At 36.4% G+C, this 72,089-nt stretch overlaps 2 protein-coding genes and 1 long non-coding RNA gene across 4 annotated transcripts; 2 read left to right on the forward strand and 1 right to left on the reverse strand.

The window, feature by feature from the left end:
* Positions 1-15,436: 15,436 nt before the first annotated feature.
* LOC116262343 (phospholipid:diacylglycerol acyltransferase 1) lies at positions 15,437-27,268 on the forward strand. Its single transcript, XM_031641627.2, has 7 exons — positions 15,437-16,122; positions 17,114-17,336; positions 17,467-17,750; positions 18,432-18,744; positions 24,929-25,194; positions 25,660-26,147; positions 26,738-27,268. The coding sequence occupies exons 1-6, from the start codon at positions 15,677-15,679 to the stop codon at positions 26,144-26,146; spliced, it is 2,019 nt and encodes a 672-aa protein (XP_031497487.1). The 5' UTR covers positions 15,437-15,676; the 3' UTR covers position 26,147; positions 26,738-27,268.
* A 35,504-nt stretch (positions 27,269-62,772) lies between these two features.
* LOC116263013 (protein Brevis radix-like 2) lies at positions 62,773-68,186 on the forward strand. 2 transcript variants are annotated; one of them, XM_031642577.2, is made up of 6 exons: positions 62,773-63,185; positions 63,299-63,749; positions 64,354-64,718; positions 65,906-66,041; positions 66,792-67,183; positions 67,862-68,186. In XM_031642577.2, the coding sequence occupies exons 2-6, from the start codon at positions 63,621-63,623 to the stop codon at positions 67,938-67,940; spliced, it is 1,101 nt and encodes a 366-aa protein (XP_031498437.1). In that variant the 5' UTR covers positions 62,773-63,185; positions 63,299-63,620; the 3' UTR covers positions 67,941-68,186. The 2 variants fall into 2 exon arrangements, with proteins under 2 accessions (XP_031498437.1, XP_031498436.1); XM_031642576.2 differs by having other exon boundaries at positions 62,773-63,749.
* A 1,358-nt stretch (positions 68,187-69,544) lies between these two features.
* LOC126410494 (uncharacterized) lies at positions 69,545-69,991 on the reverse strand. The gene is made up of 2 exons (XR_007574558.1): positions 69,864-69,991; positions 69,545-69,759 (listed from the first exon to the last, which is right to left on the reverse strand). It is a non-coding gene; the product is annotated as an uncharacterized LOC126410494 (long non-coding RNA).
* Between the last annotated feature and the right edge of the window lie 2,098 nt (positions 69,992-72,089).

Genomic DNA, 72,089 nt, shown 5'->3' on the forward strand with positions numbered 1-72,089 from the left:
TAGGCAGCAGCATGAGGGGAAAAAGGGTGTACAGTGCTTGGCGCAGGGTGTTGTAGTCTTGGAGCAGGATTAAAGAGCAATTCGCTTGGCAATGGTTCTTTGGTCAAGTTTTGGATAGATCATCGGGGAGCTGAATGGCTGATAGATATGATCCCTATAACTCATCTCCATCTAGTCCAAGATAGTATCACCTGTTCTATAAAGGAGATCATCGAGGTGAATGGGAAGCACATTATGGACTTCCTAGCCAGCCTTAACATCCCCTTCACTTGCCCTAGGATTGAAGCTGAGTAGTCAAATGCTCTGGTATGGAAGAATGAGGATAAAGGTGAGATCAACCGGCACGAAATCTGACAGAAGATTCGGAAGAAAGGCAACGAGTTTAATGACCATATCTAGTGTGGAAAGGGAGACGACTTCCAAGGGCTGTCTGGGTGGTCCATTTAGGCAATGCTGGTCGTCTTCCTACGGATGAGCTTGTGCAAAAGCAAGGTCGATCTCTCGCTTCCAGGTGCCTTGTTTGCAAGCACGTAAGTGAAGATATCACACACCTGTTTTTTTACTGTAAAGGTGCTCATTCTATTTGGACCTACATCTATGGTAAGTTTGGGAGGGCTGCACTATGGCATAAGAGCCCCCAAACATCATGCAAGCACTCAGTTAGTGGCATCAGAAAGACTTCAAAGATAAAACTCTCGACAAATGTTGGAAATATAGCTTCCACATGGCGATTTGGTTTATTTGGAGAACCCGTAACCACTTCAAGCATAAAGGAGACATTTCCTTAGGTAACTTGGCCAAATAATTTTGGTCGAACTGTAGCGAGCATTGGTGGACTTATCAGTGGACGGAATCGCAACAGGTGAAAACTCATAATTGGCTACATACTGGGATCCTATGGAGTGATGGATGATACATGGGTGGAAATCAGTATCACGTTCTGGTTTAAGGCTGGCAGGAAAGGGGTAGCAGGCCTCATTAGAGATGCCTCAGGACGGTTTCAGTCTGGTCTGGCTTGCTGGTTTGAGATGAGTTCTGGTTGGAGGGAGACTGAGGTTCTGATGGAATGCATCTTGAATTTGGCTAACTTGGAAGATAATCTAGGGCGCATCTACATACTGGCAAATGATGGCGATTGGAAGCAACACCTTCTCAGTCTCATAGAATGTAGGACAGACATTGCGCCTAACTCATCCCTGATAAACAACTTCTTCAACAAGTTGACCATTTGCAAGAGATGGCCTCTTGCTGAAGCCTCTAATCTTTTGTTGCTTATTTCGGATAATAGACTATATAACAAATGGAATCCCATAGATACCCTGTCGGATCCATTAAAAGAAAATACTTTTAGGGACTGAGGTCCTTGCGGACCCATTTTTTCTGTAAATACCTCTTCATTTTGTTGCAATAAAAGGATGGGGGCCTACCCCCAAAGCAATCATTGTCCGGAAAGTACTTGATTAAGTTTTTATGAGATACTAGACACGATGATAATAAAAAATCCAAATTGAAAGAAACAAATATTGTGGAGTAATTTTCAAATTCTAAGCATAGTTTAATTGTATAATCATCTACATTCACAAAATCAGATTAAAAACATCTTTAATAGAAATAGGGTTGAAGTAGTATTTTTCGTGAACAAAAAATTTATATGAAATCTAACTTTCGACTAATGACATTTTTTAGATGTGTTCATGTAGTTTATTTGCAAAATCAATACAATGAATAAATGCTATTACATAATATATAATTTAATATTGACAAATGAACAATAGAAATTGAAAAACTAAGTGACAACAATATGGCAACTCAAATGTTTTTTAGTCAAATACAAAAAGAATAAGAAGAAATAACCATAAAAAACAGTTCAAATACAATTTTCTCATTAATAAAAATATCAATATACTTTTGACAGATGTTAAATATTTTGATGTCAAATATTTTCATCGATCCCATCTTCATCAGGATTAGGAGTGCATAAGTGATCTTCATTTCAATTATCCATATAAGAGAAATTAATCTGCGTTTTTTGTTTCTTCATCATTTGCATTCTTATTTTCTTCATCTCCTAATTTTATTTCACCTTCATTTAAAAAAATTAACAAAATTAATGTATTTAATGTATTTAGTAAACAATTAAGAACATTTGACTTATTTTACAAAATTTTTACATACCTTTGTCATCCTGCACTCTTTTGTTAGATGAGTTTTTCTTACACTTCTTCGCTGACCTAAGTAAATTTTGAAGTAGAACAATATTGATGTCATTAATATAGAACTTTAAGTTCAACCAAGAATCATCTAAAATAGAAAGAGGCAAAACAAGACACTTTTTTCCCACAATTTCAATATTTTTAATACAAAAGATCTTCAACCACCTTTCTTATTGTACATCTTTCCCTTAACTTCATGTCATAAAATCAAAGAATTGAGTTGTTCTTGTTCAAGTTTATTTTTCCTTTTCATATGCATGTATTATTTATCAAATAATATCGTAAGTTGTTAACAAGCTTAACGCTCATGCATGTTCATATATAAATCACTTTATCTATTTTTTGTTTATGCATATATATCGTGTTGATGTCTTCAAGCATTAGATCAGACAATATGCTGCAAAAGGTGTCTAAAAAATATGTTCAAAACATCGAATCTCCTTTAACTTTAAGTCTGCAGGCATATAGTTAGCAGTATTGTTTGTTACAATTTGAACTATATCATCCTCTCCAACTTCTTTAATTATTTTTATGAACGACTTTGTCAAACCCTCATATGTCTTTTTCATGCAACTGGTATTACAATACTTTCTAAAAGCAACATCATAAGGATTATCAACTGGAAAATTATTCAAGTTTCTACTTTATCATCAGTCCAACCATTTATCATTAAGTTATAACAAGTCTTTGCACATGTTTTATTGTATTCTTCTAACATACTATTCATGTTATCAACTTATTCTTTTAAGATCTAAGTTCTCATCCAATTAAATCCTCAATCATAATTTTCAATAGCTTCACATATAAATACAAAATATGAACTATATGTCATGGCAATGCATTTGCCAAAAAAAAAAAACTATCTTAGAACAACTTCCTTTCTTTGTCCTTTTTGAAGACTATTGATTTGGTTGTTTGTCTATGTTCTAAACTTACATATGAATCAATAGGACCTTTTAAACTTCCAAAACCATCATTTTTAACTACAATAAAATTTCCTTTCCTTTTCTTCTAGTTTGCAGGAATTTCATGAAAAATTGTACTACTTCTGGTAATGTATCTTTACATGGTGCAACACCATAGTGGGTATGAGCTAAATATTCATTTATTTTTGTTACACCACTTTTATAAACTATATTGAAATATTTGCATTTCAAATTTTCTCTTTTCTCTTTTATCACTAGGACGTGCCATAATACAATGTTGTCAAGTTAGATTGGTTCATAGTATCTTCCCCAAACTTTCACAATCAATTACATACATATTTCAATAAAAATCACACAACATTATTAAGTGGTTTAATAAGTGGTTAAGAGCCATAGACTAAAACAAATAAATTCTCACCAAAGAAACATAAATATGAAGAAAACACACACACACACACACACACGCATGTTATTCATTTTTGTCATGTTTGGGTTGACGCTCAGCTTTTTGATTGTTATATTTAACTGCTATCTTATCTGGACGTATTAGAGATACATTAAAAGTATTAGAAATTTCACAAAATGATCACTAAGTAACTCATCTCCTGTTCTATTATATGTATTGAAGAGTAACAACAATGAAGGATCAACTAATACCCAAGAAGAATGACATATATTTGAGTGAAATCAGTGGTGACAAATATACAGTAAGAGAAGTATAAGCACAACATAATGAGAACATTGGTTGAATAACCATTAGAAATATATGCTTTGTTTAAGGATATAATTGGTTAACTTAAGGATCGGACTCAAATTAGTGGGTGAGTGAGTTGACTCGGCAATTCAGTCAGGTCAAGTCCTAAATATTTTATCGAGTTTTTTTACTGTAATCTTGTAGTGTAATCTACTGTTTCCCTACCCATCATAGAGCAACTTGATCTTGGTTATGATTTGTTGACAACTCTTTATTTTATAAAAGAAGTCATAAATCTTGAAACACTTAGTTTCTCTCTCTCTCTCTCTCTCTCTCTATATATATATATATATATATATATATATATATATATATATATATATATATATATATATATATATATATATATATATATACACTTTTGGCTCTCCTGTTCCATGGCTCATCCGTCGTGCCCTTTAGTTTTCTTGCCCGTCACCCCATGCCATGGTCTTTGCTTTATTCCTTCTTGCTGGCCACATCAATACCTTAGACCATCTCCAATGCCTTGGAATCCACCCTGCTAACTAGTGTTCTCTTTGCCTCTACTCCCCTACACCCTCTCCTCTCTCCTCTCCCCGAGGAAGCTTCTTCTCTTTTCTCCTTTACCTTCCGTTAGTAATGGTTGACAATTTAGGTAGAGATTTTGACTCGTTTGCTGTTGGTGGCGACGGGTTTAGGGAGAGGAGAACGTAACAATTGTATGTCCAGGGACACAACGATGGGTGTTGCTTTAGTTGGATGCATTGTGAAGGCTGATGTTTACATTGCTCTTCACATTGGCCGCAGGCTGACTTCTTCCTCTCTCTCTCTCTCTCTCCCCTCATCCTCCTCCTTTTCTTGCTTTTGTTGCTGCTCAGGTTTTGGTTCTCCATATTTATTTGCTTTTGTTTTCTTTGCTATATATATATATATATATATATACCACCTAATTCTCCTTGGCCTCTGAATGTTCATAAATTGATTGTGAGAAAATATTGTTGTGCTAATGTTTCTTTCATGTCCCCAATAAAAGCTTTCATGAGGGAAAAAAAAGGTTAAAACCCTAAGATCAATATTAGTTTTTACATTTTAAAACAATTGGACAATTCTTGTATGCGCCACATAATGATGAATGTGCCATATTGGTACATAAATTTTCGTGCGCTAATATTGTTAATGATTAAAATACCCTTAGTTCACACTAAACTTGTCCATCAAAATTCATGCTGACCATACCACAAATTGTATGCCATTAGTGTCCATAAATTGCAATTAGATGCCATTAGTACTGACCATACCACAAATTGTATGCCATTAGTGTTTCATTGAAGAGAAAGTCAATTCCAATGACCATCAAACCTTTCCCTTCTTTCAATCAAGCTTATCAAAATGACATAGGAGGACACAAATATGTATGTGGACCTTGCGAGTCGATGCCAATCAATTGGGTCACACGTGTGGGCAGTTGGCCGCATAGTTCAATAAGAACTTCATATTTACATATTGGTCCTCAAATGTGGGTGAGTGCCCCACAGCCACGTATGTCTGGCTCCGCCATTGCACACTCCCAGCAAGCTTGCTCGCCATCGCTGCAGGAAGAGAGAGAGAGAGAGAGAGAGAGAGGATAAGGACTTGTCCATGTCTGAATGTATAAAAGGGAGAGGTAACAGTGGCGTGTTTGGTTTTATGTAGTGAGAGTCAAGGGGAAAGGGATGCATGTCTCTGCCAGTGAGACCTCACCACACAAGAGGGGAGGAGGTATAGATAGATGGAAGGGTCTCCTTAGTGGATGCTGATGAAGTTGCTTTGGGGAAATCACTTGAATGGCTGTTGGGGAGGCCCCTAATCAATTCATTCATCTCTTTCGTCTTTTAGCACGAACTCATGCACCTCTTTAAAATGCCTATATATGAACCCATCAAGAGAAAAACAATGGGCTACTTGCGACTGTGGAAAGCCAGGCAATGCCTGGACCATGCCGGCAAGGGCTAGGCCTTGGTTGGCGGCTGGGGCTCGGAAAGTCAGCGAGCCTAAGAAGAACCTTTATCCTGACTTTGAACACCACAAGTCGGCCCCGATCCTTCATTGATTAGCCTGAAAGCTAAAAATGAGTTTGTCGATTGATGGTAACGGAAGCTTGGAAATTTCGTGTCTATTATTTGTATTGTTCTTTAGAAATAGTGAAGTTGACCTATCGATCCTTGCTGCAATACAATGAATAAACATTGCATTCTTCACAGTATGGCGCGTATATACTCGGACAATTAGATATTATATATGGTTGATTTTCTAACAATATATTTTACTCGAATTCTTCGTCAGAAATCTTTTAACATGTGAGTTTGTAGACGCAAATGGATATATATATATATAAGAAAATATTCTGAGTGACAAACTAGCTAGTAAATTTGTTTGTTTAAAATAGTATGTCTATGCAATCTATGAAGAGTAATTAAAAAATCTAAGTTAAAATAAACCGTGTCCGTCACATCCATATTTATGTGAAAATTAAATATCAAAGACAAGTATGATACATATGAATCTCCCCCCCCCCTTCTCTCTCTCATATAGTAGAGTTATTCTTTTGGAAAATGTGGAGTTCAAATGGGTAGTGTTTGATTGTTGGTCTCTTGAACATTAAGAAGGTAGTTGTCTAGTTGGAGTGGGTACTCAATTAGATTCAAGGGGGTTGACAAAATGTTCCATCAGGATGTTGAGGTCATTGCTATGCAATTAACGTTTTGAGATTGGCAAATTATTCCAATCTAGATGCTCTTTGTAGTTGAACACTACAGTGTTGTTGATGCTCTTTCTACACGATATATAATACAAAAGAGCTGTGCTTTCATTCCAACAAACATGTTTCAAACACAACACAAATGGCCGGCGAGAAGCGGCAGCTGCAACGCGAAATCAATGACAATATGGGAGAGAGACAGAGAGATAGAAATATCGGTACCTGAGGCAAACTAGTCAGCAGTGGGAATCGATGGTAGACAACTAATTGTGCAAGCAATGAGGGAGGAGAAAATTGCATGGTATGCCTCCTTTCAAAAGTAAACGACGATGAGAGAGGTACTTGACAAGTCAGCATCCTCTTGTTGATTAGCTATGCTTACTGCGGTGTCCTTTGGTAAGAAACACGAAATTAGCAAAAGCATGTGGCATTTGTTCTTCCTCTTCCTGTTCTAAAATCATGATAAGAAATAAGTTGAAGCCCCTTTTGCATCGTCGGATTTGAGGCCCCTTTTGCATTGTTCAGCAATCTCAAACAACAGCCCCTATTGCGGTATCTTCCAAGTCTGCACCACCCCATCTGCTAGCTTGAGCCAATCTTCAGCTACAAACGATGCTCTAAGGCTCCACTACTACTTCTTGCGCTCAAGTATTGAATGTCGCAGTCCTCCATTTGGGATCCTAAATTTGATTTCACATTGTTCCAAGGAACCTTAGATGCTAACTAAATAAAGGATTGTCAACAAGGCAGTCTAGTTTTGTATGTGTATGTCCATCTGAAAGATTCATGTTATATTACCTACAAACAGAATAATAGCTTCATGGAGAATGGAGGAAATGGTGAATCAGTGGGGCGGAAAACTTCGTTACTGATCGGTAATACATCCAATGCCACTGAGTGCGGCACTAAATGTCTTTCTTCTTGCACTGACATTTCATTACAGAAAGTGAAAATTCTCAGTAGATCTGCTTGGCTCATTTATGAACGAGGCCAAGGACTTCTCTCATTCTCTGTCAATAGCTCAACTCTTGCTCCCCTTTATCTGGTTTTTCATTTACTTGAAAAAAAACATATGCTTTACTGACATGAACCAAGTAGTTGGCTGAAGTAGGTTTCGTGAAAAACATATTGTTTATTACAAAGTAAATGATCATATAAAACTTTGTAAAGTTGTAAAACTCAGGATGACTCTAGTGAGAAAGGAATCTCAATCTCAATATCTGACAAGAGATACTCTAATAATTAATGGACCACGCACCCTGACTCCTCCTGCGGGTAAGGATCACGTTTTGTTTGGACAAAACAATAGTCCTGACAAATATGTCCCGCACAGATAATATATCTTACATGGAGATTACATCCAACTAAACCACAACCCCCAAGTTGGCATATGGGCAGATCATTTTAATATCCGTACGCAGACCACCCAACAATATTGTATAGAATTGTAGCTGTTTCTTCAATTTGATTGAAGAACAAGACCATATTCTCCAAATGCAAAAAGTTGAATTCAACTTGTGCTCATTTCTTTTATTTATTTATTTATTTTTGTTCTACTTTTGAAATTCAATGAAAAAATTGATGGGAATCTCTAATACTTTTTTTTTTTCTATTTTGTTGCAAAAATTAATTGGTATTTTGAGTCCAATAGGCTTAGTATTCCAGAGGCCAATTCCCCCCCCCCCCCCCCCCCTTCTTTTAATTGACAAATTGTTTTCCATTTTATTAATTGTCGGGGTGGAAATTCTCGCTTAGATATTTTCATTTTCATTGACTCCTATTACACCCCAGAAAATGTTCTTGGCTAATTTTTGAAACAATTAGTTAATTGGGGCATATTTCACCGTTACAAGTGAAATGCCGGAACAAATAACCTCCTCGTTGTTGGTGCATATATATCACAACTTTGTGAAAAGGTCGCTCTTCCAACATTCAGCTCAATTCTTTATAACATTTTCTTGGAAGTTCCATATATATGATTGTCCGGAAGCAAATAATGCAGTTCAGTGCATGCATCTTGAGAGCCACCGAGCAAGAAACTTGTGATATGCAATAGCTTAGGTGGGGCAACAATATGTTAATTAGCAAATGGGGCTATAAGATTGTATTTTGTAAATAGGTGCGCCTGTTTGGACGAATGTATCCCTGCCACTTGACTAAGTGATGTCCCCATTATCTTGTAGTAAACTAATCTTCCAGAATTAAAAAGGCAATTAATCTGGCTTTCATTTTTGTTTGGCTAGCTGTTTATATTTCAAAATTTCGAGATCTAAAACTATCTTAGTGATTAGTCTTTTAGAAATTTGATTTAAACCCCAAAAAAGAAATGGCATTGACTGTTAGATAGGCAAAGTACACGTTCTATGAGGGAGTAAATAACCTTGTATTTACAAAAAAATAAAAGCGATTTTGTCTCAATATCCAAACACATAAACCATTTCTCCAAAACTGATTAAAAAACCAATTTTTTATGAAGCTAGTTTTTACAAGACCAATTATTTTTTAATGTATAAACCAAAGGCAACTAAAAACTTTCAAAAACCTAAAAACTGTCAACTACTAACTATTAATAACTTGCAATTTGTATGAATGGTTGTTGCCCCTTGCTATCTTTTTGATTTGATTCTAGTAGGTGCTACTCTTTTATATTAACTCTAAATAAGATCAATAACTTGAAGGTCGCTTTTACAACTAAAGTGTGTGGCAACTTGCATATCACGTTCTCATCATTATATATATGAACGGTTGTTGTTATTTCTCTCTCTCTCTCTCTGTGGGCAGCGCCAGCGTCCCAACTAGATTCCATTAAAATCGCCGTAATAAATATGACAAGTGTTTCTTTGTGTGAACCCTCACTCACATGGCAGCGTCACAATTAAATTCCATTAAAAATATCTCCTTAGTAAATATCCGAAGTTTTTCTCTCTGAAAGGGCAGTCAAATTCGTTTCAACGGAATTTTTGGAAGGTAAGTAAATACATGTTTCGGTGATTTATTAGGAAAGGTTAAGCCTAAATTTCAAACTTATGTTTTAACTTTTACGCTATGCACTATGAATTTATTTAAGTTCCAAAATAGCCTTAAAGAAGCAAGGCTTCCGCCTTTTTTGTTTTTAACAGTGGGTCCTCAAACTATGGCAACAACTAAAACTTTAAAGTAAGTGACAATAATTAAGGGGATGTTTGAATGACAATCTAAAAATCAAGTTTTGGTTTTGCGCCAAAACACCATTTTAATAGTATTTGATGACAATTAAACTTGGTTTTGACAAAACCTACTTTTCGTCCAAAAAAAAACCTGCTTTCTCCCTAAGTTTTCTAGATAAAGTTAATTTTTATCTTTTTAAGCAAACTTTTTCACTTGTCATCCAAACCAACTTTACAAAGCTAAGCTTTGAACTAGATTTTAGTTTTTACAAAACCTCATAGAAACTTTGGAGCCATATACATATATATATATATATATAAGACGCAGTCCAATCAAAACATAAAATATTATCTGAAACATAAAATATTATCTAAAACATAAAATATTCTTTGTTGACCATGGACTTGAATTTTGCCTCTTACTTTATTGTAATAAAAAACATATGCAAGGTATTATTGTCTAGTGAATATCATTATGCCACTTGCCTCAACCAATTTATGGAAAGTTTCTTTTAAAAGAAAAGAGAAGCTCACCATTGGAATTAAGACTAAATAAGTGTCCACCCGAATCCAAGATCATTTTTCGTTTTCACTTTTTTCCTTTTTGCTTCATCGAAGCAAATGTAGTCTTGCACTAGAGTTAAAATTAAAATATAAAGTCCTTACTTTGTAGTCGTCACTGAATCATATAAGAAAATATTAGAATTGCGAAAAAGGCCTGCTTTTGTGATTACGTTAAAAGGTGGCGAGCGTCTACGTAAAGAGTCGTCTTATGTTTCTTGAGCCAGAAAATTTCTTCCCATTTTTCTGCCGGTCGTGACGGGAAAGTTGAACGGTTGGTGGCCCAGACGCTATCAAGCCAGCCTGCTTGACTCTTGGCGTCAGGTTTACACCCTTCAATTATTTCAATAAAAATTTCGGCAGAAAACGTTAAATTGAAAATTTTCAAAGACGCATAGGGAATAATTAAAAATTATGTTCTGAAGCTCACATTGATAAAAAAAGAAAAAAAACTAAGTGCTTTAGATATATATAATTAACCAGGTACCAATATTATTGGGAATAGGTAAAGGAGTTGATCCAAACTGATGAACATAAATTCATTCTTGTTGAGATTAGACTGGTCTTTATGACTTGTTACCTCACCACCAGCTTAAAATTAATTAATAAAAAGTTGGTTTATCCTTGGTGTGCATTAAAAAAATGGGAAGTATTTCGTATCTATAATTTCATATACGTGCTTCATTTTTATAAATTTCTTAATGAAATTTCACTTTTGATGACAACAAAAAAAAACCATTCATTTTTAAGTTCAAAGCACAGCCATAAAAAGTGTATTTTATTTTTCAAAAAAAAAAAAGACATTAAAAATGCTGAAAGCAGGACAGGTGAAAAAGCTAGGAAAATGTGTTTTAAAGAAAAACAACACAAAAAAATATATTTTCAATTTCTTTCTCATCTTTTTATTTTTTTCATGCTTTGCTTTTTTTGTGTTTTTTATAGTTTTTGATTACCAAATTTTTATTTTTATATTTTTTATATTTTATTTTAAGATTTTGACAACCTTTTTATAAGATTAATTGTTTTGAAATTTGTCAATAATTTTTTTTTGATACTTGAGAAAAACCTACTTATTTAAAATATAGAAATGATATTTGTAGCTAAGGTTGGAGCCCAAAAAATGTGTACCCGGTCCAACATGCTGGTACGATGGGTCTCGGTACTTAGTTTTTATGTATTATTTGATATATAAAATATATTTATATATTAATTTTATATTTAAAATATATATTTTTTATTTTAACCAATAAAACCCAGGTTTCGAACTGTGGCCCGGCTCGACGTCGACACGTGTTTGTAGCTATGACTTGAAAGATGCCCTTTTGTTCAATGGAGTACTGCCGGCTTAACTACACTACAGTTGAACAACAGTCACGAAGGTGCAGTTGGACCGAAAGAGTGCTTTATGAGTGGATGAAAAGGCCGTTGCAGGCTTTATGAAATCCATTGGGTGTAAGCGTCGAAGCCAGTCAAACTAGAAGCCACTTGTCGCTGCGGTTCAGTGACAGAACTTGACACGCATTCATCAGTACCGGACCGGTTGAATGCAAACAAAAGTAAAATGACCGGCGGAGATTCGGGTCACATGAGGTCCTTGCAGTCTAGGTTTTGTATTGATGGTTAGAACTGCACAACAAGTTTGGCTTGAGCTCGACTCGAACTTGCTTGTCAAAACTCAACTTAAACTCGACTCGTTCATAAACAAGTCAAACTTCACTAGAGAATAGTTAAACAAACAACTAAATGAGTTAAAAGAAATGAGACAGACTAAACGAAAAAGAGTTAAATGAGTCGAGTTCGAGCTCGACGCTGTATTGCTGAGTCGAGCTTCAGCTTGTTCTATGGAGCTCGATTGGAGTTTGAACCTAGCTCGAGCTCTAGTTTTTTGAGTTGGGTCGAATTTGAGCTGGCCTAGCTCGAGCTTGCCTGCGCTCATGTGCAGCTCTATTAGTGGTTGAGGCAATATGTTTGGACACCTTAGATCCTGAAGGATGGAAGGGGAATTGTTGAACTTCAAACTGGATCTCAAATAAGCAAGAAGCCCTAACGGAAGCATTGATGTGTATGCCTTGAGGGATAAATTGTGTCTTAAGAGGCTATTTGGCATCATTAATAAATTATTAGGATCCAATAAAACCGCAAAAAAAAAAGAGTAAATTTATGAAACCCTGTAACATAATGTTTTTTGAATCTACCTCAAATTTTGATGCAAAATTATTGAACAATAACAATATGTTTTAAGTGCCAAACGACCCTTGGCTTAAAGTGCCCTAAAAAACAAGAGCACCGTGAAAGCTTATTTGCTTTGGCCTGAAAGGAGGGTTTTGAAGTCTTTCTAGCTGGGCAGCTGCATGCTGAGAGGAAGGACAAAGAAGTATAAGGCATTTTGGATGGGACTCCAAAACCAGGTTTGGAGACATCTAAAATATTGTTTCACTTGGAAAACTAAGTTCTTAAAGTGTTTAGTTGCCCTCTAAATTGGGTTTGAAGAAAACATAGTTTTGGCAAAACTCTTTTTTATTAAAGAAAATGAAAAGCTTGACTATTTAAATTGGGTTTGAAGAAAAGTAGTTTTGGCAAAACCCCTTTTTATAAACGAAAGTAAAAAACCTGACTACCTAAACTAAACTGGATTTGAAGAAAACACAGTTTTGACAAAACCCTTTTTATAAAAGAAAGTGAAAAACCTGACTCCCCTCAATTTGTTCCTACAAATCAGGTTTTGGCGGTTTCACCCAAACAACTAAGCCAAGTTTTGAAATCTCACTAAAAACTTGGTTTGTTGTAAAAAAATTAAATTTTCAATGAAGGTGTCATCCAAACTCAAGAAGAACACAAATTTTAGCATGGTTGGGCACCATGATCTCTTTGTTGCTTCGCCCTTAACTACTCTAGGTAGGTAGCAGGTTCCAATATGTGATTTTGATCACTATAACCAATGTTTTTAAACCCAGTAACTTGGCTGTTTTGGACTCGTGACTCGGTGACTTGAACCTGATTATGTTAACTTAGTGTCATTTAAACATAAAAAGTTTGTAAATTGACTTACTTTCACTTATATAATTAAAAAAAAAAAAGCCAAACTAACATTAAGTGAAGTCACAGTGAAGTTCAACCTTCATGAATTGTTGCAATTTAGCATGTCCAATGGAAAGACAAAAAAAAAACTCCATCAATTTCGTCAATGTTACTCGACTTTTAATAAATTGAACTTATATCTTTAATAAAGTAACAAGCATAACTTATATTTTAACCTAATGAACTATCCACAGCAATAAATATTAAAGCATGAAGTAAAACGAGTTGCCCGTGACTCGGTAAGGGGGCAAGCCGATCCAAGTCACCAGGTTGACTCGGCAAGTTTTAATAACTGTGATGATATTCTTGCTCAAAAGGTACCAGATGTTTAAAAAGAGAAATAACAGCATTATCTTCAACAGTTACAGATGTTAATCGGCTGGTGATCTCCATCTCAACATCAGCCCCCAAAAGATCTCAAGAAAACCCGACATCATTGCCAGCAGCCTCCATCATTGTCTTCAGGGTGAAGCCTTTTTTTTTGAATTAATGTTTTAAATTTTGACTTGAGCTACAATATCATTTTTTTTTAGCACAAGTGAATTTTTTTAAAATTTATATGTAAATTTTTATTTTTTAATTTTTTGAGGTAGGGCCAAGAACCCTGGCTTTGCCCTTGATAGTCATGCTCACATCATCGCCACTGACCCACTCCCAGCCTTTCCCAATTCTCTCACCTTTCTTGCTATCAGTAGAATCCTTATATATATCTCCCTCAATCTGTCTCTTTCTCGCCATATCTCTCTCTCTACAATCTCTCTATATTTCTTTAGACTTATACATGTTTTGATTTGCGCTAAGAGCCGACACACACAAGAATTAAACCAACGAAAGGCTTTCTACCTCGAGTGCCAGAGCTAGGATTTTTTTTTTTTGCTGTTAGGCACTTTAATTGTCAACTCAGGTTTGATGTGGGAATCCCATGTGACTGAAATCAGGTCTAACTTCACTGCAACCAGAACTTTGAAGGCTTGGTATGAGCACTATCCGACACCAACCACATTGTAGCTCCGCTACTGCCTACTACAGTTTCTTATTTGAGCAGATAGGACAAGCCCGTTGAGCAACAAGACTGTTAGTTAGTTTGTTTTTAATTGATCCAAGCAATTATTGTCCTTTTGATGTTGTTTCACTATGCTTACTATTAATTTCACTTTTATAATCTTGTGTTCGTTTGAGATGGTCCAGTATATGTTTGGGGACCCTTACACCTGTGAAGATGGCATCGCTTTAGTTTAGTTTCTCGCCTTTTTTTTGTTTGGTTAACGACAAGAAGAACCAATATATTGAAAATAAACATTTATATTTTGAAATTTTTAAGTTGGTATATGTAAAACAACATTGTTTTGTCTCTCTATAATTTTTGAAAAAAAAATACTATTGGGCTTGATAGGTTGTCGAGGTAAATGACGACTAAGAATGATTGAACGAACGGAGGAAAAAGGCAGAAAACAAAAGAAAAGGCAAAGAAGCAGGCATAGGCGGTGAAGTACGGGGACAATCACCAGAACATCATCCAACCAAGTCCCTACACTTGCTATACTAAAAATAAAGTGCATCTCAGTAAAAACAATGTTGGCAGATTTGACAAGGACGGACGCAATAACCGAGTCAATTGAGGTCCAACCCTTCCAACTATTTATTTTTTGGCTCTTTCCTACTACTATTGTTATTGTCAGGCTTTGTTAATAAATCTTTTTCCCAATTAGTGGAATCTGATGCATTTCTATCTACTTTGTTGATAAACTCTCAACAGATACTTTCAATTTTCTTGGAAGTATTTGACAGTTTATACATTTTTTGGAGCGTTAAAGAAAACATCGAACTACTAATTTCTCTGGTTCCAAAGAGATTCCGATTCAATTCAATGATAAATTTGAAGCTTCCCTGCTTTACCCAGAAACGTAAAGCGATTGCATTGCAGTATTACGTCGTGATCTTCCTTGTTCCTTAGAATGTTATAGAACGTCTGTAACGATATGTAAAAAAGGAAAACCAAAAGGAAACCAAAAAAAAAAAAACACTTAATCTCCTCGTTTAACTCCTAATCAATGATAGCCAACCGATCAAATGGCCAACTGCAGATTTCTGGCGGAGGTTTTGGGACCTTCTCTCCTTCTTAAATCCCAACTAATTAACGATGCTCCCGCGCCTTCGATTGCACGTGGGAATCCTCGATCCTCCTCCCCACAGCCAGGAGGAAGAAAGCCAGCGAATACCAGCAGCACCCACAAACTAAGAAGCAGAAGCGGGCGAGGTCTTCTTTCGTTCGATCTGTGAGAGGAGGGGGAGAGGAGAAGATGGCGTCGATGCTGAGGAGGAGGAAGGCGGCGGAGAAGTTAGAGACGCCGACGGAGGAAGAGGCGAGGAAGGAGGACGGGCAGGAGGACGCTAAGGGGAGGAAGGAGAAGGAGAGGGAGAGGGCGAAGAAGAAGGCTGAGTGGTCGTGCATCAACAGTTGCTGCTGGTTCATCGGCGTCATCTGCTGCGTCTGGTGGTTCCTCCTCTTCCTCTACAACGCCATGCCCGCCTCCTTTCCCCAGTACGTCACCGAGGCAATCACCGGCCCCATGCCCGACCCTCCCGGCGTCAAACTGCAGAAGGAAGGGCTCGTGGCGCGGCACCCGGTCGTCTTCGTCCCCGGAATCGTCACCGGTGGGCTCGAGCTCTGGGAGGGTCACCCTTGTGCTGACGGTCTCTTCCGCAAGCGGCTCTGGGGCGGCACCTTCGGCGAGGTTTACAAGAGGTGGCGGTCCATCCTCATTGCTTTAATTCATTTTCCCGGATGGTTCTCTCCGTTCCGTTCCGTTCTTCTTTTTCCTTCCCATTTCCTTAATGGTGTTAGACTACGGAAGTCACAAGTGCAAACTTTTTGTTGCTTTGCTAACTTTTTAGGGCATATCATTGAGATTATTACTACTTAGACGTATGCGTTTATCTATTTTGAGTTGGGGTTTTCTACTTTCTTTGTTTATATGTAATTAGTTGCTTCATGCTCCATGTAATATGGTGTCTTTGCACGAATGACGTTGATAGTTGGATATTGCAATCGTTTTGTTCTGTACTCTTTTAATCTTTTGTGCTTTTGAAGGGCAGAGGTATGACACGCATGAATATGGAAAGTTTACCAAATATAGTAGGATGTAGCTGCCTGTATTTCTTCCGGTTTTGACTGGCGGATCCTCTGTAGTTAAGAAGGGGGTGTGGAAGTTGGTGGCTCAGCTAGTTCATTTGCAGACACTAATTTTCAGTAGTTTAGAATGGTGATATGTGAGACTTTGGTTTTATGATGTAATGGTGGATGCCGATGGATTGACTGGGGGACCTTTTAATTAGCTAAGGAACCTAGTTTAAGTGAGAAATTTTTGTAGGTCTGCGGTGATACTTGATTTATACATATATGGTGAAGATTGGGTGTTTCCAGGAAAGATTGTGGATCTACAGGATAGACAACAGAAGCCAGGCATGATTATGTGGAGATGGATCTCTACTTTCCAGAAAATTTCCATGGTGTTCCTGGTTATTCTTTCGGACTTCTTTTATGCTAGAAAATTCTAAACTGTCCTCTTGTGATGAAGAGTCTGCCACCATTGTTTTAATGCACTCAACTCTTCTATTTTCCGCGGGCAGTAAAAGCACAGACAATTATAAAACGTTGTTACTCATTTAGTTTGATTTGTACTGGTGCACGCTCACATCTGTTCTTTGTTCATCTGATTTGACTGACTTTTACACAGGCCTTTATGCTGGGTGGAGCACATGTCTTTGGATAATGAAACTGGGTTGGACAAATCTGGTATTAGAGTGAGGCCAGTTACTGGGCTTGTTGCGGCAGATTATTTTGCGCCGGGTTACTTTGTCTGGGCTGTGCTAATTGCAAATTTGGCCCGTATTGGGTATGAGGAGAAAACCATGTACATGGCTGCATATGACTGGAGACTTGCCTTTCAGAACACTGAGGTACTTACAGTATGCACATGTGGAAGCATGTACTCACATCACATGCACATACGTTATTTTTATTCTTTTTGTTGATCTTGCACAGGCCTGTTACCATCTCCTCTATAATTTCCCATAACCTTGCATGCAGGTCCGTGATCAAACACTTAGTCGAATTAAAAGCAATATTGAACTCATGGTTGCCACAAATGGTGGCAAAAAGGTGGTGGTTATTCCTCACTCAATGGGTGTTCTATATTTCCTTCATTTTATGAAGTGGGTTGAAGCACCTGCTCCAATGGGTGGAGGAGGTGGCTCTGATTGGTGTGCAAAGCATATAAAGGCCATTGTGAACATTGGTGGACCATTTCTGGGTGTCCCAAAAGCAATTGCTGGGCTTTTCTCTGCTGAGGCTAAGGATGTTGCTGTGGCCAGGTAAGTTAATGAGTGCATAAAATCATGTCTTCACATACTTATACACTGGCACACACACACACACACTTATACACTGGCATATATATATTTGTGGATTTCTCCATCCAGGTTTGGACGGAGAAATACTCCATCCTTTCACATTACACTGTCCAATGCTGGAAGATTTCAGATCATATATATATATATATATATATATATATATACATGTATGTATGTATATATATGTATGTATGCATGTGTGGTTGTGTGGCCCAATTTTGTTAATGAATGTGAAGGAAAGCAAAAAAATATTACATGATTACGATGGTCCATGGCCTCCTACCATAGGGAGGAGAGAGTCCCTCACTTACTCTTTTGTTTCTGTTATTACATTGCTACGTAACACAGATGCAGGTAGAGCGACAAAAAGGTTACTTTCTGTTTAGAATCATTGATAAAGTCATGGCTTGTTAGATGCTATTTTATTAGTTGTGACCAATTTTATTGTTTATAAATACATATATGTACTCTCACCGGGCCATACGTTAGTTGTTAGTTGGTTGCTTACACATCATATGTGTCCTTATTTGATTGATGAACTCTGAGATGCAATTGTGCCTTTCATTTTTGTGGGACATCTGGTACTGTTATTGACAATCAAGGAGATATTATGCTTGCACCTTATAGCTATGTTTGATGCAGGGCAATTGCACCTGGTGTGCTTGATTCTGAGTTGTTCGGCTTGCAAACCTTACAGCATGTGATGAGAATGACGCGTACATGGGATTCAACCATGTCAATGATACCAAAAGGTGGTGACACCATTTGGGGAGACCTGGACTGGTCACCTGAGGATGGCTATGACTGTAACCAAAGAAAAGCAAAAAATGGCGATGTGATGAACGATACAGACAGCCTAATCTCCAAAACCAAGGTGCACTATGGAAGGATTGTTTCTTTTGGAAAGGATGTGGCTGAGGCACCCTCTTCCAACATTGAGAGGAAGGGTTTTAAGGTAGATTCTAAATTTCAAACATTGTATCACAGTTCACTCCTTCACATGTCTTTGTATTTCAGCCTATGTTCTCATAATGTAACTCTTTATTTTTGTCATTGTATTTTATCATATCTTCTCATAAATTTAACTGTTTTCTCATTTTCTTTTGCCAATCCTTTTCTGCAGCTGATACAATTTTTGTAAACTGAAGTCTAAAAAGTCACAAATTGTTCTTAGGAAGTGTTGATCTGTGATGATTGAGTTTGTTTAAGTGTTTAACTATTGTTCTATTAGAAATCAACATGCACGTGACCATAAGAAAGTCAATCAAGCACTATCCATGCTTGATCAGAAACTGCAAACCTAAAGATTGTGTATGTTCGGTGGATGGAGATTTTTGTTGATAATCTTGGGTTAAATCAACACTGATATTTACACCTGATACCCCCCAGTTCTGCAGCTACATATTGATCATCATTGGTGTAGTATTTCTTCCCATGGATGACCTTTTCAGACTCGCAATGCAGCATGAAAATTGGATTTCTGGCGACACTTAGCACTTTAACAGTCGTTTAATATGAAAGCCCTTCATAAAATGATGTAAATCGTAAAGCATAAAGGCCTCATACATGTATGTAGACATGGAGTACAATGCACAAATGCTGTCGGAAATACTTATTTTTCTATTAGGAATGACAATAACTTTAGGCAAAGTATGCACATCATTTATTTGTAGGCACTAAGCCACTAACCCAACTTTGTTTTCCATGATGTGCAATTGCACACTTCATGATCCTGAGCAGTTTGTAGTTCTATCTCAATTTTGAGAAGGTTAGAAAATACTTGTAAGTAAATGTATATATTTCACATGTGTGTGTGTGTGTGTGTATATATATATATATATATATATATATATATATATATACATAAACTGTATTCATGTGTGATTTGCATGTATGACTATGAGTATGTATGTATAGGACTTTTTGTGTTCAATTTGGTTTTCTGTATTTTATTTTTTGCTTTGTATTTATTTTTTATTTATTGTAGGAGACATTGGAGTCCCCAACGAATACATTTCTAGCCATTGGGTCCTTCAATTGCTTCCTGTCCTCTTGTAACATATTTTATTTGAGTCTGTTTTTACAGCCCTTATTCTTTCTTAATAGAAGTTCTCCTGTTATTCGCTTGGGTGTTTTTCTCGGTTAGGCCTTAGTGTCTGATATATGTGCTGCTTGCTCCTGAGAGGTTTCTCATTGCTATGGTATCAGCTGGTTTTGGGCATTAGTGCCTGTTTCATCATTTACTTGATTGTTGTGTTGACAACAAGGTGTGTTGGGCCTTAGTGCCTTAGTTGTGTGCTGCTTATTGCTACTAACAACAAGTTTATAGCACCATTGGTGCACTGTGTCTCTCATTTCTGAGTTTCCTGTTGTGGAGTATAGATTTATATCAATATTTGAGTATTGTGAAGATTAGATCTCATATTCTTTGGAAGAGATTCAAAGATTAAGGTTTCTTAACATGGTATCAGAGCTTGGCTCTGCACACTCTGTTTTCTTTTTATTTAAGTTAAGGATTCTGCTATGGAGGAACTGATTTTCCTGCTGGGGATTATTGACTGGCTATGTGAGGGTTGAAGAAACTAAAGCTCGTTGATAGATCATGTTGATCCTCGTCTCATCTTAGCGCAGGGTTTGGCTCTCTATTTGCTAATCGTTGAAGCTGCTTTTTTGATGGAATGTGCTGACTCACAAGCCATTTATCTTGTGAGTGTCTATATCTGAAGGAGACAGGAAGATTGCACTCAATCTTTCATCGGAAGGGCGAGGAGAAGAGTGAGGTGAAGAAGTCCTATGAATGTATGTTGTGAAGCACCATTGATCTTCTGCCATTCTTGAGCAGAAACTTTCTGGAAAATCCTTTAAACGACAGGGATTTTCCTATGAACAATCAAGTGACATTTTTTTTTCACTTTGGAATTCGGAGATGAGGTGAAAGTTGGAGAGCAGAGGATTCTGCCACAGATGAAGGGGAGCTTCAATTTGACCCATTCCCGCGTTCTGCACGATGATCCTGAGGCTATCAAGGGTCTCCCAGTGGTTCTTGTGCATGCCGTGAGAAACATTGAACTTTGCAACAGAAATGGCTAGTGCGAGTGTTACTATGTCGAGTACCTCCTCAATCATCAGGTGTACTAGCGCTCTGGATGTTACCAGTTCTTGGTAGATTTGACAATTGCATGATGCCTATTGACTCCATAGTATTGACATTGCTGCCCGAAAAGCCAAGAAGGTGCTTCTGTTCACCCACATGAAGGAAGTCTTCATCCTCACCCATGGCTTCACTGAAACCCTTGGTGATTTTGTTGAGGTAGTCGTTGACTGCCTGATGAAAATGTATGGTTTCTTGCACCTTGTGGTGGGAAACCCTTCTCTTGAATCTCATAGTCACAAAAACGCATTATTTTCGAAAAAAACGCGAAAAAAACATGTGAAAATGAAATCCCATTTAAAACTAAAAAAAAAACACTTTTTAACGCTTTTTTTGTCACTTATTTCATTTTTTTCATTCGTTTTAATGCCAAACAGTTTTTTTCATTTTCTATTTTTTATTTGTTGCAAATCTACTTATCTTTTGATGTTTCTGTAATTATTTTCTCAGTTATTTTATTTTTCCCCCATTTTTAGTTTTTTTTTTTTAATTTTAAAAATTTACCATATTTTTTTCTTTTTTTCAAATTCGCCGTCTTATACCTGAGAAAAACCTCGCCGTTTAAAACTCCGAAACATTATTTGTGACTATGCTCTTGATATTTGCAAGCCATCCAGGTGTCCCTCTCTCATATGTTACTTTTTAATAATTGAAAGATTCACAACATGTCATAGTATAATAATATATTAGTTGTCTGTCTTAGTTATGGACTATTTTCCTGTTGAATATCAAAGGCTTCTTAATGTTACATTTTTGAGAAATGTCTAAATGCCTTTTGTCACTCATTCAAATCCTGTGTTTATCACTGCTTTATGCATATTTGAAAAAGAGTTAAAAGAGGTTTTAACTTTTAATGACTATCTTTGTTTTGCGTCTTTGTAATTGGAGAAAAACCTTTTTTGCACTTGTTTCATATTGTTGATCATTTCTTATCAAGTTGTTTTATAAGATTTCAAAATAATTTCTTGGATTATAATGTTTTCAATGTAAAAGAAGAAAAACCTACAAGAAGAATGTTTTTCAAATGTTTAGTGATCTACTCTCTGTTTGGTCTTATCCTAAATAATTTTGGGCATCTCAGATTGGTATGTTCGGACTGGGGGAGTGAGGTTTGGTGTGACTCGGCAGATCAATAGCTAGAGGTGTGTTTTTGTGACAGTTTTAATCTCTAGTCTCTTGCTGTTTCTATTTTGGGGTTGTGGTCAGCTAGGTGCTCAAACTTATTTGGATGAATAACATTTTTGTTAAGTAGACTTCTCAAAAAATTTATCTTTTTCTTTGAGAAATTGATCTTTTAAAATTTGTTTTCTTTTGATATTCACTGGTCTTACTTGTGTTCACCAAGTCACTTTCTACCTTCCTAAAGGTTATGATTTTAGATGTATGCTAATTTTCTCAAAATCTGGATTAAGAATGCGTTGGAAGTTTTGAAACACTATTATAAAGGATGAACTTTATGGACTTCTATGCATAATGATTGCATCCGTTTTCATCTAAAACTTTAATTGGATGTGAGATACTTTTGTAAAACCTTGTGCAAGATCTAATTGCTTTTAATTGGGGATATTTTTGGTTCTTTTAGTGCACTTAATCTTTCTGAGTGTGGTTTATGGGACTGATATAGACTGCGTTTTGTCTATAAACAGTCTTTACCAGTTTAGGACTGGAGATTCCTATTGTCTTGATCTTGTGAATGACTGATTGGAATGCTTTCTTTGGATTCAGCTTTTAGAGAGCTTTTATTAAAGGTTGAAGGAAGTGCGAAATTTGACACAAGACTCCTTTGAAGCACACATGTAATAGAAGCTGCAACACCACGTGTTTTGAAAGATCTTCTGAATTGCATATGATCGACCTAGACTATTAAGTAGAAGACCTTTGTAGGCTCTCTTCTCTTTGCAAACTTCCAGTGGTGACACAGTTAGTTTTGGTTTTGATTAGAAAATACTTGTAAGTGTATATATATATATATATATATATATATATATATATATATATTTATTTATTTATCTGGATTGGGACTGAGAAATTCTCCGGCCTCTCATGGTTCACTACCGATGTAAATGTGTTTAATCACCCTGCTTGATCCAATTCATTGGATGGCCCTGATTGGACGGAGCTCAAAATGGCTGGAGGATTTCAGCTCCTCCCTCTCTCTCTCTCTCTCTATATATATATATACACATATATATATATACTGTATTCATATGTGTGATTTGCATTTTATGACTGAATTTATATATATCTATATATAATCTGTCATATACATGTACATTGGACTTATTTGTACTCTTTATTTTTTTTGTATTCATTTTGGTTTCCTGTGTTTATTTCTGTTTTATATTTATTTTTTATTTCTTGTAGTAGATGTTGTTGGCCCCAGTGGCTACATTTCTAGCCATTGGGTCTTCCAACTGCTTCCTATCCTCAAGTCCCCTTGTAACATATTTTATTTGTGGCTGTTTTTACAGCCTTTATTCTTTCTCCTATTCCCTCAGTGTTTCTCCGTCAGGCCCATGTCCACAAAGAAAATGAAAAAAAAAAGGGAAAATATCGTGATATTTTGGAAAAAACTTAAAATCAATTTATCGTGATTTTATTGCGATTTTTTCATGATTTTTCCATTTATCTTTTATTTCATGTTTTTTCAACTTTTGTTTCATTGTTTTATTTCCTCTTGTTTTAGTTATTTAATGTGACCACGTAAATGCAATACAATATTTATTATTTTTCATTTCTTGTATTTTTACCTAATATTTTGATTTTTTATTTTCTAAAAAACTGAGATTTTCCCAAGATTTTTTCAAAAAAAAAAAAACTCGAGAAAAACCTTGCTAATAATAACCTGAGAATGATATTTGTGGCTATGGTTAGGCCTTAGTGCCTGGTATATGTGCTGCTTCCTGTTGAGAGGTTACTCATTACTGTGTTACTAGCTGGTTCTGGGCATTAGTGCTTGTCTCATGATTTGCTTGGTTGCTGTGTTGATAGCAAGGTGTTGGGCTTTAGTGCCTTATTTGTGTTTGCTTATTCTTATTAACTGTAATGTTCCAGAAATTTAGTCCCGTATTGAAGATTGTGAAGGATCTTCAAGGGCTTATAAAAGAGGGTCATTAATGAGATGATTGTTCTGTTTCTATCTTTTTTCGGGCTGGAGTTGAAACTGCTAGGGGGCAGGTTGGGATCCGTCGAACCAGGAGCCCGAGCCCAGGAGTGGGTCGGGTTGTTACAGTGGTATCAGAGCAGTTTTAACACTCGGACCTAGGGTCCCACACGCGCGGACGTATGTGCCTTAAGGGGGGTGGATTGTAACGTCTCAGAAATTTAGTTCCGTATTGAAGATTGTGAAGAATCTTCAAGGGCTTATAAAAGGGGGTCATTAATGAGATAGTTGTCTTGGTTCTAGTCTTTTTTAGGCTGGAGCCGAAACTGCTAGGGGGCAGGTTGGGATCTGTCGAACCAGGGGCCCGAGCCCAGGAGTGGGTCGGTTGTTACATTAACAGTAAGTTTATAGTGCCATTGGTACGTTGGTTCTCGCATTACTGAGAGATTTCTTATTTTGGAGTACAAATTTATATTTATACTTGAGCATCATGAAGATTGGATGTTATATTCTTTGAAAGAGATTTAAAGATTAAGGTTTCCTAACATTTACGTGCCTTGAGAATGGAGATATTGGCATATAGTAGTGCTGGAAATATTGTTTACTGACAACCATTTGTCTAGTTGCTTTATTTCCTTTTATCTTGTTTTCTTTGATGCAATTCAATGGCATATTCTGGGAGAAAGGTGCAATATTTGGTTATTCTTGGATAATTGCAATATGATGTCACCTTGGCACTTAACAAGCTGTAAATAACTAAATATGCATGCATTTGCATGTTGACATGCACATGTATATATGGACAATGTTCTTTGTTGCCTAACTCGTTCTACATGAAACTTTGTTGTATTGAATTCTTGATCTGCTCTCTATTTTAACACTTAGGATGCTGTCAAGGATAAGCTACTATCTTCAAATTCGTCCTGTTCTAGTGATGTATGGACAGAATATCATGAAATGAACTGGGCTAGCATTGAATCGGTTGCTGACTACAAGGTGTACACAGCTGGAACACTTTTAGACCTGCTTCAGTATGTTGCTCCAAAAATGATGCAACGTGGCGGAACTCATTTTTCATTTGGGATTGCAGACAATTTGGATGACCCTAAGTATAATCACTACAAGTATTGGTCAAACCCTTTGGAAACAAAGTGAGTGCTTTTCCCAGAATCATGTTATATAACTGGCATGAAGCATTGTTACAGATGTCATTCTTGAAAGGTTTCTATCCTAAGCTCTTCTGAAAAAATGCAAAAAGTTTCAAAACTGCGGAGGATAATGAAAGCATTATACTGCATCATGCATTATGAGCTTTCTTCGTTTTTTCTTTCAAGTACATTGACAACATAAGATTGGAAACTATGCTTAAAATATGCAATTATTTAAAGAGGGAACATGTAGTGTACTCATAAGGAGAAAGGCTTTCTTGAATCTTTATTTCTGAATCATTTAATGTGTTATTTATCATGAGAAAAAGAAAAGCTTTGTTGAAGTTTTATTTCTAAATAATTTAGTCGGTTATTTTGTCATTCTCTTTTCATGAGAAAGTAGCACGTAATGTTTATTTAAGGTCCTTTTAATTCTATGTAATACCATTTGTTATGCAAATGTTTCAGGTTACCGGATGCTCCTGAGATGGAGATTTATTCTATGTATGGAGTTGGTATTCCTACTGAAAGATCATATGTTTATAAACTTTCCCACTCATCAGACACATGCTTCATCCCTTTCCAGATCGACACTTCAGCTGATGACAGAGAACCTGGGAGTTGTTTGAAAGGCGGTGTCTTTTCAGTTGATGGGGACGAAACAGTACCTGTCTTGAGCTCGGGCTTTATGTGTGCAAAAGCTTGGCGTGGAAAAACAAGATTCAATCCTTCAGGCATCAAGACCTATGTGAGAGAGTACGATCATGCTCCTCCTGCAAACCTTTTGGAAGGCCGTGGAACTCAGAGTGGTGCTCATGTTGATATAATGGGAAACTTTCAATTGATTGAGGATATTATAAGAGTGGCAGCAGGAGCTACGGGGGAAGAGCTGGGTGGTGATCAAGTTTATTCTGATATCTTTAGATGGTCTGAAAAGATCAAGCTGAAGCTGTAATGTAAGTAAGCTTGTGGACTTGTTGCATGGTACTCCATATATGTCCAAATACAAAATAGCATGTAGGTATGAAAGCATTAGAGTCGATTTCTGATAAAAGAAACGGAGGTCTGCTCTGGAGACGAGCCAAAATGAGATTTCTTTCCATAAAAGCAAAATGGGAAAGATAAAAGAACTAAGAGCTTGTACTTAAAATTTTACCCAAAACATCAGATACAAACTGAAGATATGCCAACTTTGTCAAAAGAAAAAATGTAAAAGTGCTACGCATACTAGATTTCACTACGAGCATTGAGACTATTGATAATGCATTCTTAAGGTGATTGAATATGAAACCCTCCAGTCTAACTGTTTCTTATCAGCAAAATATTACTGCTTTTTGTAAAATTGTTTTTGTTGTTCTTTAGATGGAGATAAATCAAATTGAAACTGCTGATAGAGTATTATTTCGTGCGAAATCCTAGATTTTATCATTCACTAGCTGGAATTTATCTCATACATTTATCAGGATTTACTGGGCATGATAGTTCCATCATTTCTGCTGTTGTGTTTAAATGTGGTCTAAAATGGATTTTTTGAATGATTTCGCAGAGAAACCCTGGGCATGTGTAGGCACCGGTAAGCTATTAGCTGGTTTCAAGGCTCACATAAGATTTGCTGCTCCAGGAGCAATTTGGTGGCATGTCGCAGACATGCTAACGCATAGAAAGTGTTATCCAATGTAAGTTTGTGGCCTCTAAAGGTTAGTTCGTGGAGTAGTGCTGAAAAATCTCAATGTAGTCCATTATTGTCACCAATTTTTATGATTTTTTTTAAAATTCTTTGAAGCAACTAGATTTAAACCCCTGTATCTAATGCAAAAAGGGTTACATGCCTATACTACTACTGGGTCCTACCGGAAGTTTCTAGCTTTTGCAGAGCTCCTTTTCAGCTTATAAGTAGTGGAGATGCCGCACTAATTATGGTTAAACAGAAGGGAAAATATCTAGCGTCATTGCTTCCACATACTATGTACTTGGCTGGTGGAGCTGCCAGAACTTTTCACTTTCATTGAACAACAATTTGCTTGTCGTGTAAGTTATTGAATTTTAAATCAGATTGGCTTGCTTCTCCTTTCTGAAATATTTTGGGAGTAGGAGGGAGGGTGATTCGACACCTGCACATGATAAGTGGAACAGTCCTTTGTTGCCTTTACACTCTTTATGGCCAAGGTTGAATTTGAGACCCCAAATGTGAATGTCAGCGTTATTTAGAAAAGCCAATGATGCAAATGCAGCTATGACACTCTTCCCCAGCCTTGAACCAAAGAAATTTTGAGTTGGGTTGGATATCGTATGAATCTCATGTTTTACTATTCTAGATCTTCTTCGAACCCCCGTTCCATTATATATCCTTTCAAAGGTCTGAACTATCAAGCATCCTTTAAATAACATTGGGTATATTAATATAATGTACTGTAATCCTGTATCTTAGTTCTGTAAGATGGTCGAGTGAAGACGGAAGTGCTGAAAGGAAAAGCTTGTCTTTTCCCCTACCTTGGACAAGCGCTGATATGACCATTTTTTCCCCGAATGTAGGCATTAATTGCTGTTGCACAGAGTTTCTTTTAAAATTTCGTAATGGACACATAAATCTTACCTTGGCCTGCTGGAATGCCATGGTTGGCAGGTTAGACGTCCAGGGGACCTAAATCGTGTGTGTGTGTGTAAAATTTTGCATGTGATATTTTGTTAGTTATCCATTAAGTTGATCAGATGATCCATGTAAGTTCACTTGTGTTGTACGCTAATGCAACAAGTCAGTTGTATAGCCATTATGGGAGCTGATTCTTGAGCATAATTGTCTTGAGGGACATCCTGCCACTTAGGTTGTCTTTGTTCGTCCAGAAGTTTCCTTCCGACCTGGAATCCGAGTTCAAATATTTGAGCTTCATCAAATTAAGGATGAAAAAATAGATGTTAGTTCCAGATCTGAAATTTTGACTGGTGGGATGGGAAGCTATGGACCGAAAAAATGCCTGTTGGGGCTTGAGTAACGTAATCTTCACCAACATCGTTTTTTCCCCCATCGCTTTGTCCCCAGCCGCATCACTGTAGCTCACCTAAACTGCAGCTGTTGGTCTTTGGAAGGGAATTCTCACCCTCTTCCCCGTCTGGCGGCGTCTTCCGGCGCCATACGCACAGTTTTCTGGTTGTCATCAACCAAGGTGTTCTCTCTCTATCCCTCTCATATTCTTCATGGGTAGGCGTTTTGGTGCGACCACAACTCCCCGTCCTCTTTTTGTTGCCCATCGCCGAAGCAGTCATATTCGAGTGAAAGGCCTCTTATCAGGTGCTCTTTCTCTCAAACGCCTGGTTGGTGGAATAAATTTAACAGGCCACCACATATTTTCTGTTTCAAAAATATCTGTCTGCTTTTATTAAAACTATTTGGGTGGTTGGTTTATCAAATTTAAGTTACCCAGAGAATGGTTAGAATTTAAAAATAATTTTCTTTTCAATGAAAGCTATTGGGAGATGAGCAATGTTAAATGCAATGGGGCGAATATGCTTCGTGACAAGTGTATCATATTCATAAAATAATGCGAAAAATGAAAAACGACTAAAATGACAAATATGCAAGAATAATATAAGAGCATGTTTAACTCATGTTGATAATCGTTCATAGTTCATAAATAGTTCACAAACAATTACTTAATGCACCATATAACAAAAGATCACATGAATTCAATCAGGTGAACACTTAGACAATTAAAAATTAAATAAGAAAAAAAAAACTAAAAGGGCTATGACTCTTCTTATGGCCGATTTTTGTATACGCAATAGCATTCCATGATGAAAATTAAAATCTCATAATAAAAGAGAAAGTAAGCTGACAAGAATGCCACGAAAAAACTAATATAGTTTAACAATATGGTAGCAAAAATTTAAAAAAATGAAAGAGAAAGAGGCGGAAGCTGCTAACTAGCAGCCGCCCTTATTGCAGAACAGAGAGAGAGAGAGAGAAAAGAAGGATGGTCGGTTGTCCTCATTTGCAATAGGTATGATAAAGAATCGGTGGTCGTCAAAGGGAGGGGATCCATTGGGCGTGTTTTGAAGAAGGGCTTAGATGGATATCACCATGTTTTGTTATCACACACCTACGCAGTGAGGCGTGCACCTCTGATAACAATGGAAATGATATGGCATTAATACTACGTTTGACAAACAATTCTCTCCAATTCTCTCCAAATTTAACAGCCATGGCATTTCATTCATATTCCATCAAACTGAAGAAAATATTTCTTGAAATCACAATTCCACGCCATCACACACGGGAACAAATTGGAAATGGGAATGTTAATCTCATTCCAGATTTACCTGTAATGAAGTTCTGCAAACTTCCTTCTAAAATCAGAAAGCCTAGGGAGCAAATACTACCTTAGGTTTAGGTAGCGTTTGACGGTTGGGAATTAAGTTGTTGGCCGAATTAGATTTCTAGATAAAGGTGGAATGAGATTAAAATCCCACGTTCCAACCTTGTCTTATGCGTAATGGTGGAATATTGGTTCCTGGTATGATCTTACTTGTACTGTCTGATGAGATGAAAAAAAAAAAAAAAAAAAAAGCTTGCTCAAAATTTTTGACCGTTGGCTTCCACTGCAAACCGCCGTTCTTATTGTTGGCTTCAACGGAAAAGAATGCAACCACAACATGATGCAACTACAATGCCAGTCCTATTAATTTAACCACAACCAAGAAAAAAAAAAAAAGCATAATGTGTAGTTCTATAAGAAAAAAAAAACATGGCTTTCGATATCCATATTTGCAACAGTGATATAATTGTAATATCTTTCTTTTCTATAAGTTCTATGACAATATCAAATGGAAGCAAATGGACATACATGAAAAGGCCATTATAAGACCAAAACCAGATCCATGTAGTGCAATATCTGATTGCGATAGACGACACAGCCAGCAGCATATTGCAACGAATAACATATATTATATCCAAAATGCAACCGATAGCACATAGCAGTCCTTTACATCATATATAAAGCAAACCATATATCAAAAGTTTGTGAAATAGCCAATCTAAACCATCCATACATAAGCACCTCATCAAAGTGAGACTGTACATTATTCAGTTCTCACCGTCACAAATGCTTATCGTGAGTGCATTCCAGTATATAAGTAGGTCATCAAGTACAAATCCAACATATGATGACAAAATTGGAGATTCCACTTGACACTTCAATGTAGGGAATCATCGTTTCAATAATCCAAATGCTCTTTCAATTGTCGATGGTAATTGTAAATGTCGATGATTAAATAGTTTCTCTGCATTTCTAATGGTATGCACTTCGAGTAAGTTAAATTCAGACGCATGATAACGATGACTTTAATAAGAAGTTGAGGCTGAAAATATTGGGGTAACCACAATCAGCGAAATAATGTTTTCCTGCCAGTACATGTCAATGTCACCCCAATTTAAGTGTATAATAAATAGTCATGCAAATATATATATATATATATATATATATATATATATATATATATATATATATATATATATATATATATATATATATATTTCACCTCTAGGAACACAAATGTTTCTTAAAAAAGTGATCAAGTGCACTGCATAGCATTCTTGAATCATTTGCACTTCCTTCCCATCCAGTCATTACATAGTGAAATTGCATGTCAAAGCCAACTATACCCAACACATTCTATGAAAGGCATCCCTAATTGTTTATATCAGTATCTTGCTTGTTTTATTGATGGTACCCAAATAGGTATATGAGTACTATCATAACACCTACAGTCTTACATGCATTGAAACAAGTTAGTTGTAGATTACACAGCAATTATAAATGTCTAACAAATATATCTTTACCTTAAAGTAAGGATAAAAATGATTATTTCCTCGAATAGTTTGTGGAATATCATTGTTTGGCCATCAAATGTATTATTTTCTCAATCAACAAATTGCATGCAGGACAAGAGCAACATACTTGTTGTCTACCCATAAGTGTTGAAATGCATTGCATATTATGCTCATTATGTCCAAAGGTTAGAAGAAATATGGTGACCTGTTATTATATTAACATCTCACGAGCATCTTCCAACATATTTCGTTCTCTGAACAGTTCACATAGTCCAACAAATGTTCATTGATCCATCCTTAGTAAGTCCAAGTAATTCATGTGATGACCATAGATGCTGTTATGAATAAATTCATATATAGGTTTCTATATGGATGAACAATTTCCTTACATTGATACAATTGTCTTATAAACAAAAGGATGGAACATTTTCTGATTTGAATAATTTTTTCTTCCTCCTTTTCCTCTGAAGAAATGTTTGGGATGCTCCATGGCCTAAAATTTAATAACAAGCATGCCAAAAGTAGAAACCAATTGTTGCAATAATCAAACAATAGATATGTCATGAACATTTAATAAGTATATCTGTTATGAACAACTAATGAATAGATATGTCATGAATAACTAATAAATAGACAATTGCTGCACAAATGAAAACAATATAAATGATAACATCATGAAATGAAAAGGAGCATACCATTATAAGGCACATGATTGGTAAACCACTTACTAGTCTCTGAAGAGTTTCTCAAGCAACCAAGCTACCTGCATTTCAAGATCGAGGTTGAGAAAAACCTTAGGCTTGTCACTAGTCACGAACAATTCATGGGCTCTCATTAGCAAGCTGTTGTCTATCTCATCAGCCTCATGCATTTCGTGAAACATGCCATCAACCTTATCAGATTGCGCATTTCTAGATGTTGGACAGAACGACGACATTTTTAGCGATGTTGTGCAACATGTGAGAACAATTTTTCATCCAGTGCAGAAGTTCTCATTCTTTTGGAGGACGAGGACGACCAGTTTGTTTCTATTGTTTGATGCACATGGGTCTTGTGATGGTTGCGTGTGAGGTGTTGGGACTGTACTGGAGACTCAACATTTAACATTTGAGTGAACGATTGATTGTAGTCAAAATTCATTTCAATGTCAGTGGGCCATGGATGTGTTAGGAACTGTATCATATTCTTGGGGACATGTTGCTGCGTGGTCCTTGGCTTGACCCATCACATTTTCATCCCCATATATAGGGCTGCACAATCAGCTGAGCCAACTCAAGCTCGACTCCAACTTGCTTGAAAAAACTTGGCTCATGCTTGAGTTGTTTATAAACAAGCCGAGTTCGAACTTAAAAGGATACTCGAAAAGATAAACGAGTCAAGTTCGAATTTCAGGAATTGGACTCGTTTATACTTTTAGCTTTTAGAGTAAAACAAATTTTCACAAGTTACGTAAGTTAAACGAGTTACATGAGTTAATGCTTATATGAGTTAAACGAGTTAATGCTTACACACATTAACGTTAAACGAGTTAACACATAAACAAGTTAAATGGGTTAAACGAGTCAAGTTCGAACTCGATTTTGTGTAGTCGGGTCGAGTTCGAGCTTGCTATAAGGAGTTCGACTCAAGTTCGAGCCGAGCTCGAGCTCGAGTTTTTTGGGCCGAGTCGAGCTCCTCTGCAGCCCTTGATATATCTCAAGAAACTTTTCATAGTATTTCCATTTTTGTGCATTCTTGATGTTTTTCCAATTTGGATATTTTTGCAATATGTTTCATAATTACATACCGATGAAATATATGATTCCAAATAAAAAATAACCTATGGAGGGTTTTAAACTTACGTGGATGTGCTCAGCCCAAACTTGTGGATCAACATAACTACATTTGGTCGTTGGGTCCCAACCAAACCCACTTGTGTGCAAGATTTCTCAACACACTTGGATACCATGTTTGGCATTCTTTTAGTTTATTCCTTCTTTTCTCTTTTGTTGAATTAAGCCCATACAATTCTATCATTTTCTTTTCTATTGTTGTGTATGCTTTGGGCTTCAAGCCCTTAAGTTCATGCCAAGAATCCATGCTTGCTCAAGCAACAATTCTACTAACTTGTCCATTTGACCTTCACTCCATACAAAATTCTCACCCCTTATTGAAGAATTGCTTTCTTCCATTACTGAATTTTAAAAGTGTGTTGCATAATATATGTTACATACATAAGGAGCAAAAACATCTCAGTCCAACAAAAGCACAATAGAATAATCAGCATCTTCAATTTGTAGTGAAGCAGTCAATCTCTATCCCCCCTACACACACAATATATATATATATATATATATATATATATATAAAGTCAGGCATAACGAGTGACTATAATCCACGGATTTCACGAGCAGGCAGATCACCGTCCGATCAGCTTTTAATCGGTCGATCGAGATTTTAAGACCAACAAAAAATATTGAGATTTCGAGAGGGGGTCCACCTGCGCGCTCACACTTCCCCCTTCCTCACTCTCTCTCTTCCTGCCCGCTCTCATGCTTGCCCTCACCTCTCATTTCAAAAAACCCTCGTGAAGCTGAGACCCTCTCTCGTGCAGCTCCGATGGCGAGCAGCTCAGTTGACGGCAACAGTGACTGTTCTCTGCATCATACACACTGTCTCTCGCTCTTCTTGCATCGGCTCCAGCTCCATGTCTGTCTGTTTTTTTTTTTCTTGTTTTCCTTGTTTCCTTAAGGCGTCAATGAAGGACTCTCCCATCGCCAGCAAATACCTCTCTCTCTCTCTCTCTCTCTCTCTCTCTCTCTTTTCACCATTGGCGTCGGCTCCATGGCCGACAAATTTTTTTTTTCCTTTGTTTCCTTAAGGCATGGATGAGGGGCTCTTTGTTTCTATACTTTCTTTTACTAATTTGAGATTAGGAATTGGGTATTCCGACAGTGACTTATTCGCCATGGGAAAGAATCCGAGAGGGCGACCATCAATTTTTTGGACCGTTTGTAAAGTTGGTAAACAACAGTTGATGTGTTACAGTGTTCGATTGTTGTTGATTCACTGTTGATGAGTATTTGTGGGCGATGCTTTTGATTCCATAAGCAAAAATAGGGACTTGTTCATTCCACACCAATTGTTCGAGAAAATGCCTTACTGGGATTTGGTAGCTTGGAACTCTTTGATTTCCATGTACGTGGAGAGTGGTCGACACCGTCACACCATACCTTGTTCTGTTTATCCTTCAAATCGAACTCATTGGTGCTCCTTCCTTGTACATCAATAAGTTGTTATTCCTTTTACTTCAGCCTTATGTAGAAATTCCTTAGTTGGGTAGCTATGAATGAACCATGGAGCTTTGTTGGGCTATGTGCAACTTGTTTAAAATCCTTTTTTCGTTTTCAATGGTGGCAGAACTTGTATTGCCTGCAGATAAAGAATTGGAACGAAAAAAGATGAACAACCCAAAGTTCTCGCCAAACAGATACCTAACAATGTCTACTAGAAAAGAAAGCTCCCCATCTGCCAACTTCTTGATAAGTTTTGTGTTGATCATGGATGTACAATTCCACAATAGTTGATAATATTTGTCTAAAGGTATAACCACAAGGACATGGCACAAAAGGTACCAAGATTGTCCTTGTAGAGGCCAATAGATACTTGTGAAGAAAAAAACGAGAAGGGAATCGTTTTAAAAAAGCGATAACGTACAGTTCCAGCATACTGCTTAACCAAAAAATTCTGAAATTCTAATTTTTGTGAAACTCACTAAAGTTATGTTTAGCTTAATAAGCATACACTGGGGACATTGAAGATATACAACATTAAAGACAGAAAAATTGAGCTACTATAGGTAAGAAGCAGCCTTAAGATCATTCTTATGGTCATCCAGCTTCACATGCCATGTACTCTTCTTGCGTGAGACGTAGGAGCAGCCCTTGTGCTTGAGGTTGTTCTTGTGCCAATCACTCCTGAAATCATTGCAGTACTGCTTGGCATTTCCTACAAGAGCATTATATGTGCTGCATTTATGCAACTTCACCCGTGGTGTGTGGTGCAGGATAAGTAGGCAATTGAAGATGAAAGTGAAAGGAAAACCTTCCAAAAATCTCATGGCCGAAAGAAAATGAAGGAAGAGGTTGAACGACAGGCTCTCCATGCTTAGATATGTTCTTCAAAGAATCAGCAAGGTTGAGTAAAGATCATTAAGTTATAAGCATGATTCAAATGCTGAACTGTAGCGCACAAGAAGATCATATGCATTAAGCGAAGAACATAACATGATTAAGGTACTATTGCTGCCAAAAAACAAATATTTGAAAGAATAAACATGCTGGACACGAAAGAGAAGTAAGGGGTGTTGGAAATCAAAATGAAGAAATAATTAAAGCGACATGAATTTTTAAAGTGGTTTAGCCAATAGACTTACGTCCACTGTTCTATCATTTCTGTCTTACATTCCTTTGGTAGAGAGGTTCCTTTATATAGAGGAGATACATAAGGGGTCTCTAATTCCTAAGAGACATGTCTTCTCATCTTCCAAGAGACATGACTTTTCATCTCTCAAGTAATTCACTTTAAGAGCCTTTTTGGTATTTCTGTTAACATCCCCTCACAAGCTCAATGCTTCAATAATGAGATTGAGCTTGTTAAGTATTTGATAATGGTGCTGCTTACTAAGTGGCTTAGTTAAAATATCAGCAACCTGATTTTTGGAAGAGATATACTGAATTTTCAATTCTCCTATAGCCAGTTTTTTTTCGAAAAAAATGAAGGTCAATCTCTATGTGTTTGTTGTGGCTATGATACACAAGATGAACTGCAAGATAGGCTGCACCAATGTTATCGCACCATAGTATGGGAGGTTGTGATTGAGCAACACAAAGTTCTTTTAATAAAAATTGTAACTACATAATTTCAATAGTAGTATTGGCAATAGATCGATACTCAGCATCAGTCCTAAAACGAGAAACAACTGACTATTTTTTAGCACTCCATGAATCTAGATTGGATCCAATAAACACTGCATATCCACATGTAGATAATTTATCATTGACAAATAACAAGACCATAATCAATAGTGTGTTTCAAATATCTTAGGATTATCTTTACGACATCCCAATGGGCATCAGCAGGATGATGCATGTATTGACAAACCTTGTTGACAGTATAAGAGATGTCTGGGCGAGTCATAGTAGAGTATTGAAGAGTTCCAACAATGCTACAATAAAGAGTTGGATAATAAAAATTTGATCCAGTTTGAACAGCTAAAGCAGGGAAACATGCCATGGGAGTTGAAACGCCCTTAGCTCCAAGCGTATTTGTTCTTTTGAGAAACTCAAATATATATTTCATTTGAGACAATATTAGCTTATTGTCAATTCTTGTTGCTTCCATACCAAAAAAAAAATGAAGCTCACCCAAATCTTTAATGACAAACTCACTTTTGAAACAAATAATTTTATGAATATATTTTGGTAAGCTTCTTGTTTGATCATGTCATCTACATATATCAAAATATATACAAGTATTTCTCTTTTTCTTAAAATGAAAAGAAGAGATGAATCTATTTGAGCCCCTTTAAAACCAACATTTTGGAGGAATAGACTAAGACACACAAACCATGCCTTAGGAGCATGTTTTAAACCACATAGAGCATGTTCAAGTTTGCATACATGATTCGGAAAGGAATGATTTTGAAATTCGGGTGGTTGAACCATATAAACTTCTTCTGAAATAGATCCATATAGAAATGCATTTTGAATATCTAACTGATGTATTTTTCATTTGTGACTCATAGAAATAGCTAATACTGTCTGAATTGTAGTAAACTTCACAACAGAGCTGAAGGTTTCAGTATAGTCAATTCATTCTTTTTTACTATACCCCTTGGCGACGAGTCTAGCTTTGTATCTTTTCAACGATTCATCTGCTTTTCACTTAATTTTGAACACCCATTTACATCCTACAATGTGTTTGGCTTCTTTCTTTGAAATAAGTTTTCAAATAATCTTTCAAATAAAAGTATCATATTTTTCTTGCATGACCTTCCTCTAATTTTCATCATCATATGCTTTCTTGAAATTTGATGGTTCTTTGTCTTCAAGAAGAGTGGTGACAAAAGTTCTTGAAAGAAAATGTTTGCTAGAAAAATATGTATGGAACTCATTGTATTTAGATTAGGTTTGAAGGTTCCCACTTGAGATCTAGTAGTCATAGGATGGACTCGTTCTTGATTTGGTTCATTTTCATTGGATTGGGTTGACTCATCTTTTTCAAGAGTTTCAGGCGGATGATGGTATTGTAGGGTTTGAGAACTGATATTTATGAGAGGAGGTTAAAATGATAGCTTGATTTTAACTTTCTAGATCTTGAGTTCTGGTTTTTTGAGTATTTATGAAAGAAAATTTTCTCTCATTAAATTGAACATGTCTCGTAATATAGATTTTATCGGTTTCTACACCCAAACAACAATACCCTTTATGTTGAGGATCATAGCCCAAGAAAACACATCTTTTAGATTGATAATCTAATTTATTTTTTGATAAGCTCTTAAACAAGGAAAACATTCACATCCAAAGATTTTGAGAAAGCCATAATCAAGTTTATCTTTGAACAATTTTTTCAAAGGAGAAGCAAAATCAAGAATCTTAGTTGGCATTCGGTTAATCAAATAAACAGCAGTACAAAAAGCATATGACCAAAAGTTCTTGAGAATATTACCTTCTGCCATTAGAGATAAATCTGTTTCAACAATATGTTTGTGTCTCCTTTCAGCTGCTCCACTTTGTTTAGGGGTAGGAGGACATGATATTGTACGTCCAATCCCATTATCGACAAGATATGAATGAAACCCTTGAAATTCTCATCTCCAATCTGAGTGAATATATTTTATCTTGTGTCTAGTGAGATTTTCAGAAAGTGCATTGAAAGCTTTAAAAATATGATTAACATTTGATTTTTTTTTTAATCAAATAAATCTAAGTATACATTGAAAAAACATTCATAAAAATCACATAGTACTTAAAACCATTCACACTCTCCATCAGAGCTAGACCCCATACATTAGAATAAATGAGTTCAAGCGGGTGTTTCACCTTATTTGAAATAGCATTAAATGAAAGTTTATGAATCTTAATTTTTTGACAAGGTTCACACAAATATTTCAAGCAATCATCATAATAAGACAAATCACACTTATTCAAAACCTTCTTAACAACGAAAAATGGAGGGTGACCAAGTCTTTTGTGCCACTGCCCAATAGTCTGTCTTTCTCCAAGTTGCGCTCCCTTTGTCCTGCTACCAAGGTTTATCTTATATAACCCATCACTACTAGTTCCTTGATAAAGAATTTTTCTTGTTTCATGCTGCTTCACATAGCACATATTGGGATGAAACTCAAAATAGACTCTATTATCTTTAGAAAAACGTTGTACGAATAACAAATTTCTTATTATTTTAGACACATGAATGAGATCATTTAAAATTAAATTTTGAGATGTCTTTGAAGAACCAGTATGAAAAATTCTCAAACTTTATCCATATCTGATTTTTACTGCATCTCCACCTTTATATTTGACGTAAATGGATAAGTTGTTGATATCATTGGTGATGTGATAAGTCGCACCAGAGTCAGGATACCAATCGTCTTCTCCAATGTCTTGATTCAAAGTGCTAGAAGAAAATGCATGATATGCTTGAGGCGATGTTGTCTATTTTTCTTTAAGCAAGTTAGTATATGACCAACAAAACTTTGCAATATGGCCAACTTTTCCACGTACTTGACACACAAGATTATCACCTTTGTATTGCTCATTTTTTTCAGACTCCTCCTCTAGATTGATATTTGTTTCTACCACGACCTCTATAGTTGGTTTGCTTATTGTAAACTTGTTTTGAGACAATATTTGCATCAGACATAATAGATTCAAAAGTTTGAGAATCATCTTCTTTTAAGTTGGCTTATTGTATGATAAGAAGCCCATAAAGTTCATTCAAAGAGACTAGGTCATTTCGATTTTCTATACTGACTTTAAAAGCAAGATATTCACTTGGCAATCCTCTAAAAATTTGAAGAGCAAGATCATCTTCATCAACAGGTTTCGATGCAATGGCTAGTTGATGAGCATTAGCTTTTGCTTTGTTTACATAAACATGCATAGAACTAGACATTTTTTTCAAATTTTAAAACTGTGATTTTAACTGCATTATTCGAGCCCTGAATTGAGCAACATAGGACTGCTTAAGAACACTCCAAACATCTACAGAGGTTTTTAAACCAATAATTTGGGTATGTATTGTTTCAGATAGAGAGGACTTAATCCAACTCAAAAGTAACTGATCATTTCTCAGCCATTCAATATGTTCTGGACTAATTTCGGTTGTTTCACATCTAAACATTGACAGAGCATTTGGTTCCATCAATATATCTCATAAGATCAAATGAGATCAATATTGATGTGAATTGAGATTCTCAAATAAAATAATTTTTAGCATTTAACTTGATGGTGAAGAAATGTTGTAAATTGCTTGGGTACTGTAGAGGAGAAGCAAGAAAATTCGTATATGTATTAGAGTTTGACTCATGTATGTGATGATGCTTCTTGATTTGCCATGAGAATGAAAATTCGCAATACAAGATGTAATCCTTAGGATCTAGCAGTAGCAGTAACAAGGACTAGCGGCTCTAATACCATGTTAGAAATCAAAATAAAAAAATAATTAAAGGAACATGAATTTTTAAAGTGGTTGAGCCAATAAGCCTACGTCCATTGCTCTATCATTTTGGACTTGTATTCCTTTGGTAGAGAGGTTCCTTTATATAGAGGAAATACATATGGGTCTCTAATTCTCAAGAGACATGACTTTTCATCTCTCAAGAAACATGACTTTTCATCCCATAAGTAATTCACTTTGAGAGCCTTATTGGTATTTTTGTTAACAAAAGGAACATGACGTGTTGAGACATGTTGAAGAGATTTAATGCTTCTCTATACCTAAAAAAAATAGTGTCTAAAAGTAAACATTGTGGTCTCCCGTGTTGCCTTTCGTAAAAGCACTTAAAACAAGAGATTGACAATGTTAATCATCAACATGACAGGTCGATTACATCTAGTCCATCAAGCATCCCATGATTAAGGAACTAAGCATGTTTTACAGTACCCAAAACAAAAAATCTTCCTATGGTTTCAAAAGGAGATAGAGAAAAATAGAAATAAATAAAAGATTAAAACAACAAATGCATCTCGGATATAGTAGTCCATGCTCTACATTACCCAAAAATACAAACCTTCATGCAGGTGGTTTAGAAATATGGAGAGGAAACACAAAATATCAGTGCCTCATCTACATATTTTACTAACCAAGAGATTGTGGATCTTCCATGGAACAACAACACCGTCTAAGAGAGAGAGAGAGAGAGAGAGAGTACTTGGGATTAAGCTGTTGTGCCAAGGGTTGCAGAATGCATGAGGAGGCAGTGGACACTGCTCTGACCTAACTTCTCTGCCACCATCTATTCTATGTCTACTGGTGGAGAGCAACAATGTTGTTTTGTGTTGTGAGATGGGTTGTTGCTTCAATGGGGAAGATGAGAGAGCATGTAACAGTTTAGTCATGTAATAAAGATTGTGAGGTTTCCCAAAAACATATAAGGAGACTGACTAAGTGATAGATTGTCTAGGTTTCTAGCTCTTTTGGGTTGAAACTAAAATGGTTAGGAAGCGGGTTTTTGGATTCGCCAGACCAAGAGCCCGAACCCAGTGTGGCAGTGGGTGGGGTCGTGGCAGTTGTATCAACGTTTGTCAATACTCAAATCTGGTGTCCCATATGCATAAACATGTGTCTGAAGGGAGCACGGATATGAGAGTTTAGTCATGTACTGAAGATCGTGATGAATTTTCAGGCCGATTAGGCGGCTGACTAAGTTATAGATTGTCCTAATTCCTAGCTTTTTTAGGGTCGAAATCAAGGTTGATAGGGGGCAGGTTGGGATTCTGCCAAACCAAACCAAGAGCCTGAGTCGAATGTGGGAGTGAGCAGGGTTATGTGATGGGCAAAACATCTTTCCAAGGTTTTTGGCCACACCTTAAGATATCCTTGGATGAAAATACCAGATTCGGCTAGAGAATCCTAAGTTTGTTGGACCCATTATTTTTTCAAATTTTTGTACGTAAATGACAATTCAACGGTAGATGTCCTCCATTTCAAACACAACCTTTATCTATTGAAGGAAGTTGTGTTGATCACATGTAACCACTGAAATATGATTTGCACAACTTGTGTGGTGAAAGTTGACTATGAATGCTCAGGTAAGAGCTTTACATAGGACTACCACACAATTGGAAACATTGCAGCATTGAAATGTAAATGTCAGCTCTTTCAAAAGTTAGGGATGAGACCTTCAAGTTGAATAGAGTCAACCTAACTTCTTGTTGCCTAGAGAAGAAAATCAAAAGCTTTATGGTTGAAGAAATCATATTTGTTCCCAACCCTATTTCGGACTTATTTGGATCTAATTTCCGACTTTGGACATGAATCCCAATCCCAATTTCAGACTTTGGACATGAATCCCAACCCCAGTTTGCACTTCTTTTATAAATTCAAAGTTGGATCCTGTCGAAAAACGTGAACAAAGTTCCAAAACATATCGCTAGATGCAAATTCTTATCCAAATCCCAGCTCCATATCCAAAGTAGATCACAAGATCAAAATGTGGATCTAACTTCCATCTCCATATCCAAAACAGATTCCTAGATCTAGATCCATATCTAAATCTAGCTCAAGTTCCAAAACAAATCCCTAGATTCATACCCAATCCAAATTCCAACTCTAGATCCAAAATTGATTCCTAGATCCATAATTGGATGCAAAATCCAACTTTAGACCTAAAACAGGCTTTCAATTCCAAAAGTATATCCATACCTAGATCCAACTTTCAATTTTGGATTCATTTGATCAAAAATTGAGTCCTGGATCCAATTCAGATCCAATCCAAATTCTAACTCTGGATCCAAAATTGATCCCTAGATCCATAACCAGATCCAAAAACCAAATTTAAACCTAAAACAAGCTTTCAATTCCAAAAGTAGTTCTAGGCCTAGATCCAAATCTCAATTTTGAACTCATTTGATCAAATTTTGAATCTTGGATCCAATTAGATCCAATCCAGATCAAAAATCTATAAATATAGATCCATATACTTATTGGGTTCCAGATTCTTAATCCAGATCCAAATTTACATCTAATTCCATGTTTCTATCTCAACCCGTATCCAATCTATGATACAGATCCAAATCTAAATTTTAGATCTAAATTTGAGTTCCAAATATATTATTCTCGATCCATTTTAAGCTTTTGGTCAAGATCCAGCTTCAAATCTGAGACATGGATCCATTTTGAGATCCAAATCTGTATTCGAAATACAAATATATTATTGTATCAAGTTTTGGCTTGATGTCTTTGATTTTATCTAAATACCCTTCAATTTACATTAAATACCCTTGATGGGGCATGCAGCTAACATGGCAGGTTGACCAAGCCTGGCCTTGCTGTACACGGCCAGGCATGGCCCTATCATGGTCAATAATGACTAATTACACATTAAAAATTAACATCAATGCCCTTGGACCTCTTCTCTCTATAAATATCCCAACATTTTTCTCCTTCAACATCACCATACAAACCTTAGCATTTTCTTTCCTCTTCTAGACTTCTCCTCCTTTTTCAACTTCATTCTCTTCTTCTTCTTCTTCATTTCTTTCCTTGCTCTCTTTCTCTTCATTATCTTCAACTCCAACCCAACATTCCTAGCAAGAGGAGACTATCAAGGAGCTGGAGATGGACTCTTGAAGAGCATCAACAACCCATTTGAGCCACTATCAAGAAGCAATGAGCCACCTCTATACCAAATCTTCTATTTTCAAGGTACTTACAATTCTTTTCTACTACATTTTTTTTGTTTATTCTCTCAATGGCAAGCCAATGAAGGTCTAAGACTATTTCCAAAGCTATGGATCTCCCTTAATGCTCTGGAAGCATGACCGAGGCAAGCATAATTTTTTTTTATGTCTCTTTCTATATGTTTTTAACATGGCGTTATCTTTTTTTTCTTCTTTCATTCTTTTCCTCTCTTCTTTTTCTTTCTCTTTTCATTTTTCTCTTTTCCTATATTTTTGTCTATCTCTTAATCTCTCCTTTAATCTCTCTCTCTTTTTAAAGTTTTTTCTCTTTAAGCTCTTTTAAATCAATCCTTTTTAATTAAATGTTCTCTCTCTTTTAAAACTATCTTGTTCTTTTATTAATTTCATTCTCTCTTTGATTCCTCTTTTAAAATCTTTCTCTTTCTTTGACCTATCTTTTTTTAAATCTTCTTTTCTTTCTCTTTAAAATCTTAATTTTTAATCTTCTTTCTCTTTTACTAAATTATCACTCTCTTTATTTATCTCTTTCTCTCTCCATTAGACTCCCAATCTCTATTTTAAATCTCTTTCTCTCTCTGTTCCTTTCTCTCTCTCTTTTTATTTATCCCTATCTATCTTTTCTTGTCTTTATTTATCTCTATTTATTTCTATTTTGCTCTTTGTCTCTTTTAATCTCTCTTCAACTATTCTGCCTCTCTCTCTCTTATTGTTTGTGGATGTGTATTATGATGTGATGATTTGAAGTGAGATATTTTTTATTTTCGTTATTTTGAGGTTGGAACATGTTCAACTTGGGAACATCTAAATACGTTTGATGTACATGTTAATTTGCATTGAACATATTATTTTTTATATTATAAATCACAAATCTATTCTCTACCATTTTTCAATCTTTCATTTCTTTTTAGCCTCCCTATGGCCTACCTATATTTTTAAAACAAACCCTTATGTGATTCGCCAGATGAGAATTTACCCCACTATTTTTTAACAAAATTTTCTTTTTCATTGTTTTTTCTTAAGCATATGGAAAAATAAAAAATCATTTAGCAGGCATATACAATGTGCTTTTGTATTACACAAGTGTTCACATGTGCATCTCTTAGAAGCTTAAGTAAGATAAGTTCAAGCTCTAGGATGCATGAATTGAATTATAAGAAAAACTTGCAACTTCCTTAACATTCAAGGGAAACACTCCCACAATCATAATATTTTCTCATTTTAATATCAAATTTTTATTATTTCCCAATATACTACTTTGATTTTCAAATATTTGCAATATTGTAAAGGTCCTTTTTTGGCCTTTGTTGAATCAAATTATGGTCATTGTCTGTCTAATTCAAGATCTTAATTTCCAAAATAACATTTTGAAAACTTGCTTTTACAAAGCATGACAAGTTGAAACCATGTTTCGCAAAACAAGTGATATATAATATATTTTTAATCATATTTCCTCGCATAAGTTAAAAACTTTGATTTTCAAATCTATCTTCAAACATCAATTATCTTTTATATTTGAGTTCTAGTGATAATATTGGAAAAACTCAATTGATTTTAAAGTGTCTCTTGAACAATTTATCTTTTAAACTATTTGACATTTCAATATTTCAGTTTCAATTCTCTAAAGTTGTTAATTGTTCGGGGTTTATTATTAACCCTTAAAACCAAAGTTTTAAATTTGTGGACATTATATTTCAAGCCAAACCATATTTTAGTCACTTCCAAATTTTTGTCAATATTTTGACATGCATAGAGGATCTTAGGATAACTTTTTAAAATATTAGAATATGTAAAGCAGAGGGCTAATTCCTGGTCTAGTTACCCTCAATAAAGGAGTTCGTGCTGACAAGTGGGTCCCTTTCACTCTTTTTTTAGAACAAAAAACTCATTTTTTTTAAGTACTCCAAAAGCCAAAATCAACTTTGAGATGCCAACAACTATCTGAATGTGGGCCTAAACTCTTTCCATGTTTGCCACTTGATTTAGTTCCGACCCTATATAGTATACCCACATGATGTTTCCTAAGTAAAGTACTTGTATATGTACCAAGTGTAGTAGAAGTTAGTATATGTCGTATACAATTGCCTATGTCATGAACGTGAAATGCGATTTGTCCTACGGCACATTTTAATATTTGCTTGTGTCATTAGCACAAAGCGCGATCTGCCCTAAACAGATAAGGTTATCTATTTCTATTACAATGACATAGGTGTGAGCATAAGGTAGACATGCAAATACCACAACTCAAAATGTAGCAAACAAATATATCTTTAAACACCAAAACCAACAAAATAAATGTTGCTTACCTAAAACAAACAGTTTTGTATTCTTTCTATGTAACACAATCGGGTTTTGTCCCTGGTTTTATTGAAATAGTTACATATTGTCATTGATTCACATACACAATAAAATGTAAATAAAAATTATATTATTTATTATTGAAACTAAATAATGATTCAAATAAATATTAACTTAAAAAAGATGCAACAAAATATTTTACCTATTGTAGTTGTGCTCTACGATTTTTCATCTCGTAAAAAACATCAATAATATTATTCAAATCAAACATTTGTGCAATTTCTTTTTCAATATACAAAAGTAGATAATCTGTAAAAAAATTATCTTCCATTTTGTTACACAAACTTGTTTTAATAAATTTTATAGCAGAAAATGTCCTTTCTGTGGTTGGAGTAGAAACAAGAAGCGTTAGAATGAGACTAAGCAACTTGTATACGTAAAGATATGCTTCACTTTTTTTACTACGTATCAATGTTTGACGTATATGTGATAGTGTACTCAAATTTGAAAACTTGGATGATGACTAATATCATTCTTATAATGTCTCAACTGATAATTTAAACCTATAAAATCTGAACTCCAAAAAATTGTCAAGATAAAACTTCTGTACAAAAGTGTACGCATCTTGTGCATTAAACAACTCATATTTGACCTTGAGGGTCGAATGTCGACATCAAACAAATGATTTCCATATAATTCTCATTAAATCTATTATTCAACTCTACCAACTGAGAATCAATAGCAACAATAAAAATATCAACATGATAATAATGTCTCACTATAATAAAATTACATTCATGATGAGAATGTGATCTTCTTTTGTTAGGCATCTATATCTAGAATAGAGATATCAAATGCCAAACAAAATATTAGGCATCCATATCTGGAATAGAGATATGATATGCCATACAAAATGCTCCCACAATATCTATAAATGAATCTTAATCAGTCACTCTAAGTTCTTGTAAGAACTCTTTTGAATTATAAGCTATAGTCATTGCATTTAAAATGCATGTCTAACAAAAAGTATCATGTTGTCCCAAAATTTCTTGTACCAAGTGCAAAAAATAAAGACAAAGTCAAATGATTTGATAATGTTGGAAGTCTAATTATCTTCACCCTGTATTTGATATGTTGATCTATTGTCTCTTAAATTTTCTATACTACACATGTTTCATTGAACATTTTTATCAAACTGCAGATAGACGAAAAATGAGATCCTCATCTAGTATCACCAGGCTACTGTAGTGATCCAATTTGATTAAGTCTTCCTATTTCAAGTTCATTTATAACAATTCTGAATGCAATTTCGTCTGCTTGAGCTTCACGTAATTCATTATTATGTTTACTGATTGTACTTACAACATTACTTACATATATTAACTGTTCAAAAAAGTTATGGATATCGACAATTTCTTTTTGAAGGCGCAACAAGTGCAAGTTGTAATCTATGCGTAAAACAATGAACACAATATGCATAAGGGTATTCATTCAAAATTAATGCTTGCAATTCATTTCATTTACCTTGCATATTACTAGCACCCTTGACTCCAAAATTATGTTGAGACAACAAAGTAGAAATTGCATTCTTCAAAGTAATTGTTGTAGTATCTCTCACATGCACAATGTCTAAAAATTGCTCTTGAATTTGACCTTGCTTATTAACAAATCTAAGAACAACAACCATTTGCTCTCTCTTGAACTCATCTTGAGCTTCATCAATAATAATACAATATTTAGCATCACCAAATTTTTTTGTAATTTTAGCTCTTATTTTACTTACAAAAACATGTAAAATTTCTTTCTGAACTGTTGGTAATGTATATTTAGTATTTTTGTGGCATTATCCAAAACAGCTTTGTGCAATTTTGTCATTATAACTAGCTAAAGTTTTAATGAACTCAATAAAGTTACATTGATTCAATGAACTTGAACTTTCATCATGGCCTCTAAAAGTACAAACTTGAGATGCTAACCAACGAACTGCATCTATAGATGCTTTCAATTTCAAACGGTTGTTGTGAATGAGCTCTGAACTTTGTTTTTCAATCATTTTATCTATGTGTTTGTTTTGACTACTTATGTTATTAAATGCTCGCACATTCATATTATAGGGCAAATTTTAACTTGATGTCTCATGACTACGAAATGCACATGTTTTTTCTCTACCACTCTCCCTCTTCTAAGCTTTGAATCTTTCAATAATAAATGAACTATAATAAATGAACTATCATTTAAAGTTGCAGTACTGAAAAGATAACACGACAAACAGTATGCACTATCTGTCTTGAGAGAATATTCTGACCACAAAAATTTTTAAACCATGAAGCTTGAAATTTACGAGGATGATTTGAAGGACCTAACACTAGATATCTATGAAGCTTGTGCTGATATGACCCATGATTAATATATGCTCACCTAACTTCATCTCTCTTATTTACTGATATCTCTTATATAGAACGTCGCAACCTTGGATTACACACGATGCTTTCTATAGTTTGAATTTTTGAAAACTTAAAAGGTAGAGAATCCAAGTAAAAAAGACCAACATCAAGAGTCTTCATACTAGAACAACTAGCATTTTGGTTTTCTTCCTCTTGATCAATAACTTGCATTTTTTTAAATAATCTTGATTTTCATCATTTTCTCAATAAGCTAACACAAAAAGTCTGAGATTTAAAATTGAAAATATGATTTAAACATAATAAAGTAATCGAACTCAAACCATTCAGCAGGTTATAACTCAAGCATAACAATAAAAAAAAGAAAAACAAAAAACTATGTAACAAAGACCATTGTTCCATAGAAATTTGGAATGCAACAACAAGCAATGCCAAAAGAGAATTCAATCTAAAAAATTTGTAATATGGCACTGTTATAAAGAACATTTACAACTAAAAAGTGAACTCTAAAGTTTGCTCATATGGCCATTCAGCATTTATTCACTTGGGTCCAATGAATACATAACAGTCAACATGGCAAGACTGTATTCTACCAAGTTGGCCAAAAACTAATGGGACATAGATCCCTACTTCTGCTTGAATCAATGCAAGAAGCAAAGATAACCAGTAAAAACCAATGGTTGCATCACATGTTCCTTACCTTTTATCCAAAGACTGCACCCATAAATCTAAATCAACAATTGCAGATGTAGAATAAAAAAACTGTCGAAATTTGAAACAACAAATCATGTGAAATCTACAAAAATCAAACTGACAATCACGAGAAAATTAGATCGAACTATGATAAAGCATATTTATTGATTATTAACATGGACCAACTTAGTTTTGCTTGAATATATGTTTTACTCTTGTTGCAAATGTTAAACATGTTGTGCAAGGAGGTTGGTTCAGAGATTAGCCAATTAAGTATGAAGTGAGACCAAAGTTTTGTTCTGATCTACATGGTTCCATGTACAAGCCGTTTCATGGTTCATTATATTGAAATAAGCAATGTTGTTGACAATGAACTCTCATGAAGAGTGAATTGGAGGAGGTGGAGTTGGTCAAGTGGATCATATGCCAAAGTTAAACAGCCATGGTACAAGGCATCAATGAAAGTGATCAATTTCATGCATTAGGTAGAAGAAAAAGATGAAGTGAAAACTATTGAAGGCATGAATTCCACACCTTTGCTCACGAACTAGCTATTATGAATAGAGGGAATGCTCACTAGTGTAAATAGGAAAAACCTAAAAGGGAGTAAGCATGTTCAATGATGAATGGAGTGGCTTATGCTGGGACTAAGTGCCGGATAGAAGCACAAGTAGATATAGAGGATGGGATGGAGGATACTTTTGTTTCACTTCCACCGAACTCTAATAGTTAAAAAAGTGAAGGTAAAAAAGATGAAGAACATCACCTAGAAGAGTGTAGGAGCTCTAAAAAGAAAAAGAAAAGAAACAATTGTTTAAATGTAAAGCGAAAGACTCATTCAAAAAAGAGTTGTACTCATTGCCAAGACTAATGCTATTAGACAGAATGATGCCAATGTGTGAATAGGAGAAAGGGAGTTAGTCTGTCACCTTGAAGAAGGAAACAATGCAAAGGGTTCTCAAAACAAGTGAGAGTCTAGACTTTAAGGATTTTGAGCAAGCATAATATAAAATTAGAATAATGGAGATGCATACTTAATCATGTTTCAGATTGAGAGACAATGATAATATCCTGCAACCACTAAAACTGGACGAAGATGATAGGGTTGCTAAAGGGGGTGTCAACCCAATAAAGGCATTTTTTTGGAACTTTAGAGACTAGTTAGGAATAATAACAGTGTGTTACCATTCCATGCATCTACCCCAAAAAGTAGGGCAGATTCATGGAACACTTTTTAAAGTGCCCAAATGAATCTAACTAATTTGGTTAAATGCATGAGACACTAACATAATATTATTGGTCCCAAATCGCTCTTTAGGGGACTAGGGGCTAAAATAACTAAGAACAAGCTGTAAGTGACTATCAACTCTTAGAAACCGGAGATTATCATTATTGTTTACACTGAGCTATGAAGTGATAAAACTCAAAATCCAGTAGGAAATTTCCAAAGTAATGCCTTACATGGGAACCGAAAGGGTTTGACACAAATCATTGCGCTATAGGGTTTGAATGAGATAAGAATGTTGAGCCATATGTCTTTCATTTTTTGCTTGCATTTCAATTATTGTTGAAGTGACCTATTTTACTACTTTGGAAGTATATCTTAGTTTGGATTTCAAACTGAGAGAGTGTCAACTATGGGAGCTACCAAGGTTAGTAGCTATCAATCTACTTTACTTTGTATAGGGGACTTCAATGTTGGTGAGTGTAGAAGAGGTCAAGTCAGCTTTACTAGTAGAGCATGCACAACTTTCATGAGATTAACTAACTGCAGTGAACTTATTGAAAACAAGGACTAGTTGGCATGTTTCACTTTGTCGAATCTATGAGTGAGACATCATACTACCATCAATAAATTGGAACATTGGTTTGTCACAAAAGATAACTTAATGTTATGACTAATGCAATGACTCTAAGTATACTTCCACATATGAAGTCAGCTTATACTTTGATTTTGTTTCAATTTATACATGTGAGAGATGGACTCTCAAGAATACTTACTTTCATATTTTTCTACCAAGCCTGAGAGGAATTTTCAAAGAATGGTTCAACTATTTGATTAAATGTGCTAGCATGATTAGTTTTACTGGCAAACTAGAGGTTGTTAAAAATGGGCTCAAGTTTTAAAGAAAGCAAGAAAGTGAACATCTCAATAATCAAAATTCTTTGATTAAAGCTACAAAACATTCAAACCAGATTAGACACAATTTATCTTTGAAGCAATTTAGCTAGAGAAAGAATGATCTAGCAAGCTTAATCTTCTTAAATGATGAAGATAGATGGAAACATATAGCGCGAATCAAATGGACAAAGGAAGGAGACTCTAATACAAGTTTTTTCTTTGAAGCTCCCACTAGTAGAAAGAATAATAAAACTGACAATATAATTGAAGGAGACAATTTAAACATGCAATTACATAATTTTTTTAAGGATGTGTCAAGTATTTCAAATCAGTATAGAATCTAGAGAAAACAAGTAGTAAACTTTCCCGTATGATGAAGTGAGACTTTGTTGTCACGCATGAGGAAAATAGCCTCCTCACCCCTATAAAGGACAGAATTTTACTGGTTAGCAATAAAAGTCCCTGAGGATTTTGCTTTAGTGCTAGATGGGTTCCACAGCAAATTTTTCATGGACAATTGGGCGTTAGTTATGGAAAGCTTGTTAAAGATCTAATGAATTATTTTAGGGTCAAGGGTCAACAAAATCCACCTTAATATCATTCCTAAAAGTCAAGGAAGTATATATGTTAGTAAATTTAGACAAATATCCTCATGTAAAAACATTTAGAAATTTCATAAATCATGGGTAAGCATATGAGTCAATCCTTGTGAGGATCATATCACTTGATCAAATGGCTTTCCTCTTAGATTGATGCGTTTAAGATAATGGGCATGAAATAGTGCATGCTCAAAAGTTCAAATCAATATATTTACAACTTGATATTGGTAAGGCATATGATAGAGTATGCTTGAAATTCTAGAGAATGTTCTAAAATGGCTTTGTTTTGCCTACATCAAGGTTTATCAAACCATGCTTAGCACTTTGATAATTACTATGTCAGTCTTAGATAATGAGTGTGAAGGAAAATGGTTCACCACACAAAGAGAATTTGGCAAGGGGATCATGTTTCCTCCTATTTGATTGTTGTCTTAACCGAAATGTTTTCCAAAATATTGCAACTGGCATGAGGGAGGAATATTAAAGCTCCTAGAATTGGTATTTATGGTCTTCATGTAATGAGTGTGAAGGAAAATGGTTTAACACACAAAAAGAAATTTGGCAAGGGGATCATGTTTCCTCCTATTGATTATCGTCTCAACCGAAATGTTTTCCAAAATATTGCAACCGGCATGAAGTTGGGATACTAAAGCTCCTAAAATTGGTATTTATGGCCCTCGTGTAACATCTATCTCATATGTTGATGACGTGCTTCATTTTCTAGATATTTCTAGATCAAAGATTAGTCTCTTATGGCTGTAGTGAAACATACTGAAGATGGAGCTGGAATGATGACCAACAAGGATTCAATATTTTGAGACACACTATAAATCACATTACAGCTAATTGTTCATGAAAGAGCTAGCTACTAAGAATCTTGCTCAGCCACTTCAGATTAATTATATTGTATTGCAGTGTAACAATTCCAGCAAATTGCTTTAGAAGTGGTGTGTAGGCTGGCCAACTAGAAACAAGTGGTGTTGTCTTTTGGTAGCAGGTTGTTTCTCATCAGGCATGTCAAAGTTGGTATACTCTTTATTGGAGTTTAGTGTGTAAGGTCTCAACTTCAATAGTCAAGAGAATCAAGAGCATTAATGTGAGCTTTCTTTACGGCTGCATAGGGGAATATAACAAACCTCACATAATAAGATGAAGTAATCTGTGTATGCATAAATTGGAAGATAGGGTTGACACAATGTGGCACTGGCTTTCCTTATATGTAGGATGTTGACAAGTGCTTCTAACTGTTAATTATTTGAATCATCGTAGGATTTAGTTAAGGGAGAGATTCCCCAAGAGTTCCATAATCAGGAATATGTTTGTTCAAGCTGGGAAGGAGATTAGTAATAAAATTAGATGGAAGTTAATGATGGAGAATTTGCTTAGTTTTAGGAAGATGTATGCAACATCTTGAGGATGAAAGTCTATAAAGGTGCCTAAAGGTTAGTGATAGAAAACTGCAGAAGCATCTTGCCAATGAAGGCACCTTGGTTTATTTAAATAGTCACAACTAGAGGAACTTGATCAAGAAAGGATCTTAGGTATGTATTTTGATTGTTCTTTGTTCAGCCCATTTAGGTCTTTCATTAGTATCGTGCAAATCAGTAAAAGGAGGGTTGTAGTGGACTGTTAAGACCTTATCAGCACCCCTAGCTTTGAGCATACGGAGAGTTGTTAATTGAATGTAGAACATACCCCAATGTAAGCATAAGGTTTGTATTTTGGTTTGTGCTGCTTTTTAGTTGTATGTTCCATTGCTTTTTGGTTTTCAGTTTTTTTTAAACTAAATATTATTTAAATGTTAAGGCAGTTGCAGCTACTAATCATCATGTTTGGTAGTAGAAACACTTCATAAGTATTACATTAATCAATGAGGGTTTGAGGAGCTACCATCTCCCTTTGCAGCTGCGGCACACTAAACAAGTAACGTAACGAGGTAATGAAACTTGATCTTGAGCTCTGACACGCTTCATCGAGCCAAGCTCGAGATAACATTGTATACTGATAACATTCTATACTTAGACTCGAGCTCGAGAAAGCTGAGTTTCGAGCTTGACTCGGTTTATGTGCAACCCTACACTCATATAGAGTTGAGCTCGAAACTCAGCTTTCTCGAGCTCAGTACCTATATGAGTGTAGGGTTAAAAAATATAATATAATATGTCAATACAATTAATCATTATTATTATTATTATATTTATATATAATGTTATAAACTGAGTTGATCTGGCCCGGCCCGACTTGATGGCTGGACAGGCTTACTAATGTTCAAATTTAGAGTTCAAGTCCAGGCCGAACTTGGGCACAGTACCAAGCACCTATTTGGGACCAGAGCCAGGGTCCACCCTTGTTACTACTAATATGTGGGGGTCTCTGCAATTCAAGTGAGGGTGTGTGTGTATATGTTGCTTTTTCTTTTTCTTTTTTTAAGACCTACCAATTAAGATGCGGAGTATAATCTTTACAAAAGGGGGCGACGTGGTGCAGGATAAAATAAAAAAGTAATGAAAAACCGGTCCCAAAATGAAACTGAAACGGGTCGAATCCACTTTTTATGTATAAATACAACCAATGTTGCCTCCTGATTTATTCTGCCTCATATGGCTCTCCAACATCATGAGCAGTTTTTTTTTTTTTTTTTTTTAATCCAACCGTGTAAATAGATGCAAAAAATGTTAAAGTTTATGGAAGTACCTTTAAAACCCAGATGTCTTAAGTTCCCTAACTCATTAGACATCAAATTTTTAGAATTAACTTTTTATCATTATATTTTCAAATATTTTTGCACACACACACACATATATATATATATATATATATATGGAGAGCCGATAATAATCTAACCACTAGAATATAAAACTTTCAGAATTTGGACTTTGTTTATATAATCAAGAGTATAGAAAATTGTAGTGGAGTGAAAAAGGGCTTTTTAAATTCTACGGGTTATCCGCAGCTACACTTGTTGAAGGACGACAAGCGTGAAGTAAGCAATTCTTTTTCACTTTTGCAAGAAAGCGATGGCTTTGGGTACTTCATCACAGAAAATGAACAGTTCTCCTCACTTTCAGCTTTATGCTTTCGTTGTCCCCACAAAGTCATAACTCTCTGAGCTCAATGCTGAAGAAAATTAAAATTATTGATAGCGTAACGAAGAAGACTCTACATATTGGAACTAAGGATCCTTAGCTTCAAAGTGAGGTAAACAGGAGCCTTGCTCTGGTCACAGACATTGCCGTTTTTCTAATATTATTGTCACTTGGGACCAGCTGTGTTTTCTTGCCTCAGTGGCGTACCACGGTTTCGTTATTTTTTTAAATTGCAAACGGTTATTAATAATAAAGTCTATAAACAAAAAAAAGAAGGGTTTCGAGCATTAAAAAAAAATCATTTAAAAATAAATAAGAAAAAATATATAAGGTAATTATAAGACAAAAAATATTAAATATATTAGTTGACACTGGACGCGTGGCACCTTAGATCGTTCAAGAAATCGAATTAGTTTGCCACCTATTCAATTGGAGCCAGTCAATTCTTCCCTTTTCAAATATAGTTGTTGGTGGATGGCATATGAAATGACATTTAGTAGAAACTACGTTTTTTTCCGCCAACCAAACACGCCTTAAATTTATCTAGAGGCAATGCGACGTTTTGTCTCTAAAACAACGATTAAGGTCGTCGCTCAAATAAAATGAAGATAGTGTTGTTGTTAATAAAACAAACAGAGGCATGAAATAGATCAAGACCAAGATTTTGTTGCCCATTCGCGTACGTTTAGACAACGGTTTCGAGCAAACCTTCAAGGGAAGACCGATGATTCATCATTATAGATTAAATCTCAAACCAACTCTGAACGAAGAAAATTTAGGGCTTTATGAGAAACTAACTGTACATATAACTGCCTTAAAGGGTATAGCGTAAAGTCGGTCCACCGCCAAGAGGTCATTGTTTCAAAACCCAGTGGCTGTCATGTTCGGTGTGTTACTCGGCTGAGCCCTCTTCTACATTGGATGGTTAAACTACACTTCCATCGACTTCACAACATGGTGCACTTCAAAGAGCAATTTCCTGCAAACTGGACTCCTTAAATGGAGTAATAAATAGAAGGCTTGCGAACTAATAAAGGGTACATCAGCTTAGAGGCCGCGTGCGATCCCTCTTCGCCGTTAGATAAAGAAAAGAGATCCAAGCACACCGCCATAAACTTGATTACATAATGCAACTTAATATAGCAATTTACTGCAAAACATGACCTGCCTTACAGTGGGGAGCCATAAATGTCAGCAACATCCCAATAACATGCACGTATGACTTATTGATCACCCCTGACACTTGAAACAGTGAATGCTGCAGAATAAAGCAAAAGAATTAATCCTGCCTCTAGACAAACAAGTTGCTCAAAGCATTGACCGGTTCTTCAAGAAGACAGACAACTAGTTGCAGTAGTGGCCATATATATATATACATATTCATGTAAAGTTTTATATTCGAAAGTCTGTATGGTGTGCCTTCACTTTGCTTTGAAAGGCAGCAAACCAATTACTGTTGTCGGAAATTGCTGGCGTATCCCTTGTAATAAATGTTGCATCACAAGTTTCTGCTTCAAGCAACCGTAAGTATGATTTTTTTTTTTTTGACAAGTGCTTTTTATTGGCCTTATCTCTTCCCTCTGTCAAATGGATTTCGCAGGGTGTTACAATGAAGCTTTTTAATAAAGAAAAAGAAGATAATTATGCTACAAGCCAATGTTGTGGGAAGATCTAGTTACTAACTACGATAAGGCAAGCTCATGACCTTGAGCAAGCATGAAGATAAATGAACCAAGCTAGATTATCAGATGGTAGCCCGAGAAATCGAGCCGAGTTTAATTATCTCTGTAATCTTTGAATTACAAGTAAAATACACTTATATGATCAATTCATATTGTCTATAAACAGTGTGTATATGCGAGGATCTTCATGATCAAAAGGACGAAACATAACTACGTCAACTATTTTTTCTGTTGCACATTTACTGTTTGAAATAATTGTTGGCTGTTGCAGATTCAATCCAAGTTAGCATAACCGCCGAATTCCAAAAGCAAATCAGACCATTTACTTCTCTACCAGATGAAAGTTAAAATTTGAAGTCCCATTAAGGCTTCTTATGGATGATGAGGGATGGAGAGACAGAGAGCTCTTCTTTATTAGCATTGAGTGATAGTACTGCACTCCATGACTACTAGCATTAGTATTACAAAACAGAAAAGATAAAAGTTCACAAAAAACAAAGTCAATTTCTAGTGATATAACAAAAGCAATGTTTTTTTTTTTTTTTTTTTAATTTCAGCTAACTGCCTTTTCCTTGTAACCCGTCCATTCAGACTGTCAATATCAATGGCGGAGCCACAAAAAATTTTTTGGATGGGCGCTCAGATTTCGACATCCGAAGAGGCAATCATATATATACCAACCAAATATTTGAAGATGTTAATGTGAAAATAAAGAAACATTGATGTGAGGTGAGGGGCTCGTGTGTGCAACTGCCCACACCAGCCCATATGTGGTTCCCCTACTGGTTACGTGTTCAATTCAAAAGTTAAGCATGGTTTCTGCAAAAAGAAAAAAAAATAAATTTGATTTCCATGTATGAGGAGAAGATGGTAGGCTCCTTCCTAGAACAGGCAACTGGTCTAAACTAATGGCGGTCTTTTAAGACCCACTTGCTCTTAAGGAGCTCAACATGCAGCAATAATGCCATGTCATGTGGTGCTCCTCAGTACAACTTTTTTTAACATTGGGATTTCCATTTTCTTGCTGCAGTTCATTTGGCTCGATCCTCCTAAACAACAGTCGATCTTAGTATAGGAAGTACGAATCTTAAGTACCTCATGTCGTTTGTTCATGCATCGATTCCAAATATTTCCAATGTCCGTATGTTTTTTGTCAAAAGAATTACACTAAAATAAGCAACCCCAAACCTAAGTTTACCCTCTTTTACTTTTTTGCTCTTTTAAATATATATGTTTCCTAATATATATATATATATATAAAGAAAGAGAAAGAGAGAGATAGAGAGAGAGAGAGAGAGAGAGAGAGAGCCTGTGACAAATTTAGCGGCGGTATATTGAACTTTTTAGTTGCCGGAAGTAGCCGGCATATGGACTGCACGCTCGTCCTATTTGGTTCCGACAGTCCCTCATCCTAAAACCCCTACCTAGATACCTTCCCACCTCTCTCTCTCTCTCTCTCTCTCCCTCTCTAAGTTAGACGAAGAAATGGTGGCTCTACAGTGTACACACTTGACGGCATTTCTTTTTCATCTCTGACTAACTACGGTGGTTGGTTGTTTATTGAAGTTGGCAATCTTCCTCTCTCTTCATATATATATATATATATATATATATTCTCTTTTAGTTTATTTTGATTTTTTGTTTTATGCTTACATAAGAGATATCGTAAACCTCTAAAACTATATCATAATGCCTCTAATGTTCTAGTTTACTTGAAGGCCTTGGTAAACTTATAGCACATCGTTTAATTTAAGTGTCATTTTTACTATTCTTTTCACCATAAAGAAGTATTAACATACTGATATATGACAAGGGCCACAAAACTTAAACTTAAAACCCTTTGAGTGTGAGCCGTCTTGCTGCTAGAAGGTAGTTTGTTTGAATTCATAAGCTGGGGCTAAGCATATTTTTCGGCTATCGAAACATTTTAAGTTATCAAAAACATCCTAAAAAAGAGAGTGAATTGTGTGCATGGTCTGTGCATGAAACACATATACGCCAAAAAGAAAACAGGATAGGGGTTGGAATATTTTGAGAATTATTTTAAAAAAAATGTCTTTTTTAGTCGTTTAACTACTTTTGTGTTTTTTTTTTGTCCTTACAAAAAGTTCTTTTTTCTATTAATCATGAGCGTTTTCGACATTAATTATATTTTACTTCCTTCATTAGCTAATACCGAGCTTTAATTTGTTGGCACACCTTCCCGTTTACATTGTTGGATAAGTAAGCCTCTGCTGGACTTCAACGAGTAGTTTGAGAACGTTTGAAGTACTTTTTGACTTAAATACTTTAAAAAGACTACGAGTAACAGGGAAAGATTAGGTGAGACAAAGAGAAATGAAAACATGTTGAGTTTGTTTTGATTAATGGAAAGTGATTAGGCATCTTTCTTAAATACAATTTAAATGGACGTGATCCTTTTTAAGTATAAACTAAGTCATTAAATATTTTACATTTGCAAGTTCTATTTATTATTAAAATTATTCATTTTCTTGTCAGTATATTGTCTTGAACATCAGCCATAGATATTTAAAAAAAATTGCTAGGGACAACCGCTTGTCGAAAGAAACAACAAATTCGAAAAGTTTTTTATGAAGCAAGAAGGGGCTCAAAGGGGCATAATGTAGCTGGTCGAGCTGGTGAAAGCTTTGTCATCAGTTTGGTTCCTGTGGGCAATGCTCTTTTGGAGAGGGAGGATGACACCGTGGACTGTAAGTGGTGACAATGCGACGATTTAGTTGACGGGTGTACCATGGGTCTATCCATGTTTCGAAGCAGTTTTGGACCTTGGGAGTGGGAGGAAAAGGGAGAGTGCTTCGGCCTTTTTCGAATGGCTTCCACTCAAACAAACAAGCAAGAAGGGACATTTGGATTTGGAATTGAACTGGAGGCAATTTCTTCAAGATCTAGCTGTGTGGATGGAGCCCTAACCAATAGGACAACTTCCCAAGTACTCTTATTTTGAAAGAACTAGTGGCTGCAAGCGTAGAACATCTAGGGCAAGTCAATTATTTTTTTCTATCCTTTTGTACAATAATTCACATCCAATGAATATGCTGCAACAATTATCAATCTTGCGAACATATCATTGAGCTGATTTAGAAAATCAGGCGAATTGAATCGAATCGTAATCAGATATGGATCAGTAAATGACAATATTATATATATGCATTCAGTAAGTGGATATTAAAGAAAAGGGTTCAGAATATTCATAATAATAAAAGAAGAAAGTGTGGCATGTGACACAAGTATATTGTCCAAGATCCACAAAATTGGATTGAGGAGTCAAACTTGGATCCAAGGACAGGTCCGAGTCTTAATTAAAAAAAAAAAAAGACGGAAAAAAGAAAGGATGAGTCGGATGCAAAGTCATAACCTGTTTAATTAATTAGACAACCGTTTTGTGAACATGGGTTCGGGTCTGGGCTGGTAACTTCCCATTTTGATCATTAATTTCCAGAACCAATCCCACCTGTTTGAGGTTCGGGGAGGAACAAAAACAACGAATGGATCAACTATTCGGATTTCATATATAAGTTGTGATCAAAGCAGGCCGGACATGGATCCAGGTTCTATGTCTGGATTGGGAAGTGGGATCCAATACCTCATTTCTCTCAATCCTGTGCTGATTTTAGTTTCAAAATCTGAACAGGAGCCAAAATAGATTTTTTTTTTTTAAAATTTATATATATATTAAACTAAATTTTTTTAAAGTTGTTAAAATCTGAGAGGGGGGCAAGGGGCCCAATCTTGTCAGTTAAGTCCTATTTTTTAAATGTATAATGGATGATCTTTTTTTTTTCCCTTCCAAATTATGCAACTTCAAATTGAAATGCATGAACAAGTCACAAGAGCAATCCAGTTCTAATAAGCTAGAACATGATGGATTTTGAAACTCCATTCTAAAGTTTTTCAAAACCATTATCGTTGACTGTCTGCATTAAATAAATAAAATCCTCTTCCAAAGAAATTTAAAAAGAAAACCGAAGCCGTTTAGCTGCCGCTGACTTCTCCAATAATTCACAAACTAAAATTTAAACCTTCGGCTCTCTCTCTCTCTCTCTCTATATATATATATATATATATATATATATATATATATATATATATATATATATATATATATATATATATATATATATATATAATATATATATATTCAAACTTTCAAATGTTCCCAACTTCAACCCCAATCTCATAGCCGTGTGGGCAATTGCCTATATGAACCCAAAAGTCTTAAAAGAAAAATTTTCTCATAAACATGTTAGTGTCCTTTAAAAATTTAAAATTTCATAACCAAAAATCTTCTCCCCCACACACTAAAACACACACATACATGTGCAAGCATGCAGAACATGTACAACAAAAAAGTTAAAAATTTGGAGCTCCTGAGCATATAAAATTCCCTAGCTCACACATAAACACGCATACGCACGTGTGCAGGTATTCAGAACGTGTACAAAAATATATATATATATATATAAATTTGGAACCCCGGAGCATAAACACTACGAGTGGCGTTAAAACAACTCCTAAAACCCTCTTAGACAGTCCGCCCTTGCTTCCGCTTCTTCTTCCAACAATATCCGGAGAAAAATCTGTTCTTGAATAAAGCACAATTAATTAGCAACCATTATTACGAAAGCAAGCACCGCGCTGCCAGCTCCACAGACTGCAACCCCCAACCTTTTCATTTATTATTAAATTTCAAAATTGGCTATCAAACGCAACTAATTTCTGGGGACCTCATCCCAATAGAAAAAACAATCCCATTAATTTCATGATGCATGTTCGAAAAGAAAGAAAGAAAGACAAAAAAAAAAAAAGTTACATGCTTTACTTGCGCAGTGGAAAAGGAGGAAAGAAAAGAAAGAAGGAGAGGGGAGCAAGGAAGGAATAAATCAAATTAAAGTGTTTGTGTTAATCTTCTCCAACTCCCAAGCTGTCTTAGCGGGTCAGGAAATGGCGGATACGATTTCTAGATGTTAGCTTTAAATTGGTTTTCGTTATTGACGCTTCCCTTACCTTGGATCTCATATTCCATATTCCAGGTGAAACCAGATATTGGGATCTAAAACTCTTGATTTCAAGCAAAGATCTTCCATATTCCTGGATCAATGAAGGGTTGAAATGAAGCTTAAGTGAAAAGCGCGACACCCATCATATTTTTGAATAATAGTGTTTATAAAAATCAAATCGATGATCAATCTTTTTTCAAATCCGCCCACCCAACCAACTAAATTAAACAGCTTGGGATCACGGTAGGGGCTTTAACCCCTCCTCGTATTTTAAAAACTTTAATTATTTAAAATTTTTTACTTTACTATATATATATATATCTAAAATTTAAAATTTTTTATTTCAACTTTTATTAAAATTTTAAAACTATAATTTAACACTGCAAGAAAAAAAAAAAAAAGTTCATTGTTTGTCACATCGAGTCATCCCATCCAAATTTCACCCGATAATATCCCGACTCCGCATTTACTTGCACCGGCACGTTCGGCATTCTTGTTTTTATTATTTCCTAGAAGCCCCTATCCCATTCATTTATTTCCTAATGCCCCTCGATCCGCCCTGTCGTTATCCTGCAGAGTAAAGTTCTTAGGATGACTAGGTCTTTTGTAACAGATAAATGACGGTAGTACCCCCAGTCTTCATGATGGGCCGACAGCATGGTACGTTGGATATATGATTGAAAGGCGTGTCTACTGTTGTCTATTTCACCACCCTCGACCATAAATTTGGTGCTTAATTTGACAAGCAAGGCAGTAAAGGGGAGGCGAAGCCGGCTCTTGGCTCGGATACCCGATCAAATTGTTGTAAAAAGTTCATACGAAAAAACATTTAATATCTGATAAAAAAATCATATTGAAATCACATGTACATAAATGTTTAATAAGATTAAGATTTGTAATCAAAATTAATGTTAAGTAAATATCTTATATCTAATGCTCTTGCATTTTAAAAATTGATTAGATTCGGTTGAAAATTTGGATTTAGATTTAGATATAATCATATAAATTGAATTTTAATTATGAAATCAACATTTTGAATTTGAATATGACCTTTCCTTGTTCGCATTTGAATTCAATAGATAAAGTATCAGTTAACTTGTTAAATCTATAAAAGACAAACTTAAAATTTAACATGCTTTTACTTATTATATATTCAAAGTGAAAGGAACTAATTTTTTTGACATGTAATTTTGAATTTAATTTTCAACCATCATGATATTCAAATTCACGCCCATGTTATAATTCAATATCCGTTATTATTGCTCAACTAAAAGCATTTTAAATGAATCAAATATTGGAGCACTTGCATACGAGATAAGCATGGAAGTTGCACATTTATACAGCTTTTGTGAATCATTTTGAATATGTTTATTTATAAGTACTTACACATCAACTATTATTTTCTTTGAAGATTGTATATTCATAATTTTATGGAAAGGTTGGTAGAGCGAGTTGAGCCGGCGCCCAGCGTGGTTAAAAGGACAGTTTGGTCATCGTAAATATGACTCCCTTTTCGTCCTTGACCCTAAATCGCCGCGTGCGAAAAATTACGCGTCGTGCAGACAAAAGCGGTCCGTGAGAGCCATCGAATTACCAGGTGGGTGTGAATTTTGAGCCACAATTACCATTATACCCTAAATCCTAAATTACCATAATACCCTCACCTTTGCGAACCGCTGCTCTGACATTGGGGGGTAACTATGAAATTTCGCAGAGAAATCAAGAGAAGCCCTCGGGAAGGGGGAGGCCGCGCTCACTCCGAGCCCTGCTGGGGCCAGGGGCCCCTGCTCACTACCGGGCCAGCCGGTCATTTTCGCCGCCCCGCGACGGTGACGTCCGTACGGATACCACGTGAGCGCCCGGTAACCGGTAAAGGTCAAAAAAAAATTAACGGACAAATTTTCGCTTTCGTCGCTTTTAATTCAATTTCTTATTGTCCGCCATAAAGGCCGAGGGCCGTGAGAGTCGGCAGTCTCGAGGGTGCTCAGGGGCGGGGAAGAGATCTCGAAAGCCGTTGATTCGCCGGCCGGGAAGCTTCACCGGCGGGATCGTGCCTGCTCTTTCCGTTTGCGTTCCTCGAATCCCTAGAAATTCTCCTTCTCTCTCTTCTCCATTCCATTTCGAGCAAAAACTTTCCAAATCGCCGCTGCGGAACGTCTTTTCGGCAGAATTTAAGACGAGATCTGAATCGTTTGGAGCAGAAAAAGGAAACATTTTTTCCTTTTCTGCGCTTCCTTTCTTCTTCTTCTTCTGATCAGTCCTCGCCTCCTCGGTGAGTGTTGTGGTGAGTTCTTTTGTTCGTGAGGGTGAAATTTTTTCGAATGGGCGGTGGAAAAGCAAAAGCGCGTCGAGGCGAGTGATCTTCTGGTGCTGCTTCTGAAACTCTGATCGAAAAATTTATGTAATATTAAATGTGTTTTGCTTTTTAATTTTTTTTTTCCTTCTTTCTTTTTTGGGTTTTGTTTCGGAATTCGATTCAGACGAAGTTGAGCGACGAAGACGGACTGAACTTCGAGGCGGAGGGCGGACCTTCCTTTTTTCTCGTTTCTTCGTTTTGCTTTTAGCATTTTTTTAGTTTTGTGGAAATTCATTCCAGAGAGAGAGAGAGACTGAGCGAGCGAGTTTTCTGGCTTTCTGTGCTCTATGAGGACTCGGAGGTCGAACAATTTCTCGTTTCCGGCGATTGTGCTGTCTGTGCTCTGTGAGGACTAGGAGGTTGAACAATTTCTCTTTTCCGGCGATTGTGTTGTCGGGTTTTCCGAGCGAAGTAGAAAGGAAGTAAGAGGGAAAAGAGAAAGAAAAATGCTGACATGCATAGCGTGCACGAAGCACCTGGATGGATCTCTGAGGGGAGTGGGTGGGGACGGGGACGACGTTGACGATTCCGGCACACCTAGAACAAAGGAGGCCGTCAAGACTCTCACGGCTCAGGTTAGTATCGTCTTCTCTTCTTCTATCCCCACCCCTTCTCTCTCTCTCTCTCTCTCTCTCTCTCTTGCTGTGGGAAGAAATGGTTGAAGCCTCTGATATGAATTTTCACTTTTGTTTCATAGAAGAAAGACAAATTATTTGTGAATAGCATAGATGAATTGCTTTTCTCATCTGTCATTTTCTTGGGTTTTTATGAGCATTGTACTCTGGACGAGCTTCAATTTCTTTACATCCTTTTCTGGTTCTCGTCTTTCTTCAGAAGCGAGTTAGCACAAAATGAAAGAGGAAACTCGCTTCCTTGCAGTAAAACAATGGACTGAGCTCCTAGATTTGATGAAAATGACACAAGTGTCGTCTTCCACAAAGCAAATGACACCCACTTGTAGGACATGCGGGACTGAGACGATTAAGACTATCGAATCCCCTAAGCTGTAGGGCAGTTTGGTACTTTCAAGAAAATTTTCCAGGCGTCGTCTTCTCTAAGATTCTCGTTTCGGAATTAGGGTTTTCCTCCTTTTCAGTCCTCTGGGCACGCAGAATTTTAGGGTTTTTCCCTGTCGTTTTTGGGGAATTTCTTAACTCTTCTTTACCTGGGGTTTTGCAGATAAAGGACATGGCTTTGAAAGTCTCCGGTGCGTACAGGCACTGCAAGCCGTGCTCAGCGTCGGACCGATACGGCAAAGGCCATCACAATTACGCTGATTCGGATGGCATCTCGGAGGGCTTCAACTACTCGTACCACCGTGCGGGCAGCGCCTGCTCTACTCCGCGACTCCGAGGCTGCGGCGCAGTCGGCCTTTCTAGCGGGGAGGCCACACCGAGGGTCGATTCGCTTCCGGGCTCAATACGGGAGGTGCTGTTCATGGAGGAAGAGCCCAAGGAATGGGTGGCCCAGGTCGAACCGGGTGTCCTTATCACGTTCCTCTCTCTCCCACAGGGCGGCAATGATCTCAAGCGTATTCAGTTCAGGTAACACCCCTCCGATCCGATACTCTCACGTGAACCGGAATCTCTGGCCTCCCTTCCACAATCTCTCTCTCCTGTTTTTTTTTTTTTCGTATTGGGCAATTTTAAGAAATGCGTCATTTGCTTCTTTTTGTTATCTTCTGCATCTGTGTTTAGCTTTTGCTTTCCAACCCCTGAAATCCGGGTGTTCAATTCAAACGGCGTGTCCTTTTCTCTCCTTTTCTCCCATTTGTATATAGTGCACTCGCTCTGCTTTTTAAAGTTGTGCTCTAATATTGAGCCGGTCCAGAGTGGGGTTGTGCTGTCCTTGGCATCCCTTGCTCATCGAGGACATATGTATATGGTTGTGCACCCCCAAAATCCGCATTTTGATCAGGCATCGATGATTCTTAAATAGCAATCAGGATGTCCAGTGCGAGGAAGTCTCTCCATTTTTTTACTCCGTTGATTATAAAACATTTCCGAGAGAGCATAACCACGGTTAATTTTCTTATTCACTGATCCTTTAGGAGAAAAAATAATTTTTGGATATGAATGAAAGCATTGGCGGGTAAGCATGATTTTTGTTAGAAATAGGGTTTCCTTTTGCCTTTTTCAAGAGCTTGCTTCGTGGAAGTACTGAAAGGCCTTCGGCGACAGTAGCAGCTCATTTTTTAATATGGAACCTTAGATGCTAAGCGTAAACCACATGCAATCCGTGTGAAGCCTATTCCGGCCACTGTTTAGCGTCTTTTGTTAAAGAGGAAAAAAGCAAAGCAACAGAGAAAATAGAAGAAGAGGACTGTCTGTTGTTCTTTTTGGTTACCATATTTTCCTTTCTCCTGTACCTAGGCAGTGAGATTCCATTAACGACTGTTTGTTGCACGTGTGCTGCCTGCATTTGCAGCTCACACTAAATTCTCTTTGGTAAATGCTACATGTGCTAACTTAAATTGTCCAGCTCACACTAAATTCTCTTTGGTAAATGGTACATGTGCTAACTTAAATTGTCCGTAAAATATCCAGATTTATTTGTAAATTTGGTATGCACGCAAAAAAATGCGAAGAAAATAGGCATACATGAAAACATAAAAAACTTGACTCTTTTCTGTATATACATAATCCTTGACATAGACTTTGTACGCTTAGTATATGCTTCCCTTTTGAACTCTGAATTTATGGGCTGTTTTCTACTTCCCTCTTGTTTCTAGTCGAGAGATGTTCAATAAATGGCAAGCACAACGATGGTGGGCTGAGAACTACGACAAGGTGATGGAACTCTACAATGTCCAGAGATTCAACAGGCAAGCCTTCCCGCTTCCAACACCACCCAGATCAGAGGATGAGGTAATTTGGCATCCTTCTTTAATCTCGATGCACAAATGCAGCAAAAATTTGTTAAGCTGCTTCTTTTCTTTTCATTTGAGATTCGATGCCTCTTTTTTGCTTTCAAATTCTGAGGCATTTCAGTGAAGCTCTTGAGAGTCTGGATGCATCTTTCCCTTTCAAACCTAAAACACAGGTCGCATTCAGTCAGGATTTATGGGACCTTCCTTCTTCCCCGCTAAAGTTGGGACCAACAATTTTGAAAGATCTCACGTGGCATGTTTGTGATGTGGACCACCTGTGTGTGCATTTTGCTTTTTAAAAATGCATGGCCAAGGTTCTAGGTTTCGGCGGTAGGACCAGACAGCTTGTGCAATTATGTTGCAGGAAGTTGAGCTACACGAAAAGCTTCGACAGTTGATCTCTAACTCAATCGATTGGATTGTTCTTTCATGTTTGCAGTATTACCTAATTCAAAACTTCGATGAATATCTGAGCTACTTTTCTGTGTAGTCCTTTTCTGGGAGGAACAAGTTGTGGACCCTCTTGATTGCACATGAAATCTCTTTCCTACCCTGCAGCCGAGCCAGAAGTTCTATGTAGGGTGGGCAAAACTACTTTCACAAAAAAATAAGTGAACCGGTATTATTTTATCAAAGTTTTTATAGGGATAAGTGGTGTTTCTAAGAAATTTGTATATTAAATTTTAAATTTTGAAATTTCAGAGGGCTATGTCAACTGCATACTGAGATGCTTAATTTGTATAAACAGAGTCAGAAGATTGAATCAGCCGAAGGTAGTCCGATAACTCCTCCTCTCAATAGAGAAAGGGCGCCACGGAATTTCCAGAGGCCTCTTGGAATGGGTTATTCTTCATCTGATTCTATGGATCACCAAGCAGCTCAGTCACGTCGTTATGATTCTGGACTTGTTTCTACTCCCAACCTCTCAAGTATCAGTGCCAAAACGGAAACTTCTTCCATGGATGCATCCAGAACAAGTTCTTCTAGAGAAGAAGCTGATCGCTCCGGGGAGCTATCTGTCTCTGTCAGCAACGCCAGTGACCAGGAAACGGAGTGGGTTGAGCAGGACGAGCCTGGTGTTTACATCACCATCAGGTTGTTGCCTGATGGGACCAGGGAGCTAAGAAGAGTTAGGTTCAGGTACTCTGTCCCATGCAGCCATGCTCCTTGTTTTACTTTCCACTCCATGAGTACAGTTTTTTCTTTTTTGGTTTCAATGGCATTAGACCATTCATGACCAATTCACCCATCCGTGGACAAGCCGTGGGGTATATGCCAGTAGTGTGGGTCTCAGTGAGTATGCAGATTAATGGTGCTTCAATTGCAGCACAGATAGACCTGGACCACTTCCTTGGACTACGTGATCTTCTTTTTCCTCGGGGCCCTTAACCTGCACTTTTTGAGACATTCATGAAACAGCCATGGATGGTTTGTTACTAGGTCTCTGTCCCTTAGGTGGATGGCAGGAATAGCCTGCATGAGTAGTAACACTTTAGCAACCAATCATGAACATCAGTGTTGGGAAGAGAAAAGAAAGCAGCTATATGTCAACCCCTGGTAATGATGCCGGTTGTGGCGGCATCATATCAAAAGAACTTTTTTTATCAAAAATCCTCTCTTCAACACTCAATTTTGAAAAGAAAAGGGTAACGAACCTTGGGATGTGGCTACAAAACCTTGACCCTTGAGATGAGGATATGGTCAAGCAGCCTTTTTTTGCTATTCCTGGAAACGTTGCATGTGTAGTTTTGTCTTTTTGTTTTTGTTTTTTTTGAAATTTTGACTGCTTTTTACAATTTTCATTTTGAAATTCTGCAGTCGAGAGAGATTTGGAGAAATGCACGCGCGGTTGTGGTGGGAGGAAAACAGAGCAAGGATACATGAGCAGTACCTCTGAACTTGACTGATTACATTGAATTTCACACTGTATCTGTCTTCTTCTAATGGAGCTGTATGCCTCTGTTTGCGTGTTTGTGTTGCTGTAAGGATGTTTGTAGTTCTTGTGCCAAAAGAGAAGTATCCTTGCTAGCCTTCTTGGTCGATGCTGGATCCATCATATCCACTGCTCTGTTGGCAAAAAATTGGATCTGTTATTGTTACATCCTTTGTTTTTTATCCTGCACGTAATCTTTTGAGCGCCTCACACTCTCCTCTTCTATCTTCGGAAGAAAAAAGAAAGTAAAGAAGGACTGGAAATTTTCCTCCCGACCACAAAGGCGTTGCGAACAATCACGTTCACGATTTCTTCCCGAGTTCAAAGAGCTGAGAATTTTAATCTTGTTCACGGGGTATCGTTGACGTGCGGGAACTCGGGCTCAGCTTATCCTTTGTTTCTGCAGAAGGAGCAGAACACGGGATTTTTTAGATTTTTAATCAATAAATATAGCATTCTGTTTGACGCTAAAGAAGGCCTCTATCCAGCTACTGTTCAATTTTTGTTTTTATTATTAGTTATTAATATAATGTTTAAATGCTTCAAGTCTCGTATCGGTCACGATCGTACCAGTTTTGTAAGTGAATATGTATCGGCGGGTAAATGCGTACCAGATGGTGAGAACCCCGGTTTAGCCATTGGCTACCGAAGCAAGACTTATGTCTGAAACCATGGAAATTTGACAGTTGATGGCTTGAAGCCGGCCCTGGTGCAGGTGTAACAAGCTTTTTTAACGGCAAGTGGTGGATTTGACAGATGGAAACAGAGGAGCACGTTGAGGATCATTCCAAGACGAACCTTAGCTGCATAGCATATCATGAGTCCACATGGAGGCCGTCAGCTTTCTTTGTGTTGGTTTAATTCTTTTTCTTCATCATAAAGTCCAATCCGTCGTACCTACTTAGATCGGACCATGCATCACTGTACCAGAGTTCCCACTTTGGATTAAAAAAAGAAAAGCATTTAGGCGTTTGATCTACCCTGAACTTACCAGAAGGCCTTAACTTCTTTGCTTATAAAAGTCTGTAAGGTATTATCGTCGCTTGGTGCCATCTCTTTTTTATTTTTTTTGGATCCATCTTCTTTCATGTGCGCCGTTTTAGATACACATGCGGGCTTTTGACCATGACGTTCTCCTTCCATTCCCTCTTTCTGTCGTTACTGTATGGCTTTATGGTTTCCTCGAAGGCAAGAAACTACCAATTAGCGGGGAGTTGCCATGTGAAATCCTCATCAAAAGGTTATTGCATGTGCATGACATGAGAGAGTGAGGTGCCGGTGCAGTTTGTTGGCAGCTGATCTAGTGCTGCATGTACATGGGAAACCATGTACTGCACCACAGACAACAATAGAAGATTACTGTGTCATGTGCTAAACCGAACCGAAGAATGTGGAACTTGAATCCCATTGCTAATTATTTGAGTAGAAGAATCATATCCATTACCGCTTAGGATCCCTGGTACCTCCATGAGGATTCTTTTCTGATGTAATTGGAAATTTAATTATACTTCAACAGGGAAAACCTCAAACATATACCAAGTTTTGCATATGAATCTAAAGAAATCACCTCAAACAAATTTCGCTTCAATTAAATATGAGTCCAAGTGGATGTGAAAAAAGGGTCTTTGAACTAGCTGAACATGGAAACTGCCAGAGCAGGACCTGGCTAAAACATTAGATGGTCCCAGTTAAACCAAGATCTGACTCAAATCTCACCTGGAAGATTTTTTTGGACGGATCCTTCGAAGGGGCATTCCAAGATCAGATACTTCGAATATGCATGCTGACATCACGCAAAGGAGACAGAATTATTAGACTACCAATGAGTTCAGTTTCTTGTGGTCAATTCCATTCGGTATGGGATATGATGTCCATGTCAGCGGGTACCTGCAATTGGGCCTAATCTGGTGACCAGATCCATTTCTAGCTTGACCTCTGCTCTATTTAGCTGTTCAAGATCTGGCCTGACAAATTCCCCAGGTAGAGTACATTGTTGCATCTGTGAGTAAGTTGTTCATCCTCCTCCTTTCATGTAGTTTCATTTCACCTTTCACTGTATTTATTTATCATCCGCAATTAGAATGAAAACATTACTTCCCTTTTGTTTTGGCATATGGTAAGACAGATCCTTGAGACTGCAAGAATCTTGAGATAGGCATCAATGAAAAGTTATGAAATTCTTTTAGAGAATTAGCAAGCCTTTTAGAACATGAAGACCTAACTGATTTAACAAAAATTAGCATCTGAGTAGATTTGGTTTATATATAACCTACTCAGTACAATAGTCACAGAACATCAATTTCTGAATTATAGTTTATCATGCCACTGACATAGCCTTGAGCAGGATTTAAAACTTCTCTGCCACAACTGCTTCAAATCAAATGAGGGAACAATCAGATCTTCATGATTTAGCACTGATCATTGTGAATTTTGCAAGTAGCGTAAATCCTATTGTGAACATGAATTGAATAAGTTTTGAAAAGATAGAATGGAGTATGAAAAGAGAAGGGTTCACATCATCCCATAAGAAAGGAGACAAACCAAAGCTGCAGTACAGGGAAAAACCTGAAGGAAGTCTGCAAAACCACAATAAAAGGAGAAACAGAAAATAAATGTCTGGTCTGCTTGGATCATCTGGAAACTGTGCACCTTTTTTCAATCAGTATGTCTTTCGAATGAAAAACTTAAGGATGCATCATGCACTTAGAAGAAGCACCATGAAATAAATCTGATTCACCTTTGTGGCACATCGTGGTCTCAAACTGAGCATGTCTTTAGGATTATCCTATTATGTAATCTCGAGAAGGTACTGTCTACGGGTAATTTCAAACATGTAAAGGTCACTACCATCCACTGCATATCATGGTGACAACAACACACTAGTCCACTGTAGCTGCAGCGAGAGAACAGTTTCAAGATACCAAGTTCAACAACATTCACGTTATAACATAGCTATCGTGCCATGTACAGTTCCAAATTCCACAAAGACTACCATCTTCAAACAACATCAAGTAGACCAGCACATTGCGATGCCAGTACTTTGAACCATGAATCTGCTCCTTCTGTCCTTGTGGATATCCAACTGGTGATATCCACCAAGTTTTGAAAGAAGAGGATTAGGAGAATTTTCTTCAAGAAACTATCTCAAGGCATCTTAAAATTGTAAAACAGAGTTAGGAAGCCTGGAGTTGGCATGACAGACACTCTGACAAATATATATATATATATATCTAGCAAGCCAAGTATAATGGAGTTGTTGGTAGGCAATAATTCTTTCCAAAAGGGTTTCAACAAAATATGAGCTTCTTGATGCCCCAACTTTAATCTATCTGCGAGTTTTTTCTTTTTTCCTCCTTTGAACTCTTATTTGCTATCAAAATGGAAAAGGGCTTCAGCATGCAAGAATCCAGCGCATGGTTGCAAAAGCAAGAGGAAAATGTTTTGCCAGATGCCTTGCCGGATGAAAATCGAGAAGCATTAGGGAACAGTCAACAGTAGAAAGTCATTTGAAAGTTGGGGCTTAATGGATATGAAGGTAAAAGTGAAGCAGCATACCTTATTTCAATATGTAAATACATCTCCTGCTAGCCTTAATGGTAGCACTGCACTTATTCAAGTGGAAGCATGACACCTCTAAGAAGGGGACAACGCGTGTAGCACCAAAGAATCAGAAATGCTCAAACTGGAGGAAGTCGGTTGCATCTTTGAAACAAACTTTCTGAATCCTTTGCAATCATCATGCTTTCCTTAAAGCAGGATTATCAACACCCAATGAAAAGTAATGATAACAGCATCTAAAACTACAGTACACTAAATTCTCGATTGAAATATACAAAACCAATCTCCCGAACGACCACCAAAGACTATAACTTGTGTAATCTGAAGGCATGAACTCTTATATCTGGTAGTATTTAAATTCCAGATGATCTGATTATCTTACACTTTGTCAAGAAGATTGTACCAATTAATATAAGAACAAAAGAAAAGCCGCTCCAAGCTTGGAACTATGCCATCATTTAAGAACTAAATAACCAAAACCTCATGAAGAAGAGTAACAGGCTGCAGAAAGTAACATCTAAAGCAGTGGAGGTTTCTTTGAAAATGAGTATTCCA

Source organism: Nymphaea colorata, chromosome 10 (assembly GCF_008831285.2).
Source record: "Nymphaea colorata isolate Beijing-Zhang1983 chromosome 10, ASM883128v2, whole genome shotgun sequence".
Lineage (NCBI taxonomy): Eukaryota > Viridiplantae > Streptophyta > Magnoliopsida > Nymphaeales > Nymphaeaceae > Nymphaea > Nymphaea colorata.

Excerpts from the sequence above, each read along its gene's own strand:
- LOC116262343 (XM_031641627.2), top strand. The coding sequence starts at position 15,677 with ATGGCGTCGATGCTGAGGAGGAGGAAGGCGGCGGAGAAGTTAGAGACG. Across the intron at positions 16,123-17,113 it reads TTCGGCGAGGTTTACAAGAG|GCCTTTATGCTGGGTGGAGC; the intron begins GTGGCGGTCCAT and ends ACTTTTACACAG. Across the intron at positions 25,195-25,659 it reads TCAAACCCTTTGGAAACAAA|GTTACCGGATGCTCCTGAGA; the intron begins GTGAGTGCTTTT and ends CAAATGTTTCAG.
- LOC116263013 (XM_031642576.2), top strand. The coding sequence starts at position 63,621 with ATGCTGACATGCATAGCGTGCACGAAGCACCTGGATGGATCTCTGAGG. Across the intron at positions 63,750-64,353 it reads TCAAGACTCTCACGGCTCAG|ATAAAGGACATGGCTTTGAA; the intron begins GTTAGTATCGTC and ends GGGGTTTTGCAG. Across the intron at positions 66,042-66,791 it reads CACCCAGATCAGAGGATGAG|AGTCAGAAGATTGAATCAGC; the intron begins GTAATTTGGCAT and ends TTGTATAAACAG.